We start from the raw sequence: 72,089 nt of genomic DNA on the forward strand, positions 1-72,089 counted from the left end.
ATTCCTCAAGTCCAAAGACCAAACTGCTGCTCAACTGATTAAGCTTTTCAAAAGATTATTAAATGAAAAATCAGTTGGAATTGATAGAATCAGGTCCGATCGAGGAACTGAATTTATCAATCAATTCTTTCAAATTATTTAGAGAATACCGGTGTAAGGCCCGAGATTATATCATTTTAATTCGAGATTATTTAATTTACGAATTTTGGAATGATGAATTAGATTCCACGATTTTTGTAATTAATTAGGATTGAAATTGAATTAAAAGATTGAGCGGGGGCCGATTTGCAAATAGTGAAAAGTTGAGGGACTAAAGTACAATTAGGACTTGAATGTGACACTTGTCACATTCATGCATGCTAATATATATATATATTAAACAACAAATGTCCCCCATTCTGAAAAAGGAAACGGCCGAGAAAGGTTCCAGGGAAAGAGCTTTCATTTCGTGGATATAAATTGATTTTGTGGAAAATCCGTCCAATAGATTTTGAATCCGACTTCGGTTCTGTGTTCCTATCAACGCAGGCTACAACTGGGCGTAAGTTTTGTTACGTTCTGACATATTTTGAAAATATGATGTTGTAGGAATTTGATATGACTCATATATGATGTTCTTGACATGTTAGACATCATAGAATCGAAGTCAGATTTAGAAACAGACTGATTATGGATTTGTTATGAATTTCTGATTATAATCGATTGATACCAGACAGATTTGAATTGTGGCGGGATTACGGATTGTATGGGATATGAGTTATAGATTGTAACTGTTATCTGGTGGATTGGTATTGACGGGGATATTAAAATTGTACCGTTATACCGTTGATTTTGAATTAAATCCAGATTGATCAGATTGTTATGGAATTGACTAGTATATTGATATGAGATTATTGATATTGTCAGTACCAGACAGATTGTGAGTTCAGGACTTTGACTGAGCCAGAAACCGACGAAAGAAAGGTATAAGTCAATGTGGTATTGGGAGATGGACTTGAGTCGGTTTAGACTTGGGTTTCCCTAAATCACATACTTTACTTTATTGCATTGATATTTGCATTGATTGATTGATATACTTGTTTTCTTGAGTTATAGATTACAGGTATTAGAAGAGTAATCTTATGACAGAAGTGCCGTTAGTGGTGGGATCACCACGGGCACATTGCACGATGTCATAAGATTGTGTATTGGCGGTTGTGCCAAAGACTGTCACTGGATGTTTGGCTATCGATGTGGATAGGATGGTGGCTTTTTCTATTACTGTTAATCAGTATGGTATCGATGTGGATAGATTAGTAGCTCTTCTATTACTGTTAATCGATGTCATATCGATGTGGATAGAATTAGAGTTGCTTCTATTACTGTTAATCGGTACTATATTGATGTGGATAGAATAATAGCTTCCTCTATTACTGGTAATCGATACCGTATCGATGTGAATAGAACTGGAGTCTTTTCTATTACTGTTGATCGATACCATATCGACGTGGATAGAACTGGAGTCTTTTCTATTACTGCTAGTCGATATACGCATGCCAACTTCTGGAATCGGGATCCATAGACTAGGACTGAGTCTAGTCTGAATGATGTAGCTACGAGTATTGTCGACAGGGTGATATTGATTATGTTTCATACTTTGTTACATATATCTGTTACCTGATTACATGCTTTATATTGTTTATATGATTGCATGTTTCGTTGATTTATACTAGGAGTATATTCTCACCGGTTTATCCGGCTGTTGTCTTGTCTGTATGTGTACTTGACAACAGGTGGGACAGGATCAGGGTCCAGGAGATGAAGAGAGAGATCGTGATTAGAGTGGTGGCACCGGACTTGGACTAGAGATAGGGTTGAACACTTGATAGTAGTTGTCAAACCCTAGTTTGAATAAATGTGTTGTAATACAGGACTTGTATTTTATATACTGATATGTATGTATAGTTTGATTTCACTACGTTCCGCATTTTGAAAAAAAAATTAGACCCTGTTTTTAATTGATTAATTAGTCCCAATTATGATTAAGAACTTGATTAGCGTCCGGGTCCCCACAACCGGAACCAAGCATGAGCTCTCAGCAGCCAGAACTCCTCAGCAAAATGGTGTAGCTGAAAGGAGAAATCGGACCCTCAAGGAGGCTGCTAGAACAATGCTTGCTGATTCCTCTATCTCTCAAAGGTTTTGGGCAGAGGCAGTGAACACTGCGTGTTATACTCAAAACAGATTAATGATTAATAAGAATCATATGAAAACACCTTATGAGATCTGGCACGGAAGAAAAAGTGGGGTTTCTTACTTCAAAATATTCGGCTGCAGATGTTTTATACTTGTCAATGGTAAAACCCATTTAACAGCTTTTGACGCTAAATCTGCAGAAGGAATATTTCTTGGTTACTCTTCAGTAAGTAAAGCTTATAGAGTCTTCAACAAAAATACTTTGAATGTTGAAGAATCTATTCATGTTGTGTTTGATGAGTCTACACTAACCTCTAAGCCAACTGATACAGTTGAGCTAGCTGATAGATTTACAGATATAAGTTTGGATGACGACGATGATGAAGAAGATATCCATCTTAATCAAAACAACCTCCAAACACCTGAACCTGACATTATGGATCAATCAGTTGAAGTGGAAGCAAATCTTGAAAATCAGTTAGTGGAGCATACAAATGAGACTCAGCTGCTAACTGAATTAGCTCCAGCTGAAACTAACAACATTCAGTGACCTACTGAGGAAATTGCTAATACAGAAGAAACAAATGCTGAACTTAGATGGAAGAAATCACATCCTCCAGAATTAGTGATAGGTAATCCATCTGATCCGGTAAGAACAAGAAATCAAATGCTTAATTTATTTATACATTCAGCTTTTGTGTCTCAACTGGAGCCAAAGAAAACTGATGAAGCTCTTGCCGATCCTAACTGGATAAATGCAATGCAAGAAGAGCTAAATCAGTTTACCCATAACAATGTCTGGAACTTAGTTCCAAGACCACTCTCAAAAACTGTGATAGGTACAAAGTGGGTATACAGGAACAAACTAAACGAAGATGGATCAGTTGTGCGCAATAAGGCAAGATTGGTAGCACAAGGATATAGGCAGGAAGAAGGAATTGATTACGATGAGACTTATGCACCAGTTGCAAGACTGGAGGCAATCAGAATATTCCTAGCCTATGCATCATTCAAAAACTTCAAAGTCTATCAAATGGACATAAAAAGTGCATTTCTGAATGGCCAGTTACAGGAAAAAATCTACGTTGAACAACCCTCAGGTTTTGTCAATCATCACCTTCCTGATCATGTCTATCATTTGAACAAAGCCTTATACGGCCTTAAACAAGCTCCAAGAGCTTGGTACGAAACCCTTTCAAAATTTCTAACTGATCATGACTTTTCAGTTGGATCAGTTGATAAGATATTGTTCAAATTTTCCAAGAATGATCATATTTTACTTGTTCAAATTTATGTTGATGATATCATTTTTGGGTCAACTAACCCCAAATTATGCGAGAAGTTTTCCAAGTTAATGCAGGAAAAATTCGAGATGAGCATGATGGGTGAACTAACATTCTTCCTTGGTCTAAAAGTGAAACAACTGGATTCAGGAACTTTTATCAGTCAAACCAAATACACGAAGGAATTGCTGAAGAAATTTGGCATGGAATCATGTTCAGCTGCAAACACCCCTATGAGCTCATCAGTTAAATTAGATACTGATCAAGGGGGAATGTCAGTTGAGACGACACTTTACAGAGGTTTAATAGGTTCATTACTGTACCTAACTGCTAGTCGTCCTGATATTGTGTTTTCTGTATGTATGTGTGCAAGATTTCAAGCTGACCCTAAACAATCACATTTTTCTGCTGTCAAACGTATCTTGAAATATCTTAAAGGCACGCAAAATGTTGGTTTGTGGTACTCTAAAGATTCATCGTTCAATTTAGTTGGCTATTTAGATGCAGACTATGCAGGATGTAAGCTTGATCGAAAAAGCACAAGTGGATCATGTCAGTTTCTAAGAGACAGACTGATCTCTTGGTTCAGCACGAAGCAAACATCCATAGCAACTTCCACAACTGAAGCAGAATATCTTGCTGCTGGAAGCTGCTGTGCTCAACTGCTCTGGATTCAGCAACAACTGAAAGATTATGGCGTTAAAGCAAAGGAATCACCAATATTCTGTGACAACACGAGCACGATTGTTGTTACGTATAATCCAGTTCTTCACTCCAGGACCAAGCACATAGATGTTAGACATAACTTCATCAGAGATCATGCTTTAAAGAAGAACATCAGATTGGAATACGTATCAACTGAACAGCAAGCGGCTGACATCTTCACCAAACCTCTGGCTGAGACTAAGTTTTCTCATTTTCGCAATATACTTGGATTAATTGATTTATCCTAATTAATTATTATTGCTTGTAATTCAATTGTTATCCTTACTGTCTCCTTACTAATTACTTAAGTGAGTTTCTTATTTTATGAATTTTTAACTGATGACAGTTAGCGTTTCAGTAGTTCTTGAGACGTCTGCTTATTCGTTTCTTTAAAAGTACTAAATTTTTTTTTCTTAAATTTCGGCCAACATGCTACACAAGAAAATATTTTTTTCTTTTATAAAATATTTTACCCTTTAAAATAAAACATCATCCAACTAGCATTTTAAAAAAATCAAGTGAAATAGTCATAAAAATGAAATCGTCACATGTTTTACCAAACCTAAAAAGCAATAAATGTTGAAAAGTGTAGCCCATACTAAACCTCTCACCATCTCTCAAAAAGCATAAAATAAAATGTCGTAAAAATCTTTAACTTAAAATCGTAAACTTAAATGCGGAAATAGAAGCGCTGGTCCTCGGGTTATGTGCACCGACAGTCCAGCAAATCACTCGTCAAGACCTCCAATATCATAGTTATTTATATCACCTGAATCATACACACCTAGTGAGTCTAAAGACTCAACACGTCATGTTCTTGATAACGAGTAATACGTAATACAGTTAACATATAACAGTGAAAAATACTTATACTTAAAATATCGTTTTCATGAAGATGCATAAACATAAACATAACATTTTCGTAAACATTTTCATGATGCATAAAACTTTTAAATAAAAACATTTTCATATTCCTTTTTCATAAACATTTTCATAAACATATCCATGTCATCATCAACATGTTCATATACATATCATCATCAACATATACGTATTCTTTTTTTCTTTTCGTTGAATTCAGATCGTTAATTGTGACTTTCATGTTCATCTACGTCTACGTCTACGTGTTGGGGGATGGATCCATCTACATGTAACCACAGTACTGGGCGGCGGGGACACCAGCAACACTCTCACCGGTCAACTGGGCATTGGCCTTACGTATTAACATATCATCGTATACATCTACATGTCCGTATCCAAGGAAACACGATCGTCGGGCTCCCACTGGGACCATAACCCTCACGAAATTTCCAACATATCATCGTATTAGTCACAATTACTTCACTTCCTTCAACGTTTCATATTCTCATCACTTAATAAAATTTAAACATGCATATAACGTTTTTCTTTTAAACCAAGCATGCATCATGTCTTTTAAATGTCCATAATTAAACCATAAAATCCATAAACGTTTTAAAAATAACATTTTAACATATACATATCCATGAAATTCATAAACATTCCAAATAATCATATTAGCATATAAAACAGCATTCAGGACACTGCCATGACGTTTACTAATTTCTAGGTGTAAAATGACCGTTTTACCCCTAGACGTAAAATTTCACGTTTTTGACATTTTCTTAATTTCATTGACCCTGACATGTCCCAAATAATTATTTAAGCTTACAAGAATTTTCTCATAATTTTGTTTAGCTTAAATATTAGACTTTTAAATTAATCTTTAAATATGACGTATTAATGCGTTTTAATCCCGAATTAAACCAAACCTTATTATAAAATTCCCAAATTTAAAAATTAGACTTATAATAATTATTTAAGCTTAAACCTAAATTTTCATGATTTTATGAAGCCTAAAACTAGGCTTTTCAATTAACTCGTTAATTAGCGTTTCGTGCGGCGATTAAATCCCGATTAAATCCAAAACTTGTTATTTTGAGCCCAAATTTTTAACATAGCCTTTTTCTTATTTATTCTACCCTTCCATGACATGAGCCACCCCCGTGGACCCTTGGATCTATTTTTCCTTCTTAAATTCTCGTTTTTGACCCTTCGACGAATACACCGAGCCATCTCCCAATTTACTCGAGGCACGCCCAAGCCGCCTCGAGCCAAAACCTAGACAACCCATCTAGGGACCCTACTGTGCAAGCCCATCCCGTAAAACAAGCTATAGCCCGACCAAAACTTGCTGGAAACTCCACCCAAAATTCTGTTGTGTTGTGTGTGTGCTCTACCACTTCACCAAGACTCCTAGCCAACAAGGACTCCTCTAGCCACCTAACCAACGATCACCTAGGACCCTCACCGACCCTAGACCACGGCCAGACCATACCCAGACCAACCCCAAGCCCTGGACCCCGCGCACAAGCCTCCTGAATCCAGAAGCAACCTGCGCGCCAACTTGCTGTCATGCACCTTTCTCACGCTTTCTGATGGTAGGCTTCTAACCATCGAGCCACCCCTTGAACCAGCCCCTCAAGCACCCTCCTAGGACCCTAAGGACCTAACCTAGCCTAGCACAAAGCCCACTGGCCAAGCCTCTTCCTCCTTGCACAGCTGCTGAAATCTGCGCAGCCCTTGGTGTGACTCTCGGGTGGAGTCCTTCCCAACAAGGACTCTTCCCAGCCCACTTAGCTCGAACCCTAGCATGATTAAGACCCTACCCTTGACTCCCCCTTGGTCTTAGCTCGGTCCTGGTCCCAGCCAAACCCAAGCTAAGCCCCCAACTCGTGAAAACCGAACCATAAGATCATCCCATGACAGATTTGGTTCCAGCTTGGCGTGTTCTGTTTCGTGCAGGATTTGTGGCTGGTTCTAGGACTCTAAATTCATGAAAACAATGCTTGAACATAACCTATATCATGGCAGCCCTTTTACACACATAAAAACATGATTTTTGGAATTAAAAACACAAGTTTAAAGCATGTGTACACATAGTTACGAGAATAGAACTAGTGTGACATGTTTTCATGCAAATTCATAAACAATTACATAATATGATGTGATGATGAGTAAAAGGAGAATATGGCGTGCCTTTGCTTTATTTATGCACGAAAATTTGTTGACGATTGCGAAGAACGGGCGAGAACCGCGGCTATCACCTTCCTTAGCTTTCTACCGAAATTTTCCTCCAAATAAGGTGCTGTGTGTGTCGTGTATATGGGTGGGATGGGGAGAGTTTTCACAATTTGAAAGAGAGTGGCCGGTTGTTGTAGTTGCTAGAATAGGGTTTAATATATTATATACTACATAATTCAACTAATTAAAGCTTAGGCCCATTAAGCCTTCTAATTAAGCCCATTAGTTGAATTAGGATTTAAATAAAATATTAACAAAATTTTTGTTAAATAAATTTGTGAATTTATTAGCTGGGTTTGCCAAAAAGCTCGCATTTTATTGAAAAACCAACACCGATAAAATCTACGTCCCGACGTATAAAATCACCTCAAAACCCATTATTTTCAAAAATAATAAACATCATCACCCATATTTTAAATAATGAAAAACATTTATTTAATAAAATCATTTTCCATTTTTAGCCATCGGTCTCCGTTCCTCGATCGCAACTCGAATACCATTAAAAATATATTTTAATGCAACAATGTAGAAAAATATATTTTAAACATGCACATATGCAAAACATAATTAATTTAATGCAATTAAAACATTTAACTAAAATGCAAAAGAATTTAATAATTGCATGCATGTGGTTTGCGTGGACTTTTAAATTTTCGGGGCGTTACAGTTCTTGTGTTTTGTTTCATACAGAACATTGCAAGCAGGAACAAAGGAAAACAACATTAAAACAAAATAACCATTTTATTAATGGAAGCGGGTTACATATTCATAATTTTTTCCTCCACATCAGCTATCCACATACTCAACCATGCAGCTAGTGCTGAAGAAGAGGTTTTGCAGAAACTGTGGGAGGAAGCGATGCGGTGGAGGATCTCAAGCTCCTTCCGAAGAAAGAGTTGATAGAGATGCCCATCCTTGAAGACGTTCACCCCTGCAGGAATATTCAAGAGCTCCCGCACCTCTCTTAGTTGGGCCATCCGTTTGACGGTGGTGACCTGTCCAGAGTAGTACCGGAACTCCAACTCCTGCAACTCCTCCCAGTAGGGAAGGCTTGAGTAAAAGACTTCGTTCTCTATGGCCTTCTTCCTGGCCTGCAGTGAAAACGGATAGACGCTTGAGCTTCCAGCATCGGCCATTCTTCTTCTCTATGATATTATTTGTTGAGATAGCTGTGACTAACCATCTTACTCTTATTTATAGGCCAAGATGAGGGAAATGAAAGGACAGTTCTTAAGTGACGATTACTCTGCCAAGCACCAGGCTCTCCTTTAATCATTTCTGTCTATTGCCGTCGTTTTGTTTTCTTTTGCATTTATTAAGGGGGAATAATGGTCTAAGAGGTTAACTGAGAAGACAGTTGTTAGTGCATTTTCAACTGAAAGGACTCAGTTTTTCTAACTGGTCATTCAGTTGAATACCTCACTAATCTTCTCCTATAAGTTAACTAGTTAAATCTATTTTATTCCAAATCAATGACGTGACTGTCTAATAATCTCATGATGAATTTCAGTCTCTGACGTGGACTCAATTTTTACCGCTCAAATTGTACACACGCTTATAGCACACGTACACACTCTACTTTTTCAAAATTTCTATGGACTGACACGTGTCCAGATTTTGAATAGTCACGTACATATGTACCATTACCCGGCTTGATTCAGTTTCACCTTACTTTTATCCACAAACTTTTGAGAGCAAGAACTATTTCATCCTTCGAATTTTATTTCAGAAACTCAATCAGTTATCAATGGCAACCCAGATTCCCGCTTTTATGCTGAACGCCATGGCCATTAATTTTGGTTCCATCTTATCCTTCGGCGATGCTGAAGTCAAGAAGGTGTTTCAGAAACTCGAAGCTGCTGGACTCAAAACATTCTTAGGACAATCCTCGCAGGACATTTATCCCAAAGAACTTTAGGGTTTCTACTCCACTGGGATGATTGATTCTGAAGGTAACATTATCTTTACTGTCAATGGTCAGTCACTGACGATCTCTAAAGACTTTCTTGGAGATGTATTCTCTTTACCCTCTGATGGTGTGGCACAACTCTCGGATGTTACGGCATCTGATATTGAAGAGATGCAAACTCTTCTCTCTGCTGATGGACGGAAGATTAAAGTTTCCGATCCTAAGAAGGAACTGAAGTATGAAATTCAGTTACTTGCTGATGTAGTTGCTAAGGGGCTTTTGGCAAAATCTGGATCATTTGCTGCTCTTACCTTGGAAAAATTTCAAGCCATTTCTGCGATTATGGCTGACCGCAAACTGAACTAGAAGCATCTTATTTTTACCATTCTGAAGAATATGTTTTTATCCTCAAAACAGTCCAAAGGATTTGCTGTTCAAATCAGTTATCTATTGAAAGTCAAGGGATTTGTGGCTGATGATTCTGAAAGGTCATCAAAATTTAAAGTGTTCAATGCAAAGAATACAATGCCACCCAAAACCAAAATGGATATAACTCCTGGTCAGTTTGTGCAAATCAAACAGGAGATTGAGACTCAGTTAGCAGCTCCTAAATTAGTTAAGAAGGCCAAAACCTTGGGTCGACTGAAGGCCACCAAAAGGAAATTAGTGTTGAGTACATCTGAGTCAGAAAAGACTCCATCTCCACAGATTACGAAGAAACCAAGAACCCAAAGGGTTAAAACATCTTCGGAAGTCTCAATTCCCATTGACGCAATGATTTCTTCAACTGATCAGCAGCCTATAGAAGCAGTTCCCCTGCAGGTCATTCCACAAGAAGCTTCAGTTAATACCTCAAAGGAATCAGTTAGGATCAAAGCTCCTATGATTCAGATATCTCGCCCTCCTGTTGTGGCACCTGCTAGACCTAAAGGCATCAAATTTGTAGAGCAGGTGGAATCTACTCGAACCGGACTGGAAATTCCTCATCTTTTGAGTACTGATAAGGGGAAAGGAAGGTTGATTGAAAAATCCAGACCCACCAATTCAATTCAGACTCATATTGATCTTGTTTGGGCGAAAGTCAACAGTTTTGCTGCCTCAAAAATAAAGTCCTATGATGCTTGGACAGCCTACCGCACTAAAGTCTTCGCCAAGCAATTAAGGAAGAAGTCTGAACTGAGCAAATTCATCAAACATGGAGGCCTTTGTGCTTAGGACAGTCAAAGCTGCCTCGATTGCTCAAGATATGGAGAGGAAGAGTTATCTGTTTGATCAGACCAGAGCGAAGAAGTTGGCTCAAATTGTTGCCAAGCTAAAGGCCAACTACTTACCTACCAGTCCTACTGCCTACGCTGATCAAGCTGTAATCACTCAGCTCGACACTGATCTCATAGGACTGCTTTCCCAAATCAAGTTCTGGGAAATGGATCAAGAACTGGTTCTCTATCAAGAAGATTCTGATGATGATGACGAGGAAATATTGGAAGAAGCTCCCTCTGAAAGAACAGAACCATCTTCAGCCTTAGCTCTTGTTTCAACTGAAGAGCCGGCTCATGATAAGCCTTTTTCACCTACTGCTGAACAACAAATGTATACTGATGCTGAGCTTTCATTCGCACACATCGATGAAGTCATTCAGGCCGTTGTGGAAGAATCACAGATAAGTGCCCCCATTTCTGACAAAATTGATCCATCTGCTGATCCAATCCATCCAGAAGCACTTATTTCTACCGACGAACATGTTCAGTCAGATCCATCTACTGATCAAGTTATCTCAACTAATGTGCCAGTTGAATCTTCAGTTCTGTCAACTGATGTGCCAGTCAATTCCATTGATCACCCTTTAGAGGCACCAATTTCTGCTGTTTCACCTTCGGCTGAACCAAATCCTTCTTCCCCACCTCGGGATCAAGGAGAACTTACTACTGCTGATACTTCAGTTCGAGACGCTGCTGAAACAATTTCAACTGATCAAGCCTTGATTATTTCTGAACACACTACTAGTGAACCCAGCACTTCTCGACAATCTCATCCTCCGCAGATTTTGATCTTATTTTTGAAGAGGTTCAAAATATGCAAGACAGTATGAGTCAAATGATTTCTGCCATCTCGAAGATTCAGAACACTCAACTTTCGCATACTCTGAAGTTGGAAGAAAATAAGGAATCGTTAAAAAGTCTGAAGGATATTAAATCTGTTGTTTCAGCTCTCTCTTTCGCCGTCAACGACATTCAGAAAAATAGAGGAATTATTTCTATCTTGACTGCCACTCAAAACTCTATTAACCGACGGGTCGACAGCATGGAGTCAATTATGTCCAGAAAAGTTGAACTGCTACAACTCTCTATGACTACTGCTATCGATAACATCTTAACCTCTGTCAAGCTCCTTTCTACTGATGTTGGGAAGATATCTCTCAAAATGGAACAGTTTGACAAAAAGGGGGAAGAAATAAAGGAGATCTTAGAGCAGCAGAAGAAGCACTAATAGGCGCAGTATCTATTGTATTTATTTTGACGAAATAAGAATTCAGTTGATTTAGTTAACCACCAGATTATTTTATCTACTTTGAATTCAGTCAAGTATTTTCTCTATAGTTTTGTCAAACACCATAAAGGGGGAAATTGTTGGAAACGAAATTCCGGCGTTTGACAAAAGATTGACCAACTGATTCTAGCAACTGAATTGGACCAACTGATCGACGTAACTGAACACGTCATCAGTCAACTGATCGCTTCAACTATAGTTCGTTTCTTCGTCAACTGATCTTTACTAGCTGATCTCTCAGCTGTACACATCATCAGCTGACAGCGACAACCGACATATAGTACAGCCATCTGCAACTGGTAGTGGCTCGCCGCATTTCAGAAATGAACAGTGTACTATTGTCAGGATATATCGACGTGGCAATCAACGGTTAGAATATTCAAATATCTTTAATGTTACCGTTGAAAGGGAAGCCTATAAATAGTCGAAGGCAGCAGCTGAAGCACCATTACATTCTCAGTTATCTTACTTGATGTTACGCTGCTAAAATATCCGCTCACACTCAGAAAATAAAGCTCACGCTTATCAGTTTTATCAGTAGTATTCTAGACTACGTTCTTGAGCTTTCATAGCACATTGTAATAGATTGATAGAATTTCTGAATTGTGCTAAGATCAGTTACGATTTGTAAAAGTGTTGTATGCTAAGAGTTTCAGTATTGGCAAAGTGATAAGTCCAAACTGAAGTGGGTCAGTACACTGATTTGTATTTGATCAAAGTCTTTTAGTGAAAATCCTATCTGCGTGATAGAAGGGGTGACGTAGGAGTTGTTCAAATCTACGAACATCCAGAAACAAATTGTGTTATTACCTTCAGTTATAATTTTCAGTTAGATACTCTATCCTTCAGTCAGTTAGTTTTTCCGCAACTGTTTATTCAGTTTAAATTATTGTTGTTGACCGAAAGAATACTTTTAGATTCAGTTTGTAATACAAATGAACTCAGTTTGTCGAAAAATTATTTTAATTGAGCAGTGTTTATTCAACCCCCCTTCTAAACACTTTTCACCCGATTCACCGATCCTTTCACTGTCCCTAACGGAGAAGAGACAGACACTACCGTAGACAATAACTCAATAGGTAATGCATGACTCAATGCAAATCTCTCAGAAAATAAATGTATGTGATGCACCAGTATCTATCAATACGTATGCAGGATAACCAAAAAATAAAAAACAGTTACCTGCCACAACATCATCAGGTGCATCTTGTCCCTACTCCTCGGTCAAAGAAAAAACTCGGGCCTGTTGTCTAGGAGGCTGGCTCACTGTCTGGCTTCCTCCTGGCCTCTGCTGTGACTGGGTAGACGGTGCTGGATGGAAAGAATGAACAGCTGAGGGTCGTCTACCTGTCTGAGCCACTGATCTAGATGACTCAGCTGTCTTGGATCCCTGGGCACCTCTCTGTGGACATACTCGGGCAAAATGTACCTGTTGTTTGCAGATACGGCAGCTGCCAAATATTCCTCGGCACTGCTCAGTGGAATGCTTCTCTCTCGAGTATTGCAATAAGGTCCAGTATAGCTATGGCTCTGTCGAGGACTTCCAGAGCTAGAAGAACTGCTCCCTGACTTCTTGAATTGCTTCCCTCTAGCTTTCAAGAAATCCTTCTTTCCACCACTGCTGCTGCCACCTTCGAATCGAGGAGGTGGTTGTTGTGGTCCCGGTGCTGGAAGCACAAACAAAGCTCTTCTCTGTCTCATCAGACCGGCTTTGGCTCCCTTGGCTCTGTTCAAGGCGTAGGTAAAATTGTTCGGTCTCCCAGTGTTTATCAATGTAAATATTTCCGGATTCAGGCCATTTATGAACTGATCAGCGACGGCCTCATCATGTTCAGCCACATGTGGAGCAAATCACAACAGTGAAGAGAACTTGGCCACATATTCCTCAATGTTAAGATGGCCCTGTCTCAAGTTTGCAAACTCGGCTCCCTTGTCCTTCCTATACGACACTGGGAAGAACCTCTGATAGAATTCAGTTCTGAACACATTCCAGGTAATGGTCGTACCTCGGTGTTCCAATGCCCTCTTCGTGGTAATCCACCAGTTCTTGGCAACGTCGTGTAACTGGTGTCCTATCAGTTTCACTTTCCGCTCATCAGTATATTCCAAAGACTCAAACCACATTTCAATATCATCTAACCAATTCTCACAATCCACGGAAGTCTCCGTTCCCCTCAAAGTTGGTGGATGAAATGACTGAAATCTTTTCAAGAGTGTCTCCATTGGAGTGGCTGTAACGTCCATTGGAGGATTCGAGGTGCTACCCTGCTCTGGTACTCTTCTCGGAGGCATATCTGAATATCAAAAAGGTTAGCAATCACATAATAAATATGTCTCAGCCCCTTTCTGATCATCTTACCTCTGATCAATAATCGGTTCTGATCCATACTCAATAATACACATTACCATATCAAAATCAGATAATTCAGGTAAACATGTATTAAAGAAATAAATCATGCTAGCAATCAAAAGCAGGAAAGAAAACTCAATCTACCCCGCTCACTAGCCCCTCTCTCAATCTAAAGGATCTATCGCTCTGATACCACCTGTTGTGCGGAACCGGACGCTAATCATACTCTTAATCATCATTAGGACAATTAAAACAATTATAATAAACAGAGTCTAATTTTTTTTAAAATACGGAACGTAATAGAGAACATACTAATATACATATCAGTATATAATAAGGTACAAGTCCTGTACGACATATATTCAATACAAACTAAGGTTCAACAACTATCTATCAAGTGTTCAAACCCTATCTACAGCAACGTCAAGTCCGTGGTCTCCACTCTAATCCTGATCTCTCGTCATCTTCTCGACCCTGATCTTGTCCCACCTGTTGTCATGCACACATACAAACACGACAACAGCCGGATAATTCCGGTGAGAATATAATCCCAATATAAATCAATGAAACATGCACTTATATGATAAACATAAAAGCATGAACAGGTAACAACAATATGTATCAAATTCTGAAACATAATCAATATAAAACTGTCGACAATGCTCGTGACTCCACGACTCAGACGAGACTCAATCCTAGTCTAGGGATCCCGATTTCCAGATGTTGATATTCCTATATCGACCAACAGTAATAGAAGAAACTCTGATTCTATCCACGTCGATATAACCAAACATCCAGTGTCTGGACCTATCCGTCACAGACTGTGGTCCTATCATCAATACACTATCTTGTGACATCGTGCAATGTGCCCGTGGCGATCCCGCCACTATCAGGTACTTCTGTTACAAGATTACTCGTCTAATGCATGCTCCTATAAATCAATAGAACATGCATTTTAATCAAATCAATGAACACAATGATAAAACATAATAATAAGTATGTGATTTAGGGAAACTCAGGTATATCCTACTTGAGTCGATCTCCCAGTACCACATTGACTTATACCTTTCGTTTGTAGTCTCGGTCTGAAACAATAACCGTTCTGAACTCAAGACTATCTCTGTAAATCTGAAACAACATATCGAGAATCATAATATCAATATTCCATTCTCAATTCAACACTGAATCTGATTAATCTGGAATTAATTCAAATCACGGCATAACGGCACAATTTCAGTATCCCCGTAAATACCATATCAACAGACATCAATTACAAATCATAACTCATATCTGATACAATCTGTAATTCATTCATAATCCAAATCTGTCCGATTTCAAATCAATATAATCAGAAAATCTTAACAATTCCATACGGTATCCGTTCTTTAATCTTGTTTCGATTATACGATGTCTAAACATGCCAAGAACATCATATATGAAGTGTATTCAATTCCAACAACATCATAATTTCGAAACATATCAAAACGTAACACAACTTACGTCCAGTTGTAGCCTGCGTCGATAGAAACACAGTACTGAAGTCGGATTCAAAATCGGATGGACAGATTTCTCGTAAATCGATTTCTAAAAATTAAAATCGTAAAGTTGGCTTCTTTTTCCCGTATTCTCTTGTTTCCTTCGAAGACTGAATATCTACATATATATATATATGCATATATCAAATGCATGATAGAGAAACGTGGTACACTTCTTTGCAAAACACGTCTCGCGCATATGCGCGACATCACTCGGCGCATATGCGCGAGACCCTATGTCTCGGCGCGTCCTCTGCACAGCACCTCGCGCATATGCGCGCCCTCATTCGGCACATAAGCGTGAGGCCCTTGATCATTTTGCCCCACTCTCGGGTACTGTAAGGCCCAAGAATCTAATTACCGTAATCTGAAATGATTTGGGTATCATTACCGTAATTTAAGATTAATCTGGAATGATTTATTGATCAATTGACATGATTGAGGTTATACAAACTTGAATGAAAAAGACGGGCATCGTTACATTATGAGCGAAGATGTTCAACCGAACATCTCAAGATGTTCGGCCGAACATCTCGGCGCATATGCGCGAGATAAGTCGCGCATATGCGCGACCTGTCCAGAAGGATCGGCGCATATGCGCGAGAAGAGTGGCGCATATGCGCACGGCATGCTGCACGGAAATGGGCCACTTGGCCTTATGCATGTACGTGGTACATATATATTTTATATATATATATATATATATATATATATATATATATACACACACATGCAAGAATTCCTTAAGAATTCAAAGAAACAACGAGAGGCTTCCGGGAGGAATTTTGATTCAATTTGATTTGCGAGCAATCCGACCGTCTGAACTTGAATCCGAGTACGGCACCGTGTTCCTAGCAACGCAGGCTACTACTGGACGTAAGTTTTATTACGTTTTGACATGTTTTGAAAATATGATGTTGTTAGAATTGAATACACGTCATATATGTTGTTCTTGACATGTTAGACAACGTAGAATCGAAGTCAGATTCAGAAACGGAATGAGTATGGAATTGTTATGAATTTCAGAATGAAATTGACTAGAATTGATATCATATTTGTACCGTGGTTGATTGTAAATGTGTGGAATTGATATAGACTGATATAGTATTATCAGTATCGCAAGATTGTACGGTTGTACCGTCAGAATTTGATAAAACAGAGATGTTGTGATTTGATTAGAATATTGATACAGAATATTGATATTGTTATTGCCAGATTGATCAGTGACAGACTTTAAATCAAGACTTTGATTGTATCAGAACGACAGCAAGAAAGGTATAAATAAATGTTGATTCGGGATTGCACAACTCGAGTTAGGTTTGACTTGAGTTTCCTTAAATCACATACTTTATTTTATTGCATTGATATTTGCAGATTATCAGATTGATTTGTTAATGTATTGACTTAGAACAGAGTCAGAGTCCGAGTCTAGGGCAGAACAGCCTAGCTAGGGCAGAACAGACGAGTCTTCTTTCAGAACCGATAAGACTCTAGACTCATGGTGTATCGACGCGCTTAAATGTAGATCGACGTTTAATGTAGACACTCGATACAGTATACCAAAGTCTAAATTAGATTGGGATCCCTAGATTTGAGATAAGATAAGAATAGATCACGAGTCATTGATTCATGTAGTCAGATTAGATACATGTTTTGATGTTTGTTTATGCTTTTATATATGTTTTATATAATTGCATTTAATACATTGTTTATACTGGGATATTTATATCTCACCGGAGTTATCCGGCTGTTGTCTTGTTTGTATGTGTGCATGACAACAGGTGGGACAGGTACAGGGTCACAGAGGTGAAGACAGATCGAGATTAGAGTGGTGATACCGGACTTGGACTAGAGCTAGGGTTTAAACACTTGATAGTAGATGTTGAACCTGAGATGTAAATTATTGTATGATGTTTTAGATTTATACTTTTATACTGATATGTATAGGAGTTTGATTTCCATTACCTTCCGCATTTTTTTAAAAAAAATTTAGACCCTATTTGTTATAATTGATTTAGTCCCAATGATGATTAAGAACATGATTAGCGTCCGGGTCCCCACAACAGGTGGTATCAGAGCGATAGATCCTTTATATTGAGATAGAAGAGGCTAGTGAGCGGGGTAGATTGAGGTTTTCTTTCCTGCTTTTGAATGCTAGCATGTCTTACTGCTTTATTACATGTTACTTCTTTATCTGATTGATATAGTAATATGTTTTATTGAGATTGGATCAGTATTGATTCTAGATCAGCAGTAAGATGATCAGAGGAGGATTGCAACAGAATTGTGGTATTTGTTGTTAATCTATTTGATTCTCATATATGCCTCCGAGACGAGTACCAGAACAGGGAAGTACATCTAATCCTCCAATGGATGTCACACCGACTCCAATGGAAACGTTACTGAAACGATTTCAGTCATTTCATCCGCCGACCCTAAAAGGAACAGAGAACGCTGTGGAATGCGAGAGTTGGCTCGATGATATAGAGATGTTGTTCGAATCCTTGGAGTATACAGATGAGAAGAGAGTGAAGTTGATTGGACACCAGTTACACGATGTTGCCAAGGACTGGTGGATTACGAGGAAGAGAGCCATGGAGCATAGAGGTACGATGATTACCTGGAATATATTTAGAACTGAATTCTATCAACGTTTCTTTCCAGTGTCGTACCGGAAGGACAAGGGAGCGGAATTTGCCAATCTAAAGCAGGGACAGATGAACATAGAAGAGTATGTGTCAAAGTTCTCCTCCTTGCTGAAATTTGCTCCACATGTGGCTGACAGTGAAGAAGCTACTGCTGACCAGTTCATCAATGGCCTGAACCCCGACATTTTCACATTGGTGAACACAGGGCGACCGGATAATTTTACTGATGCCCTGAACAGAGCCAAGGGAGCATAATCCGGTCTGATGAGACAGAAAGGGGCTTCATTTGTGCCTCCAGCACCGAGACCACAGCAGACACCTCCCAGGTTTGAGAGCGGCAGCAGTAGTGGAGGAAAGAAGGAATTTTTGAAAGCTACAGGAAAGCAATTCAAGAAATCGGGGAGTAGTTCTTCCAGCTCCGGTGGTTCCAGACTGAGCCAGAGTTACACTGGAGTTTACTGCAAGACTTGCAGAGGAAGACATGCAACCGAGCAATGCCAGGGGGTGACTGGTAGTTGCAACTTCTGTAAACAGCCGGGACACTTTGCTAAAGTGTGTCCACAGAGAGGTGTCAAAAGATCACAGGGGGCCGAGTCATCAGGATCAGCAGCACAGCCTGAGAGACGATCTGCTGCTGTTCACACATTTCAGCCAGCGCCAGCTCAGTCACAGCAGAGGGCCGGAGGAAGCCAGACAGTTGGTCAGCCTCCGAGACAGCAGGCCAGAGTCTTCGCTTTGACAGAGGAGCAGGCCTAGGAAGCACCAGATGACGTTGTGGCAGGTAACTGTTCTTTATGTGGTTACTCTTCTTACGTATTAATTGATACCGGTGCTTCACACACATTTATTTCTGAACGATTTGCATTAAGTCATGCATTGCCTGTAGAGTCTTTAGCAACTGTAGTGTTTGTTTTTTCTCCGTTGGGGATGGGTTTGATATCCGTAAATTCGGTTAACCATTGTATACTACAGTATGACGGGCATGAGATTGAATTAGATTGCATCGTACTTGGATTGTCCGATTTTGATTGTATTATCGGTATAGACATGCTCACCAAGTACAGAGCAACAGTTGATTGTTTCCACAAGATAGTAAGATTCAGACCAGATATGGCTGAGGAGTGGAAATTTTCCGGGAAGGGTTCTAGATCGAGAATTCCTTTAGTATCCGTATTATCTATGACTCGATTGTTAAAAAAAGGAGCAGAAGGATTCCTTGTATATTCAGTAGATTTACTGAAGTCGAGTCCAGCATTGGCAGATTTGCCAGTGGTACGTGAATTTGCTGATGTCTTCCCAGATGAAATTCCGGGATTACCTCCAGTCAAAGAGATAGACTTCAGCATTGAACTGATGCCAGGTACAGTACCGATTTCTAGAGCTCCGTACAGAATGACACCCATTGAACTGAAAGAATTGAAGGACCAGCTTGAGGATTTACTGGCCAAGGGGTACATCCGACCGAGTGTGTCTCCTTGGGGTGCTCCAGTACTGTTTGTAAGAAAGAAAGATGGTTCGATGAGACTCTGCATCGACTATCGGCAACTGAATAAGGCAACGGTAAAGAATAAATATCCTTTGCCTCGTATTGACGATTTATTCGATCAGTTGCAGGGTTCTTCAATATATTCCAAGATTGATTTAAGATCGGGATATCATCAGCTGAGAGTCAGAGATTCTGATATCTCAAAGACGGCATTTAGAACCAGGTATGGACACTATGAATTTATTGTCATGCCGTTTGGTCTGACGAATGCTCCAGCTGTATTCATGGGATTGATGAACCGTGTGTTCCAGAAGTATCTCGATGATTTTGTGATTATTTTCATCGATGATATTTTGATTTATTCAAAGAATATGAGTGAGCATGCTGAGCATCTAAGAACTGTATTGCGAATTTTAAGAGCTGAGAAATTATATGCTAAACTGTCGAAGTGTGAGTTTTGGCTAAGACATGTAGTATTTCTGGGTCATATTATATCCGAAGATGGTATATCTGTTGATCCCAGTAAAGTGGAAGCCGTGATTTCTTGGCCAAGACCGACATCAGTGCCTGAAATTCGCAGTTTCATGGGTTTAGCAGGATACTACCGTCGTTTCATTAAAGATTTCTCGAGTATAGCTAAACCAATTACTCAGCTGACTCAAAAGAATGCTCCATTTGTCTGGTCTGAAGAGTGTGAGACCAGTTTTCTTGAGTTGAAGAAACGATTGACCAGTGCCCCTGTGTTGACTATTTCCTCCGGTACTGGTGATTTTGTGGTTTATTGCGACGCTTCTCACAGAGGGTTGGGATGTGTGCTGATGCAACGAGGGCATGTTATTGCCTATGCCTCCAGACAACTTAAACCACATGAGACCCGTTATCCAATTCATGACCTAGAATTAGCAGCCATCGTCTTTGCATTAAAGATATGGCGACACTATCTGTATGGGGAGAAATTTGAGATATATTCTGATCATAAAAGTTTGAAATATCTGTTTTCACAATCTGAATTGAATATGAGACAGCGAAGATGGCTTGATTTGCTTAAAGATTTTGATTGTGAAATCAAATACTATCCAGGAAAGTCTAATGCAGCAGCTGATGCACTAAGTCGAAAGGTATGTTCTTTATCCTTGTCGACAATTGGTGTTTCAAATATGATAGAAGACCGATGTTTGTCTGGATTAGAATTTGAAACAGATTACAAACCAATGAGACTTTATACGGTGCAAGTAGAACCAGAGCTGATTATGAAAATTAAGGCAGCTCAGAAGGTTGATCAGAATATACAGAAATCAGTATCGATAGTCAGAGCAGGTCATCGATCAGAATATCAGGTACGTGATAATGTCCTGTATGTGAATAATCGTCTGGTTGTGCCGAATGTTTCAGATTTGAAACGACAGATATTGACAGAAGCGCACAACAGTCGATTTAGTATTCATCCTGGTGGTAGAAAGATGTACAACGATTTGAAAAGACAGTTTTGGTGGAAACAAATGAAGACTGACATCGCCGAATTTGTTTCCAAATGTCTGAATTGCCAGCAGGTGAAAGCAGAAAGAAAGAAACCAGGGGGTTTATTACAGAGCTTGTCCATTCCTGAATGGAAATGGGATCATATTTCCATGGACTTTGTGACGCAATTGCCGCGTTCCTCCAAAGGTTGTGATGCGATTTGGGTCGTGATTGACAGATTGACCAAATCTGCATGTTTTATACCGTACAAGATGACGTACAGATTTGACCAGATGGCAGAGATCTATGTCAAGGAAGTGGTCAGATTACATGGAGTGCCAAAGTCGATTGTATCAGATCGTGATCCTCGATTTACTTCGCACTTCTGGCAGAGTTTGCAGCAGGCTCTCGGTACGAAGTTACATATGAGTACCGCATATCATCCTCAGACCGACGGACAGTCAGAGCGGACTATCCAGACACTGGAGGATATACTGAGAGCAGTAGTGCTAGATTTCAGCACTAATTGGCAAGATGCATTGCCGCTTTGTGAGTTTTCGTACAACAATAGCTATCAGACGAGTATTGAGATGACACCATTTGAAGCGTTGTACGGAAAGAAGTGTAGATCCCCTCTCTATTGGGATGATATCTCTGAAGTGCCTGAAATTGGACCAGATATGATAGAAAAAGTGAAGTTAATTCAAAAGAAAATGAAGGCCGCACAAGATAGACAGGCCAAATATGCCAATGTTCGACGTAGACCGTTGGTATTTGATGTAGGAGACCGAGTATTTTTGAAGATTTCACCTTTCAGAGGAGTTGTCAGATTTGGCAAGAAAGGGAAGCTGTCTCCACGATATATTGGGCCTTATGAAATTCTCGAGAAGATAGGAGATCGTGCCTATCGACTCGCTTTACCGCCTTCATTATCTGGGATACATGATGTCTTTCATGTATCGTTATTAAGGAAGTACCTTCCTGATGCTTCACATGCTATTCAACCAGACGAAGCCGAGCTTGATGAATCTCTGAGTTATGTTGAAAAACCGATTCAGATTATTGATCGCAAAGAAAAACAACTCAGAACGAAGATGATTCCACTTGTAAAAGTTCAATGGACTCGTCATGGTGTAGAAGAAGCAACCTGGGAGACCGAATCAGATATGAGACAAGAATTCCCAGAGTTATTTCGATAAGGTATAAATAAATGTTGATTCGGAATTGCACAACTCGAGTTAGGTTTGACTTGAGTTTTCATAAATCACATACTTTATTTTATTGCATTGATATTTGCAGATTATCAGATTGATTTGTTAATGTATTGACTTAGAACAGAGTCAGAGTCCGAGTCTAGGGCAGAACAGCCTAGCTAGGGCAGAACAGCCGAGTCTTCTTTCAGAACCGATAAGACTCTAGACTCATGGTGTATCGACGCGCTTAAATGTAGATCGACGTTTAATGTAGACACTCGATACAGTATACCAAAGTCTAAATTAGATTGGGATCCCTAGATTTGAGATAAGATAAGAATAGATCACGAGTCATTGATTCATGTAGTCAGATTAGATACATGTTTTGATGTTTGTTTATGCTTTTATATATGTTTTATATGATTGCATTTAATACATTGTTTATACTGGGATATTTATATCTCACCGGAGTTATCCGGCTGTTGTCTTGTTTGTATGTGTGCATGACAACAGTTGGGATAGGTACAGGGTCACAGAGGTGAAGACAGATCGAGATTAGAGTGGTGATACCGGACTTGGACTAGAGCTAGGGTTTAAACACTTGATAGTAGATGTTGAACCTGAGATGTAAATTATTGTATGATGTTTTAGATTTATACTTTTATACTGATATGTATAGGAGTTTGATTTCCATTACCTTCCGCATTTTAAAAAAAAAAATTTAGACCCTGTTTGTTATAATTGATTTAGTCCCAATGATGATTAAGAACATGATTAGCGTCCGGGTCCCCACAGGTACCCTCGCGCATATGCGCGGATTCATGTTGCGCATATGCGCGAGGTTCTCTGGACATTTCGCGCATATACGCCCGGCTGGGTCGCGCATATGCGCGAGAGCTCATCATCGCACACACATCTTTTCATGCTGAATTCAAACCGTGTCCCGATTAATCCTTTCATAATCACCTCCATTAATTAACAAATCATTTCAGATTATTAACGTAGCAAATTCCGGGCATTACAGTAATTTATATACATATTCTAATTGCAATAATACAATTAATATTATAATTATTTTAATTATTGTAATTGTTGCAGATATAATATTATATCACGTAAATTAAATATAACTATTGTAATTATTGTAATTATTGTGAAATATTATATCACGTAAATTAAATAAAATTATTGTAATTATTGTAGATATAATATTATATCAAACTATTTTTTAATATTGCGATTAATATTAAAAATATATTATTTAACTAAATTATACTTAATCATATAATATTAGTTAACAAAATTATAATTACATTAATATAATATAAATAATACAAAAAAAATATTAAAAAAATTAATTAAATTATCTTCTCAGACGTAATTATACGGAACTTGTAATAATATCAACGGACGATGCAAATATATGAAATAAATGATAAGTATTATAAAAATAATTACACAAAAAAGTTATTTCTTAATATATAATTATAATTTTATCAACGAAATTAAACATTACATCTTCGTATCTGTTCAAATGAAATGGACGTTAAAATCAACAAATAAAATTAATATATGATCGAAGTAGAAAAGATGGATTTTGCACATATAAATCGAATGAAAGAAATAAGTTGCGGGAATGAATATGAGGAACAATTATTTTCGACGATGATAGAAAGAATACCCGTATTTCTACATAAAGAAGAAAACACACGGAGTGACACGACTTTTTAGAATCCGTGACAGAATTTCACGGATTTACCTTAGCGACGGTTTTTGCTTAAACTGTCGCAAATAGCGACAGTTGTTAAACCGTCGCTTTTGCACAAATTGTCGACGATCTCCTTTTTATTTTTTTTTTAAAAAAATCCATGCCTCCACTTTCTTTTCCTTTTTTTTTAAAAATAAAAATAAAAAATATGAATCCGGGACACTGTCCCGGATTATAGTTTGTCAAAAACTTGTGTGAGACGGCTTCACGGGTCGTATTTGTGAGACAGATCTCTTATTTAGGTCATCCATGAAAAGGTATTACTTTTTATACTAGGAGTATTAGTTTATATTGTGAATATGAGTAGAGTTGACCCGTCTCAAAAATTAAAATCCATGAGATAGTCTCACATGAGACCTATTCTTGTAGTTTTACAAATCTTCACGATTTACCACATTTTTACAATTATTTTATTAATTTATAATAATTTTAAAAAAAACCCTTGTTTTGCTTTCATTTTCTTCTCGTCTTAAGCGGGATATTTTATTAATTGCCGCCGTAGAAGGCTTTGGAAGCCAATCCTTAGCCGTGGTTTTGAAGCAGAAGTTCGTTTTAAAGATTAGAAGAAGGCGATGGATGAATCCAACATCACTATTGTTTATGATTTGCTGAAGAGCAATGGTGAAGTTGGTGGTACCGAACATTGTTCGTCTGAGAAGAAGAAGACAAATAAGAGAACAGAAATAGAAAATACCCATTTTTCTGATGCTCTCAGACTCAGTCCTTGTTTATCCGAGAAGAAAAATAGAGAAAAAACCACCCATTTCTCTGAAATCTGTACTGATGAAATCTATACTGATCACCCTGACCCAAGGAAAAATGGAGAGCATACAACGGAGGAGAAATCACAGATTGTTGTTGTTTCCCCTTATTTTTCCCGGAAATGCCCGAAGAAGGAAGATTCTGGAGTTCGTGTTCAAACTAAGCCAGAAAAGACGAGTAACAATACCCATTTTTCTGATTCTTATACCGATGATGCTGGATCTTGTTTATTCGAGAAGAAGAAGAGGAAAATGAGAGAGCCCCTGATGAAGGAGAAATCAGATGTTGTCGTTTCCCATGATTTTTCCTCGAAATGTCTGAAGGAAGAAGATCCGGGAAGTGGGTTTCCAGTTTGTGTTAAATCTAAGCGAGAAAAGAAGAGAATGGATGAAGATAATACTCATTTTTCTGAAATTTGTACTGATGGCCCTGACCCCAGCTTACTTGAGAATAAGAAGAAGAAAAGGATGAGGAAAAATCGAGAAAATCCAATGACGAAAGAATCAGAAATTGTTGTTTCGCCTTATTTTTGCACACAAGAATCGGGAAATGGGTTTCCAGTTTGTATTAAGACTAAGGTAAAGATGAAGAGAAAAGTTGAAGATACTAGTGCTAAAGAATATACTAGCGTTGGACATAGGAATAGAGTGGAGCTGGAGCCTGGGTTTCTGGATTCGTTCAGTGTCGAACACCGTGCAAGTGCTGTGGACAAGGCAATGCATGAGGCTTGGTTGGATGATTACTTTTCACAGTTGGCTTATACTGGTGGGACCAAATCTTGTGCTTTGCAGTGTAATACGAGCGGAAAGAATGTTAACAAGGGTAATTGGGGTGCTGAGAGTAAAGTGAAGTTAAGTAATGGCGGAAAGGGTATTTGGGACAAGGGTCGAGTAGTTTCTCCTTATTTTGTGAAGGAAGCTAAGGCTGATTTGATTAAACAGGGACAAAAGAAGGAATATGTCTCTCTAAGAAAAGTTTCTCCCTATTTCTCCAGCTCCGTGCAAGAGGGTGTGCATTTGGGCAAGGTGAAAACCAAAGGTCAAAAGCCAAAAAGAAAGAAATCAAGCCCTTCTCTTACTAAAGCGGAGAAGAGAGATGAGGCATATAGAAGAATAACTCAAGATATCACTTGGAAGCCTCCACCGCTGAAAGAAAAACTTATCCAACATGATCATGCCTCTGATCCTTGGAGGGTTTTGGTCATATGCATGCTTTTGAACAAGAGTGGTGGCCTGCAGGTTAGTTCTTATGTTATCTCTTATCATCATTTTAGCTACCTTGATAAATTCATTTGAGCTGTAATGTTTTACCAATGTTAAGTTTACTGGAAAAACACACGCACCCATATCTGGCGTTTTTTGTACCAGGAGCATTCATGGTGCAATATAGAACGATATGGTGATTATATTTGTGTTCTAACTTACTGTTAGACTGCGAGATCATATATAAGATGAGATGGTGCACCAAAACCAACTTAGTTTCAATACACATGACAAGTAGGAAGTTGAGATTGTGAATATTTGTCCATATGCCATACAGAAAGACTGTTAATTCAGGTCCATTTTCTAACAATTTACGCTGAACCAAACTGAGATTCATGGTGATAATTCCTACATAAAAAATATTGTCATATTGAATAATTTTTCTTTAAATGAAGCTATAGATTATGCGGCAATCAACTGTGAGTTACATTTTTCTTAATTTCTGACCGAATTAATCATGTTTGTGGATTATTTTATCATGATCGCACTGATTACAGTGAACTGTGTTTTAGCTTAAGAAAATTCTATCGGATTTTTTCAATCTCTGTCCAAATGCCAAGAGAGCTACAGAGATTCCAGCAGGGGACATCGAAAATGTTATAAGAACTTTAGGCTTACAAAGGAAGAGGTCTGTGGCAATTCAGCGATTGTCAAGGGAATATCTGGAAGAGAGCTGGACTCATGTAACTGATCTCACGGGCGTGGGCAAGTAAGTTCGATTTAATTTAGTGATGGACATAAATTATATGATCTTCTTTGCCAAAAATGCAATGTAATACTGTGTTTTCTAACTGTTCAGATACGCAGCTGATGCATATGCAATATTCTGTACGGGGAAGTGGGAACGTGTGAGACCATGTGATAAAGAGCTGGTTAAATACTGGAGATACCTCTGTGATCACTTTTCTTCAAAGGGAACTTTAAGTGATCCATAACTTATTCACGAGGTTATTTACTCTTGAATTTTCCATGTCCTTTTTGTGATCCACATACATGCAAGGATGTCTTCAATAATCTTATCAAGCATGCTTCTTTGATGCGTGAATCATCATTTGAAGTTATATTTAAGCCTACAAGGCTTAGTATGCTTTCCTCTTACCATCTGATTTTTGATAAATTTAATGCTTTTATGCAATTTATTAGTTTGTAAAGATTTTTATTTTGTTAGATATTGGAGATACCTCCATGATGACTTTTCTTCAAAGAGAACTTCAAGTGATCCATAACTTATTAGCGAGTTTATTTACTCTTGAATTTACCATTTTTTTTGTGATCTTCATGCGAGGATGTCTTAAATAATCTTATCAAGCATGCTTCTTTGATGGATTAATCATCATTTGAAGTTATATTTACGCCTACAAGGTTTAGTATGCTTTCCTCCTACCATCTGTGTCAAAATATATGGAGAAAGCAATTTTCTGTATGGAAGATTCTAAATCTCACAAATACAAGAGAATAGTCACAAAGCCTATTTATACTAGAAAAGTCAACAATAAAAGAAAGTGTGGGAGAGGGAAAAAAACGGTTTCCAAAAACCAGAACTCAACACTCCCCCTCAAGCCTTGTGTAGATTTCGATCACCAAGCTTGGAAATGAGATACGCATGCTGGTTTTTGTTCAAACCTTTGGTAAAGGCATCTGCCAACTGCTGGTTCGTTGGAACATAGCTATCTGAAATAACTCTGTTCTTGATCTTTTCACGAACTAAGTGACAATCGATTTCTATGTGTTTGATTCGTTCATGATACATGGGATTTGCAGCTATATGCATCGCTGCCTCATTGTCACATTGCAATACTACTGGTGTCATTATGTTTGCTCCCATGTCTTTGTAAATACCAAGAATCCAAACAATCTCACAGGTAGTGTTTGCCATAGCTCTGTACTCAGATTCTGCTGAGGACCTTGAGATTGTGCTCTGTTTCTTGGCCTGCCATGATATCAAGGAGTTTCCAACTTTGATACAGTAACTAGTTAGAGCTCGTCTAGTCATCGGAAAACTAGCCCAATCCGAATCACAATATACTGAGTGTAAGAGTAAGTGCCCAACAAGCCAACTTGTGGCTCGGGCTTTTATTGACTCTAATGTAAAACAATCTTTATTTTAATAATATTTTACAATTTCATCCGATTATGACATTATAATTTATCTGTATACCGATGATGCTGCATAGATAAAGTCCTTGAATATACAATAGGTACCATGAGGTCTGTGTCGCAACGTAAGATCACGGAACTCATTAGGAAGTGTGCTCTAAACAAGTTCCTAGTCAAATCAGTCTCCTAAAACAAGGGTAAAGGTCACTCGAGCTTCAGAGTGTAGACTAGCATCTGTGATGTAAATGCCATGTTTCATTGGCAAGGGCATGGAGATGTTCATTTACACAGATGAGTGATCATATGATGATGCACTGAAAAAGCCTCCCTCGGACTATCCAAGTGGTTTTCACTTGTCGATTGGAATAGTTCGCATTTATGGTTGTACACCATTAGTCCTTTGACCCGAGACAATGTAGAGGCTATAGGTACTAGCATACACTTTGATCCGTTTACTGACTCCATTGAGGGTTATCAGGTGGCGATGTTGATGTAGTTTCGAAATACGTAGGAGCACATACATTGTAATCGGAGATTCTCCGTTGGCCTACAAGTAAAGATATCATATGTGATCTGATGAGTTAATATTGGAACAAGTCTCTGGCTAGAGCAAGAAATGTGCTTCAGAGAAATGCATTTTCCTAGTTGCACATACCGTGACACTGTTAATACCCAAAGATAAATCGCATCGCTATCAAATTCATATGCAACTCGCGATATATCAATGGTTGTAGATTCGATCGGGATATATGTGCTGAAGGGAGCATACTGTACGCTAACCATGTCTAAATGTTCTTCCAGGCACTATCAGTGATACCTAGGGGATCATGGGGCGATGCTACTAGATGAACTTACCATGATCTGATGGGTGCAATCAGAAATGAGTTCTAACATTCTTGATCAAGGTGTTGATGTAAAGAATGAGGCTAACTAGGGTAAGCCCGAATAAGAATAAATGTTATTTTGAATCACATGGAGATGTGAACCCACGGTTAGCTGTATCCCTTAACTATTGAGGTCAAACAAGTATCGTATTCTGTGTTCTCGTTGAGAAAGTCAAAGTTCAAGGGGTTGAAATTTGGCGACTATAGTTTGATGAAGATAAAACGTGATGCTTATAAAAGAGTTTATAAGCTAATTTCATAAGATGAAGAAATAGAAGTTAGCTTGATTGCTAATTAAGGAAGGAGAGTGGAAGTGCCTGTTTTGTGAAGGAGTTCACTAAACTGGCAGTCGCCCAATATGGTAAGTGAAAATTTTGATTTCGGTCGAAATTTTCGGTTTTTTTATTATATTAACAAGACTTATATCCTTGATACATCGGCGCTCTCGGAACGTCGATCGAGGTTATAATGAGTTCGAAATCATTTATTTAGTGAATTGAGAATTTATTAATTAAAGATTGTGCTAGTAGTGATGACTACTAACATGCACAAATTCACATAAATATGTTTTAGAGGAGTGTAGAATTTAATTAACATATGAGTTGATTATATAAATTAAATAAGGAGTGGCTCGGGACAGAACTTATGTCCCATTGGCACTGAAGCAACATAGCACAAACAACGAAACACAGGCAAATGAGTATATGAGGCTGGAGTACCCATGAGCAATTCTGTTATGATCCTCCGGAATGGATTACGATTTGTTTACATAAAATATAATATATTATGTAACTGGAAATAAAAAACTCTGTTACAACCAATCTCTCACACTAACAGATTGTTAGTGACTTACTCACTGTATAATAACTGAATGCCCACTCTAGCTAACCCCCCTCTTCGTTTTATACATTTTTCTCACGTGTCTTTTCCCTCCCCTTCCTAACGTACACCTTTACAATCTTGGGCCGAAGCTTGTTTATCTCTTCAACTGTTGGGCTTGCTAATTTAGAAGCGCATTGGGCCCATAACATGACTGGCCTCTTCAAGAATCGCCTTGTCCTCAAGGCGAAATTCCGGAAATTGTGCTGTGAAATCTTCCTTGTCTTCCCACGTTGCTTCCTCATCTGTTCTTCCTTTTCATCGCACCAGTATCTGTTGGCATGAGTTCCCCTTTTTGTGCTTATTCCTTTCATCCAAAACTCCTTCGGGTTCAAAGGTGAGAAACAAGTCGGTGTCCACTTGTCTTTGCAATTTAACTTCATTCGGGTCTCGACCCATTGCTCTTTTTAGACATGTGTCATCTTGGACCCCTCTGGTAGTTTAAGACGATATGCCACCTGTCCCACTTTCTTCAATACTCAATAAGGTCCGTAATACCTAGCTGCCAACTTCTGGATACGCTTGTACTAATAGAGTTTTGGCAATGTGGTCGTAACTTTAGGTATACCACATCGCCTTCTTGATAATGGACCTCTCGACAGTTTTTGTTAGCGTACTTGGTCATCCGCTGTCGAGCTCGTTCTAGTATTATATTTAAGCTGTCTCAGAAGCTAATCCCTATCCACCAAGGATTGTGAGACTGCTGATACCTTGGTTTCCCCAGGAAGAAATTTAATTAGAGTTGGGGGTCTTCGTCCATACACCACTTTGAATGGGGTCATTCCGGCAGCAGTCTGATAGGAGGTATTGTACCAATACTCTGCCCAATGCACCCACTGTGACCAGGCCTTGGGTTGTTCGGAGCACAAACGACGTAGGTATGTCTCGACACATTTATTCAATGCTTCACTTTGCCCATCTGTTTTCGGATGGTAGGCCGTGCTCATTTTGAGGTGAGTCCCTTGTAGTCTTAACAGCTCTGACCAAAATAAACTCATGAACAGTGCATCCCTATCACTGACAATGGTCTTTGGAACCCCATGCAATTTGATCACGTTGCGTGCAAAAATTTCTTCCACGGAGTAGGCAGTGTACAGGTGCTTAAGAAGTAGAAAGTGCCCATACTTAGATAGCCCGTCAATCACCACTAGGATCACTTCAAACCCCTTTGATTTCGACAGTCCCGTAATAAAATCTATAGCCAAATCTTCCCAAATTGGTTCTGGAATTGTCAAGGGTTGCAGCAGCCCTGCCGGGGTAGCAACTTCATACTTTTATTTTTGGCATACTTTGCATTCGGACACAAACTTGTAGACATCCTTCTTGGACCCTGGCCAAAAGAAGTTGTTTGCAATCCTTTTATACATTCTAAAGGCTCCCGGATGTCCCCCAATAGGAGTGGCGTGGAATTCCATCAGTAGCGTGGTAACCCACTGTGATGTCCGTGGCATAACTAACCTTCCTTTAAAGAGTAAACATCCATTAACCAAGGAGTAGTGCTTGTTCCTGTCTTGGGCCGTGCTCATCCTCTCTATGATCTTTTTACAAGTTGGGTCATTTCCCACTGCTTCTCGAATCTCTCATACTCCCATCCATTCTGCTTTGGTTATTGCAGTCAATACTCCAATGTCCTTTCTCCTTGTTAAGGCATCTGCTGCTCCATTGTCCGCCCCAGCTCTATGCTTTATTTCAAACTCATGTCTTAGTAATTTAGCCAACCAATATTGTTGGTCCGGCGTGGTTATACGTTGCTGCAGCAAGTTCCTCAAGGGTTTGTGATTAGTCACCACTAGGAACTTACGTCCCCGTAGACATTGACGCCAATGTTGGACCACCAAGACCAGTGCCATCAACTCTCTTTCGTAGGTTGACTTTGATAACGCTCGATTTGCCAAAGCCTTACTATAAAAAACAATAGTCTTGCCCTCCTGAGCCAGCATTGCCCCTACTCCCATCCCTGATGCGTCGCATTCTATCACAAATTCTTTAGAAAAATCGGGCATCCTCAGTACTGGGACAGTCACCACAGCTCGTTGCAGCTGTTTCTTCGGCTTTCTCATTCTACCCGAAATTATTCTTCTTCATCTGCTCAGTGAGCGGTCTCGCAACCCTATCGTAGTCTTTAATGAATTTCCGATAATATCCCATTAATCCCAAAAAACCCCTCAATTCTTTGTGTTCTGCGGTTGCGGCCACTGTACCACACTCTCAACCTTATTGGGATCCACTTCTACCCCCTGAGCCGTGATTATATGCCCTAAATACTCAACCTGCCTCAACCCGAACTTGCATTTTTTTTTTTGTTCAGAACCAGCTGGTGTTGATGCAACAACTTCAACACTACTTCCACATGTTCCTCCCAATTCTTACTGTAAATCAAAACATCGTCAAAGAAAACTAATACGAATTTTCGCAAGGGCAAAATACCTCGTTCAAGGTTGCTTGGAATGTGGCCGGAGCATTTTTTAGTCCAAAGGGCATGACTAAAAACTCGTAGTGGCCTTCATGTGTCCTGAAAGCTGTTTTATGTACGCCAGTGGCTTGAACTCGAATCTTGTGGTACCCAGATTTGAGGTCCAGCTTGGTAAAAAATGTCGCTCCATGTAGTTCATCAAATAACTCCACCACCACCGGAATTGGATATTTTTCAGCAACAATAATGTCATTCAATGCTCGGTAGTCAATGCAAAATCGCCAACTCCCATCCTTTTTTTTAACTAGTATAATCGGGCTTGAGTAGGGACCGTTGCTGACTTGTATCACTCCTGATGTGAGCATCTCTCTCACCATCCTTTCAATATCATCCTTCTGATGATGTGCATATCGATAAGGTCTTACCGATACCGGCCCGCAACCCTCCTTTATAGATATGGCATGATCTTGTCGTCTTCAAGGGGGTAATTCACTAGGTTCTTGGAATACCCCCTCGTATTTGGCAATGATGTTGCTCATTACTTCCTCAGCTCCGTCCTTGTCTGTCCCACCCTTTTTTTCTCCACTCCACTTGATCAATATTGCTCCGCAGAACTCCACCTCACTCACCTTGGAGATCCCTTTGAATAAGACTATTGACCTGCTGAGGGATGGATCCCCCTTTAAGACCACCGTTTGATCACCCCAGCTAAACCGCATCTCCATCTTATTCCAATTCAGCAGGACATCACCTAATGTGCGAAGCCAATCAACCCCCAAAATAAGATCAATCCCCCCGAATTCGAACAAATACCCTTCAATCTGAATTCGACACTGTCCCATGTCGACCTCCAACTCTCTGCACACCACTTGACATGACACCCGACAGCCATCCTCCAGACACACCCCAAAAAACACGCTCTCGTCACATACGAGCCCCAACTCCGCAATCAATTTTTTTGAGACGAAGTTGTGGCTTGCGCCACTGTCTACCATAGCTACCACCTCTCGCCCCACCACTTTCGCCCTCATTTTCAATGTTTGTGGATGGTTTATGCCATTAACAAAATACAGTGGTAACTCCAAAGTGTTGTATTCAACGTTGGGTTCCCCTACTTACCCCGTTTCTCGCGTCGCCTCATTTTTTTTCCCTCTAACTCGACATGTTCCCACTCGGCGTCTTCTCCTTCCTTCTCCGCTAGAATCGTCACTCTCAAACTCTTGTTGGCACATCGGTGCATCGGGTGGTAAGGTTCTCCACACTTAAAGCAAAATCCCTTTTGCCCTCATTGCAAGAACTCTTGATGAGATACAACCCTGCCATCTTGATTTTTTTGATTTGATATCCTCATCGCCTCTCCACCGTGATCTCTTCCACCACTTCCTCCTGAAGAGCCCCGAGATCCACTGCCGTAAGATTGCTGTGTGAGTGGATTTCGCATCCGTTGCTCGCCTGGGCTCATTGTCCCCATGCTAATATTGGGCTGTGGAAAATTTTTGTTACGGTCCATATCATGCACTGGGGTTTGATTGGCACAGCCCATATTAGTTACCGATTTTTGTGAATACCCGAGGCCCGATCCTACTTTATTTATTCCCCTATCCACTGCCGTCCCATATAATTCCTTCTCCAGCCCCCTAGTTAACATCATCGCGCGATCCACTGTTCGGGGAGCATGTACAATCATCCTCCGCCGTATCTCCTCCCGCAACCCACTCATGAAGTAGCCCAAGCATTGATCCTCCCGGATATCACCCAGCTGTGGAACCAACATCTCGAAGCGCTCGATGTAAGCGTCAATCGACTGTTGGCCTTGGTTCAGTGACGCCATGAGTTCGAAATGATTGTCATCATATCCACTCTAGCGTTTGATCAGCTCCTCCGCGAATCTATCCCAATCCATGTTTGGGATCCTTACCTTCATCCATTGGAACCAATGTACCGTGGTACCATGCATACAAATGTAAGCCAATTTGAGCTTACAATCCACTGGTGTTTCATGGACTTTGAAATACTACTCCATTCTTCCCAACCATCCCAAGGGGTCCTCTCCTTCAAACCCAGGTAATTCAATTTTTTTAATGCTGTCCTCACTTCCTCAACAACTTTTTCCCGTCCCCCTACTGGCGCGCCACACTCTCATCTCTCCCTTGCATCTTGCCTCCTGCCCCTTGCTGGTCTCCACCTTCATTGCTCATAGCCGCCCCCTTGTGTCTTAATCATATGTTCCATCATCTCCCTCAGGCTTAGTAATCCCTCCACAGCCTTGTCGATTTTATCCAGTCTGTCGTGCACTTGCGCCATGTTGTCTTGCACTCCCATCAACGCTTTTTCCATGCTCTCCATCTTTGCTTCTGAACGTGTGCTGGCCATGTATTCTGCAGCCCTATCGGCTCCGGCAAGTCGGACCAATTGTTATGAGCCTTCGGAATGGATTCCGATTTGTTTACAGAAAATATAATATATTACTTAACTGGAAATAACAAACTCTGTTACAACCAATCTCTCACACTAACAGATTGTTAGTGACTCACTCACTGTATAATAACTGAATGCCCACTCTAGCTAACCTCCATCTTCGTTTTATATATTTTTCTCACGTGTCTTTCCCCTCCCCTTCCTGACGTACACGTTTACAATATTGGGCCGAAGCTTGTTTGTCACTTCAGCGTTGGGCTTGCTAATTTAGAAGTCACGCATTGGGCCCATAACAAATTCATAAGAAGTTTTATTGTGCAAAATGAAACTAGGAGATTTGTTAATAAGATATGTTGCAGTCAACACACAGTCTCCCCAATAGTGAATAGGGAGAGAAGATTGCAAACGCAATGCACGAGCAATATCAAGAATATGCCTATGTTTGCGTTCCAAGTCGTTATATGTCCTAATAATTTGGAGCTTGCTTGAAAATTGAGTTTGAACAAGAGCAAAGAATGCCTTGAGAATGCGAAGTACATCTAATTTTGAGTGCATAAGATACATCCACGTGCCATGAGAAAAATCATGAGATTTGGTAAAAATGAGGGTAGAATGTGACAAAACAATTATGAGATTTGGTAAATTTAGATTTTTGACAATAGCTTGAATTTAAAATCTAGATTATGGAGAACATTATGAAGAGTAACTGAAGAAGATAAAGCCACTGAACCTAGCGACTAATGAGGTTAATACGACCATTAGGCAACTTCATTGAACTATTGGAATCTAACATGGGCATAGGATTTTACGCAAACTCAAATCCCCAACCATGTGTTTATTAGCACCAGTATCAACAATCCAATTAGAAGGTGGCTTGGAAACATGAAATGTATGCAAATTACCTGCCATATTCACCACGGGTTCAGCACTTGTTTGAAGGTTGCTATTGCCCAAAAGCTTCAGGATTTCTGTATACTGTGCCGAAGTAAACACAGGAGCGGTATTAGGAACCGTGTTAGGAATATGACCAGAAGTGTGCAAAGGTTGAGCTTCAACATTCTCAACCAAATGCACATCAACAACATTCTTATGTCCTCTACAATAATCTCGCCCAAAGCGTTTATTACCACCACCTTTATTCTGTCCTCGGAAGAGACGATGCCAAGACAGATAACCAACAATCTTATAGCAATTCTCTTTTGAGTGTCCATTCCAATTACAATACTCACATTTCATGATATCCTTTCGTTGGTCATCCGGCCTAATCTGATTTGAATAAAACACAGTTGGTGGATGCTCAATAGCAGATAATGAATGATGAGATTCCTCTTGAGAAAAAATTGAGAAAGGTTGCCCTACTATAGGTAGAGGCGACATCATCATAATCTGACTCCGTATAGAAGCATAACTTTCGTTCAACCCCTTCAAAAATTGGAGCAATCGATGTTGTTGATCATGGTCGACGTATCTTTTAGCTGCAGCACACTCACATGATGGCAAAATAACTAAGGAAGCAAACTCATCCCAAAGTTGTTTAAGCTTGCAATAATATGCAGAAATAGTGCTTTATCCTTGGATCAATCGTCCTATATCCCAATGCATGGCAAAAATGCGAGAACCATTGACCTTATCAAATTGTTCCTTCAGATTGCCTTCAGTCGCATACACAATTCCAACAAAAATTTCTCTAGAAACAGTATTCAATATCCACGACAAGACAAGAGCATTACATATCTCCCATTGCAATATTGTTGCACTACCAGCTTTAGGTTTCTTATAAGTGCCATTGATAAATCCGATCTTATTCTTAGCTTGCAACGCTATCAACATAGCTCTGCTCCAAATGCCATAATTTTTCAGTTCCTACGAACTGATTAGTGACGAAATTCATACCTGGAGTATCTGAGAGATGAATGAACATAGGATCATTGAAATTAGGTCCATTCACCATTGTTGAGCTTCAAATTTGTAGTGAATCTGGAATCGAAGTCGCGAGCTAAGAAATCCTCGAAGATAAAATTGGTTGATCAAGTATGATACAAAAAATTCACGATCCAAAAGATCGAGAGCTCGGATCTGAATCTCCTTACTCTAATACCATGTCAAAATATATGGAGAAAGCAATTTTCTGTATTGAAGATTCTAAATCTCATACATACAAGAGATTAGTCACAAAGCCTATTTATACTAGAAAAGTAACAATTAAAGAAAGCGTGGGGAATGGGAAAAAACGTGTTTCCAAAAACCAGCACTCAACAATCTGAAGTTTGATTAATTTAATGATTTTATGCAATTTATTAGTTTCTAAAGATTTTTTTTTTGTTTTGCTTTTTTGAGACCATGATTGGATCATAGAAGATCCGGGTCACTAAGTACTCCTTAGCGGGTTTTATTAATCCCCATTCTTTTGTTTCTCTACTCTTGCCTTCGTTCTCCTCATGGTCCAGAGTCAGATCAAGCAACCAAGCAGTCAATTCTGGTCTGCGGTACATGGGTTTATTTGAAAATGCAGTTGTCTCATTAAGATTTCGTGTGTAGCTGTTTGAGTTAAATTCTATCCAAACCCTACATAAAGCTAATGACGATTTTCAACATACATAATCTTCTATTCATTTATTGATCGGAAAGTTTTGTTGTAGAGCTAAATGCAAAGTGTTGTGAATCGTATTTTCTCGTGCTCAAACGAAGCAAAATTTTTATAATCTTGACATTCAAGATATTGTTTGGATATTCGTATGGTTTTAATAAACAAACATTTATAGGATGTTTAGTATATACCTTTAGTGAACAATTTTCATTTGCTCCACGTAGCTCTTGTCGTATATCCATACGAACTTTCTTCAAATCTTCTTTCTTCAATCTCTTAATTCGGTCCACAATTGGATTACTCGTTCCTCTTCCAACTTGCCTAGAAAGTATAGAAGGATTTTACGTTGAGATGATGGCCGAAAACAAGGAGAATGAGAGGAGGTGTTTTTTCGAAAATCCATTGGCTTGGATGCTAGGGTTTCGAAAATTGCATGGGTTAATTGTGTTTTTCCATAAACCTAATACATATATATAAGCTTAGGGCCCATCAATTAAATTAAATACTTAATGAGCTTAATCAATTAATTATTCTAGTCCAACTAGTTTAATTAATTAATTAATCCCTTTAAAGTCTAATTAAGAACCTTAATAATTTGTATGTAGGTCTTGTACTCCTACAAGCCCATAATACATACACCCATTATATTTAATTCAAATCTTTTTTAAATTCAGCATTTGAATTTATTATTTTAATTATAAATTCAACTCTTTGTTTGAATTTATCACCTCCAAATTTTAATAGTCATAAATTCAACTCCTTAAATTTATTTTTCAATGTTTTCTATAAATTCAACTCCTTGAATTTATTATCTCAATGTTTTATATAAATTCAACTATTTGAATTTATTATCTTAACGTGGACAAAATAATCCAGTACTTTTGTGACCTTCAATGGTTCAGGGATATAGCTAGCCGGGTTCATAACTCTTTGTGATTTAGGACATGATCTCTTATTCGGGCTTACCCTAATTTGTCCCATTCTATGTATCAACAATTGATCATGAGAATGTCAGAAATCATATCTCTGATCAAACCCATCGAATCATGGTAAGAGCGTCTAGTAACATCGCCCCATAATTCCCTGGGTATCACTGATACTGTCTGCAAGAACCAGTCGGTTATGAATCACGTACAATAAAATCTCTTCATCTCATATATCCCGATCGAATCTGCAACCATTGGTTCATCGAGGCTTGCATAAGAATTCGATAATTGTGTGACATCTTTGAGAATAAATTGTGGCATTGCATGTACAATTGGAAAACTCCTTCCCTAATTACATCTCATACTCTGGCCAGATATTTCATGCACTATTATTTCATCAGATCACACAGGATATCCACACCCGTAGCTGAGCGGTGAATTCCCGATTACAATGCACTGGCTCCTACATGTGTCGCAACTGTACCCAATCTCGCCACCTGATGACCCTCCTGGAGTCGGTAAACGAGTCAAAGCACAATCTTAGCATATAGAGCCTCAGTGTTGTCTCCGGTCGTAAGAACTAATGGTGTACAATCACAACCATTGACTTATCCTCTCGATGAATGATAACCACTTGGAAAGTCCTAGGGAGGACAGTTCGTTATGATCATCGTATGACTACCCATCTGCGTGTTTGGATATATCTATGCCCTTACCAAGAAACGCGGTACACATCATCACAGATACTAGTCTCGAGTTCAAGCGACCTTTATCCATGTTTTAGGCGGCTGAATCGACTAAGAACGAATTTAGATTATACAGTGTTTAGAAATGAGTTTCAACATCGAATTACGATTTATTTGTATTAAAGTATAATCAAGTTCTTTATCTATGTTGATCACATGGGTATACAGATAAAGAAATAACAAACCATGAAATAATGCATTATATTAAAATAAAGATTGTTTATTACAACTGAGTCAATAAATTCTCTAGCGAACAATTGGCTTACAGGGCATCTACTCTAATACAAAGAACTAGAACTGCAAGGCCTGTGAGGGGCTGCTGAAATGATAAATTTTGACATTCTTCTACGGTAAAAGCAAATAGGTTGGATGTTTGCTTGGACAATATCAATAAGGTTGAACTCGGTAATTTGCTTGGACATAATCTGCTCTGTTAATTTTACTGCTCGGGTAAGACTTTTGAATTGCAAGGAAATCAGGAAGAACACGATCAACATTTTACTCAAACTCAGCAAAGATTCATCTGAAATATGCAACATATTATTAGTTGCTCGAAATGTGTCTTCTGTCTATGTTTCTTCTTGATGTGGTGTTAGTTCTCTAATGAAGAAACCTATTGATCTTCCGGGTTTGCAGGAGCAAGCTTAACATGTGAGCAATGGGCATCCTTCGAGAAGAATGTAGTCACGATCGAGACTGCAATCATGAAATTGGAAGCTATGTAAATGGATTTGCAGCAAAAGAGTTGGGATATGTTTCGATGATAAAAACCTGTGTCGGATTCTATATTTTGGATGCTGCCTTTTGATTTTTGCAGCTTTTGATTCGGTGGAATTCGTTTTCATCCCCAACATTTGCTTTCTAACCTCTAATTTATCTGTCAGGTTTACTAATTCCTATTCACGAAAGTCGCGTCATATATCTGTGTTTTCGGCTGTGATTGTTTGAATCATTTATGTGGAGTCATTACTTTTTATTTGTCGTTTCTAGCATATTTTGAATTCATGTTCTGGTCGTTTCGGTAGGTTTAATTATACACGCACAAAGATATTTAACTATGAGTTGATATGCCTTTGTCTATGACACATAATTTATGTGGAGTGTTAAATATAATATATATATATTATTTTTGTTAAATATAATATACTTATTTTTTTGTAGTATCAATAAGAAATAATAAATTTTATTATTAATGTTATATAGAAGTGTCTAACTTCAAAAATAATGTAAAGTTTAGTTACTGAAACTATAATGCTCAGTTTCAACAGTTATTTCACTATGTCAAAATTGGTTTTTCAGCGTGTGTATTTTCAGATTTGACGACTATCTTAAGTAGTTTTTCAGGAGCAACCGATCAAGATCACTAATTTCATAATTGTTCAAGTCAAGAACGCTTAAATTTCAGAGTTTTATGTGATAAGCTTCAGATTCAACGACTATCTTCAGTTTACAAAAACTTGTCTTACTAGTGTGTTTATTTTTTTACTCACACCTACTTTGAGAAACTTTATATATATATATATATATAAATATATATATATATATCTATATATATATATATATATATATGTTGCATGTTGCATTTATTTTACTCAAAATTTATAATTACAGTAAAATTCATAAAATTATAAACGTCAAACCAAATCTAAAACTAGTATTTTTCAAAATTAGAATAAACATCATAAATCCACTCAAAAACCATTCTCACTTTCAAAAGTCATCAAAATCTTTAAAATAATGAAAAAGCATAACTGTGCGGAAAAAACTAACAAAGGCCCTCAGGTTAGTGCACCATCAGCCGAGCCAGTTCAGTCATCCAACCCTCTTGTCTCAACAGTAAAATCCTCACCTGCATTATTCACATATAATGAGTCTATTGACTCAGCATGTGAAACGTCTGCTATTCGTTTTCTTAAAACGTGCAAGAAATTTTTTTCCTAACTCTCATGATTCGGCCGAACCCTTAAACGATTTATATATAATAATTTTACACCATTTAAAAGTAAAACAACCAACTATCATTTAAAAATCCAAAGGAAATGTAGAACCCGTAAATCAGACTACGTAGAAGCCATGCATAATTTTAGTATTTAAATTAAAATGATTTTTATTGCATGAGTATTTAAATTCTTTTCTTTAAATTTATTTATTTTTCGCAGTAGTTTAATTGTTATATGTTCAGTTAAATAAGCGAGGCCGGACTGAGATGGAGTATTGATATAAGTTAATAAATACTTATTTAAGAAGTGGTAATTTAGCATGTTAGTAAATATAATTTAAAAAGTTGGTATGCATGCAAGTTATTAAACTTCTTTGGTATTTTATTTAATTGTTTTTAAAGCATTAAATGCATGTTTATTTCATTAATTTGTGTTTAATTATTTTTATGCATTTTAGGCATAATTCATGCATGATAGGATTTGTTTCATGAAATTTTAAAAGTTCATACATTAAGATTTTTTAAAAGTTCATGCATTATACATGATCTATTTTATAAATTTATTTAAAGTGTTTTTAAGTGTATTTTTCGGAAATGAGATGTGAGGCCCGGGGCCGAAGAGGGCGGAGGTGATCGCTGGTGCCATCAGTTGCACGGACAATGAGCGGCTCCTGGTAGGTTTCTAGGTGGAGGGAACATGAATTAACCGACCCACACGGGAATGAGAGGGATTCCGAGACTGTTCAATGTAATGGACTGTACAGTTGAAGAGGGCTTAAAAGATTTGATTTGTACTACTCATATCACGAAGGTGCATCTTCTTTTCGGTAGCTCATCACATAAGAACTCCAAAGTTAAGCGTGCTTAACTTGGGGCAATTTTGGGATGGGTGACCTCCTGAGAAGTTTCCTAGGGTGCGTGTGAGTGAGGACATAAGCATGCTGGAAAGACCCGTCTTGGTACAGTGAGGACAGTCGTCAAGTCTGAAGTGTTACAAGTGGTATCAGAGCCGACCTCTCTTAGTACAGTGTGGTTCGGGGACGAACCAAGCGGAAGCTGGTGGGCATGTGAGGCCCGGGGCCGAAGAGGGCGGGGGTGATCGCCGGTGTCATCAGTTGCACGGACAATGAGCGGCTCCTGGCAGGTTTCTAGGTGGAGGGAACATGAATGAACCGACCCACACGGGAATGAGAGGGATTCCGAGACTGTTCAATGTAATGGACTGTACAGTTGAAGAGGGCTTAAAAGATTTGATTTGTACTACTCATATCACGAAGGTGCATCTTCTTTTCGGTAGCTCATCACATAAGAACTCCGAAGTGAAGCGTGCTTGACTTGGGACAATTTTGGGATGGGTGACCTCCTGAGAAGTTTCCTAGGGTGCATGTGAGTGAGGACATAAGCACGCTGGAAAGACCCGTTTTGGTACAGTGAGGACAGTCTTCAAGTCTGGGGCGTTACATGAGAGTTTTGGGTATTTTTACCCGCATCATTTTAATTTTTATCGGTACGATAATCTTATCGAATCGGGGGACTTTTTAAGTGTTCGGCTAATATTTTCAAAATCTTTTCGACACGAAATATTTTTCGGGAGTGTGTTTGGATTTAATGGGCTTAACTTTAAGCTTATTGGGCTTAATACTCTTTTTAAACTTTTAATTATCAAAATTAGGCCCATTAGTTGGTTTTTATCTATTTAAATAACACCTAACCCCTCATTAACCTAAACCTAAAAGCTCATCAGCCGAAACCCTCCCCCAACTGCTCATTCTCTCGGTTTTCAGCACCTTGCATTGAGGATAACTTCGGTGGTCTCTTGTTCTTGCAAAAGAAGCCTCACTCTCCTCGTTTTGGATCATCAAAATTCTTAAGGCACGCTTTTGTATCTTTCTTCCTGCATCATACAAGATATATATGCTTGTGTGTTCGTGTAACTCTCGATCCATGCATGAGTGGAAAGGAAAAATCGGTTTTTCTTGTGTCTCTTGCAGCTCTCGTTCTGTTTTTTTTTTTTCGTGTAAGGGCTGCGGTTTAACGACCCGAAAATTAGACTACGTATAAGCCATGCATAATTATTACTATTTAAATTTAAAAATGATTTTTATATATATATATATATATACATAATTATTACTATTTAAATTTAAAAATGATTTATATATATATATATATATATATATGAAGAGTCTAATTCATTTTGATATTTGACAAGTCATAACTATTTATTTTAAATGCAAAAGTTTAGTTTTATCTTTTCAGTTAAATACGCGAGGACGGACCGGAGTTTGGAAATTAGAAATAAGATTAATAATAAGAAAAATATTCCTAAATTTAATTAAGTCAATGAATAATTTAATTTAAAGAAATATAATGTTTTAAGATTTATTTACATTAGAACTAAGTTGTTAAATAAATTCTCTTAGGCAATATTTAATTAAAGCTTAAATTAAAATGTGTAAACAATTGAGGATGAATTAATCTAGGTATAATATATTCAAGAAATTAAACATAGTATTTAAATACTTAAAGTTGAATCCATGCAAAGTCATTCAAGAGTTTAATCTAGATTAAGGTGTTAATTCACTAATATGTATAATGAGTATTTAGAATCTTAAGAATTTAAAATATAAGGTTTAAATAATAATATACTATGCAAATGAGTAATAAATTTGGTTAAGATAATTCAAAAGAGTAGTAAATTCATTCTAGTCATCTCAATGGCCTTTAAAATGAATATCATTACTCACCTTTAATTCAATAAGTTATTGGTAAATTCAAATACTATAATTCATATAATTTCCCTCAACCTATTAGACTATGAAATGAGCTTGATTGTGTTGCAAGAATTTGATGGACATGCAACGGCAACTTGGAAGAAATCATTCAAATAATATTCAAAGCTTTCACTTGTAACCTCCCACCTTAATGCATATTATGGTATTGTGGGGACCCGGACGCTGATCTTTTTCTTAATCATCTTTGGGATTTAATTATCAGTTAAGATAAAACAGGGTCTAAAAATTTTTCTTTTTAAAATACAAGTGCGGAAGGTAATGGCATCTAAATAATATACATATCTGTATAAAAATACATTCCAGTATAAAAGTACAATAATGTACATTACTCACTCAAACTAATCTAAAGTTTAACTACTAAATTTCAAGTATTAAACCAAGTCTACAATAAGTCCGGAATCACCACTCTAACTCGTCTTCTTGACCCCGATCCTGCCCCACCTCTTGTCATGCACACATACAAAACAAGACAACAGCCGGATACTCCGGTGAGAATAAATCCCAGTATAAAACATGGTAAACATGCATATACACAAAGTAAATCATGAAACATTCTATCATGAATAAAACTAAAAGCAATAGATTTCATAATCTATAAAATTTAAATCAAAATAAGAATGCAACTCAAATCAAATCATAAAAACATGCTATCATGACTGAAAGCAATAAAAATGGGTTTCATAGTCTATGAAACCACATCCATAAACGCATGCAGTTCTAGTCAAATCATGTCCAGACTCGACTCAACTATAACTCTAGGGATCTCGGTGTGAATAAGACGTCGCGATCTGTCACCTACCCTACCATTAGGGGTGACTGTACGTCTTATTCCTAGACTTCGGTCTGATCTGTATCCACATCTACAATAGGAGAGGTGATCTTCCCCTAAGCTGTGATATCACCGAACGTCTAGAAGTTTGACTGTTCTGTCAAGACTCTCTATCTTAAATGCAATGAATAACAATCTATAAGCAAAGCATGCTCATTTCAAAAGATATGAATATATCATCTATAAACACATCATAATCATATCATAAAATAAACAACAATAATTCTAGTATGTGATTTTGTTGGGAAACTCAAATGGGATCTTATTTGAGTTGTATCTTCCCGAATATCACATGAATTATACCTTTGTCGTCCCTGTCTGACGAAGACGATGACCTGTATTCAAATCTGTCCATATCAAATCTGATATGACAATATCGAATACGCTGTATCAGTGAATAACTCAATACACAATCTGTTCTGATCAATACTCAATTCAGTACATAATCTGACCAATATCTAAATAAGATACATTTCAATTCATATCATCGATATCACAATACAATCGAAATAATTACTAAACCTGGTCAATCTAAATCAACTGATGTTTCGACGACATAACAATACAGTCTTGATAACCCCGTCAGTTCCAACATCACATACATAATACCAGAACTCATAATCAATACTGATATAACTCATAATCTCAACGATAACACAAATCTGATATCGAATCTCAGTCAATATCTTTCAAAAATCATAACAATTGCATAATCAGTCTATTCTTTAGTCTAACTTCGATTATATAATATCTACAGTAGCATAAACACCATATCTGATTTGTATTCAATTCTGACAACATCATATTTTCAAATCATCTCAAAACGTAATAAAACTTACGTCCTTGTGTAGCCCGTAGCAAGAGGAACACGATACTGCGTTCGGATTAAAATTCTAACGGACGGATCTTTCACAATCGCAAGTCTAAAAGGCGTAAGGATTTTTCTCTCAAAGCCTCGACCCTTATCTGAATTTCTGAGGAAATTAACGTGTCATGCTTATATATATACTGCATGCAACACCAGAAAACGTGGCTTATTTTTCATGCAACACACATGAACGCGGGTGCGGTGGTTCCAGGAGCGCGGGTGCGCTCATGCTTCGGCAGCACTTTCATTTTCTAAAATTCGACGACCGCGGGTGCGGTCTTGTTCGTACCGCAGGTGCGGTCACCCTACTGTAGCTACACCGCGGGTGCAGTGTGGCTACTGGAAAATTGTTCCATTTTCTGTCCATGCACCGCGGGTGCGATCATGCCTGGCACCGCGGGTGCGGTCTTACTTTGGCAATAAATTCAAGTTTCGCCACAACGTTTCTCTCCTTCTGTTCTTGCATTTCTTACTTATACAATATAATCCATTCAGATATATTAACAAGAATCTCGGGCATTACAGGTATCTTTAACACCCTTGTAACCATCACCTCAATTACATAGCATTTCTTCATCCCATATACACGAAAATATCAGAAGAAAGGCTACTGAAATTGTGAAATAAAAGAATAAGAAAAGTTATAGCAAAGGAAATGAGAAAACAATTCAAACACATTCAAATTCTTGACTTGTAACTCTCAAACTAAATGCATATTATAGCACCTTTAACATCTCCTATATCATTCAAATTCATCCTTTACGTCTCCTACAATCTCACCTTCGAAAGTAGTAGAAAACAGCAGCTTAAAAATCGTGAAAGTAGCAGCAGAAAACAAGAAAAGAAACCAACTCCGTTCCGTCGCGTCGTATTGTCGTTTTGATTTGTTTTCTTCAAAACAAATTCCAAGCATGTATATATTTTTTCTTGACTCTTCAATCAAGTCCTATAGATATTTTTAAACCAATATATAATCAAGATTCATGCAGCATCACGAAATTTGGACAGCAACACAGAATTTTATTTCCTCTTTGTGTCTCACGGTTTCTGGCTTGCTTTGTGGTTCAGGAGTTTGGCTCGTTTTTCAGGCACCCACGGCTGTTGCTAGACATGATTTAGAGTATGTTAGGGTGTTAGTGATTCATTTGTTTGAGTCCAAACGTTTCAAACAAAAGCATGACAACAACTATTTCCACAAGCTACAGATTTTATGCACGTTTTCTGTCATTTGGTGTTTAATGGTGGTGTTCGAATCTTGGCTGTCCTAGGGACTATAGCCATGGTTAGAACTCTATATTAACATTTCAAGGACGTGACCAAATCATCCCTTCAAGGATTGGATCACGGATCTATCAAAATTTCACCAAAACATCACAAGCACATTTCGGTTTCATCATGTTTCTGTGTGAGTAACTTTCAGTTTGTGAGGTTTGGATGGATTGTGGCTGGCTTCTAACCTATATCCATAGTTCATACAACACTCACTCATGTCTATATCGTGCCATGGTTGATCATATAGCCACTGGAACGAAATAAGACAACAAATTCATACGAATACTACAGCACAGAATTTCTGGGTACTCTTGGTTTGAGCTGTGCATTGTCCTAGGTGTTGTCTCGGTGTGTGGTTGGATTTTAGCCCTTAGCCATGGTCCAATCCATGCCTTAGGATGTTGGTAAGAGTCTAGGGTCGATGGTTCAAGCCAAGAGTCAAAATTGTTCAGAGTTTCAACCCAAATAAGCAACATAGCCGCTGCTGTATTTTCTGTTTTTTTGACAGTAACTTGGGTCACGGTTTTTGGTGTGGTTTGAGTTCGTGGTTGGCTTTTAGCCAATGGCCCTGGACTGGACAGTACCCCAATGAGTTAGGAAGGTTATGTTTTTGGCCGTTCGTGATTTGGTCGAGTTTAGAGGTCATACGAGAATTTACGGTGAAAGGTGCCAAAATGACTCTCGAAAGAGTGTTTTATGTTTTTGGATTCCTTTCACCTATTTTCGTGTTTTGGCAATTCTTATGCATGTTTTTCAGTATGTTTGGGGTATTTTTAATCATGGTTAAACGTCGGTTTAATGTTGGTTCGGGTTGGTACGAAGCCATGATTAAAAATCAAGTTGTTGGTCCTAATCGTTTCGTTTTTTGGTTTAGTTGTTAAGTTTTTGTCAAGTTAAAATTTATTTGCATGTGTCACATATTAGAATTAAGTCGCAGCGAGCCTGAGAACGATCCAACTCATCCGGTAAAAATAAGGTTATAATTATATTACGTGCATAAAAATATAAAATGTTTATTTTGGAGATATATGCTATATGTCTTGTGGCCACCTTACGCTTAAGGGTTTGGAAGTCGGTAGGCGCAACCGAGGATGTAATGCCCGAATTTTGAAAATGTGATAGTAGTTGTGATGGTTATGACCTTAAGTTATGGTATAAATGGTAATGAATGTTATAGAATGGAATAGATAATTGATGGGAAGAATCAAAGGTGGATTTTGAGCTAAATAGGTAATGGAAGTGCAGAAACGGTGTGAAAAATGTGACAGTGGTTGGGGTTTTTAGAATAATGTTTTGTATATTGATCCAATTGATGTTAGGCCACTTTCATTAGAAAGATATGACATAAGGCTATAACTTTGTTATTTTGCGTTTTGGTCAAATCATTAGGGAAGACGAGCCAAAAGCGCCCCGAAGTGTGTCGTGCGTATCGTCGTTCCTACAATGACACATGTTGGGAGATTTAGCATAACTTTTTACTCAGAACTCCAAATGATCTGAAATTTTGAGGGGTTAAAGAAAAGACATAGATCTACAACTTTGTAGTTTACCACTTTCGCAAATTCCGAAGTTAAAAAGGTGTTTTGGACAGAATACGGCGCGCCCCAGCACCAGATCTCGCGCGATGGCGCGCCCAATACTGATTTTGTTGTTGTTTGGGGCAGAATGGAGCGCGCGGCAGCACCAAATCTCGCGCTATGGCGCCCAACAACAATAATAAAAACGTGTTTTGGTGTTTGGGAAGGCATAAAATAGAATGGTATCATATTTTTCCTCATTTTCCTTCTCCTTCTCTTCTCTCTATCGGTTTGGAAGCTAGGGTTCTCTTCTTCCTTTTTATTTTCTAATTTATTCTTCAATCTATGGGAGATTTGTTCAAGGAAATTATGAAATGAAGTTAGATTTGTGATCCTCTCTCCAAGATCTTCAAGATGGTGTAAGTATGTTATATTTTATTCAAGTTTGGAAATGAGATGAAGTTTAGAATTGGTATTTGTGTTGATATTTGAGATGTTGGAGATGTTGAGATTGTGTTGGTTTGAATTTAAAATGGAATTGAAGACAATGGCAAAGTAAAGGAGCTAACTCTTTAGGACACATGCCATGTGTTTGATAGAATGATTCAATGAATGTTTTTATGGCATATTAAGGTTAAGAAATTTATGGATCTTGATTCGAAGCGATATGGAACTAATTATGAATTTTGAACAGAAATTACTCTGTTTTGATAGATGATCAGAGTTATTGAATTATAGTAGAATCCAGAGGTTCAAGACTTCTCACCTACGCATTTCGATCTTCTTTTGGTAATAATTGAAAGGTATGTTACGGTCGATAACATACGAGGTAAAAGTATCATTTTTATTTTAAATTGAAAACTCTTTGGCTTGATGAACTGTTGGTGATTTGATGATGATTGTTGTATTGAGATGAGTTGATTATGATATCGAGATGATGATATTGATTTGCATCATGACATTGCATATTGAGCCACTTGTTGATTCAGATTTGATATGGCGGAGGTCGCCTTGATTTATTGATTTGTTGGACGTATGGGGCTATAGTTGAGTTGGCATAGTGTATGCGGAGGTCGCTGCTATGGCCTGAACACTCTCTATAGGCTCACCATAGTCTTGGGATTGTAGAACATAGCAACCCACCTCGAGCGGATGAGTCGGTGGATATTGCTGGGAGATTCTCTGTCCTTGGGTACCCTATGACCAGATGATTCACTTGATCTTGAGATTTATTGCTAGCCTACAGCTTCTGATCATGCATTGCATTATATTGCATCTTTATGAATTCATATGAAATATTTGAAATTTTAATTCTCATATGTTATTGATTGTATCATACTGGGTTTATACTCACCGGCGTGTCCGGTACCTCTTGTTTTCATGTGCTTGACGGTAGGTGAGGCGAGGCTTGGGATGCCAGAGTCAAGCTCCAGGCGAGGAGATGCGAGTTAGAGTGGGATTCTCGGGTCTTAGGAGCATTTGATGATGTTGGGAAAATTTGGTTCACAAGTTTATTTTGACATGTTGAAAACTTATAGTTCAAACATTTAAATTATTGTGACAATGTTTATGTGGATTTGTGAACAACGAATTATGTATTTTATTAAATCGTTTGGTTATTACTTTTATAATTATTGGTATTAGATGTCGGACCCGGGGCCCCACATTAGTTGGTATCAGAGCATAAGATATTTGGGGAACATGGTAGATCGAGTCAATTCGAATTGCTTGATCATGTGATATATTTGCTAGCATTTTCATTGTGCCATAATGTGAAATACATGATTTTAATTGAGATATTATATTGTTGATCTTTATTCGATATTTTTGAGATTTTGAGTCTCGAGAGCCAGAGATGATGGATACGAGATTGAGATGATTATGATATTGTGATTTTATCTGTGTTTGATCTATTGTATATCAGACATGGCTACTCGTGGTAGAGGTCGTGGTAGACCTAGACAGGACGTACCAGTGGCACAAGATCAGGGCAGTGCTACTCATACTCAGATGGATATAACTCCGACTCCGATGGAGACACTGGTAGCCAGATTTCAGTCTTTGCACCCACCGATGTTGAAGGGTACCGAGAATGCATTAGAGTGTGAGAACTGGTTGGAGAATATGGATCAGTTATTTGAATCTCTTGAGTATCCAGATGATCGTAGAATCAAATTAGTTGTTCATCAGTTAATAGATGTTGCTAAGAGTTGGTGGATCATGACCAAGAAAGCTTTAGAGGGTCGAGGTACTATTGTTACCTGTGATATTTTTAAATCTGAATTTTATCAGCGTTTCTTTCCTACCTCTTACAGGAAAGATAGGGGAGCCGAGTTTGCAAATTTAAAGCAGGGAAATCTGAATATTGAGGACTATGTTGCTAAGTTCTCGAATTTACTGAGATTTGCTCCTCATGTAGCATCCGATGAAGAAGCTAAGGCCGATCACTTCATAAATGGTCTTAACCTAGATATATTTACCTTGGTTAATACTGGAAGGCCTAACACTTTTGCTGAGGCTCTTGATCGAGCCAAGGGAGCTGAAACCGGTATCATTAGACAGAGAGGTCCTCAGTATTCTCAACGACCCCAACAGCCATAGTTTCGACAGCAATTCAGACAGGGCAATACTGGTAGTAACAGTGGCAGCATAAGAGAGCAGTTTCGGGCTAGAGGCAAGCAATTTAAGAGGCATGGCAGTAATTTTTCGAGTTCTAGTGGATCGAGACAGTCTGGTTCAGTTCAGAGCACTGGTTATTCAGGTCCGACTTGTGGTCAGTGTGGTGGTAGACATTATACCGATCAGTGTAGAGGAATCTCGGGAGCTTGCCACTTGTGTAACCAGGTGGGACACTATGCTCGAGTGTGTCCTAACCGTGGCAGTGAAATATCTCAGAGTGGGGGATCATCGAGACAGATACCTCACCAGAATCGTCAGACCCCTACAGTTCATTCTTATCAGCAATCAAACAGGACAGATCAGAATAAACAGAGTGGTAGCCACAGGGTAGGACAGCCACCAAGACAGCAGGCTCGAGTTTTTGCACTCACTGAGGATGAGGCACATAATGCTCCCGATAATGTTATTGCAGGTAATTGTTTTCTCTCAGATTATCCTGCTTATGTTTTGATGGATACTGGTGCATCACATACTTTCATAGCTGAGCACTTTGTCTCGTTTAATTCATTGCATTCTATGCCATTATCATCTACATTATCTATTTCTACTCCACTGGGCAAAGTGATGAGGTCAGCTGAAATGATAAATGGTTGTGAATTTCGTTATGAGGATAATGTAATTGAACTTGATTGTATTGTATTGGAGACGTCTGATTTTGACTGCATAGTTGGCATTGACATGTTGACAAGATACAAGGCTACTGTAGATTGTTTTCAGAAGGTTGTTAAGTTTAGGCCTGATATGACAGATCACTGGACATTCTATGGTAAGGGTTCTCGAGCTAAGATTCCTTTGATATCTGTGTTGTCCATGACTCGTTTGTTGCAGAAAGGAGCCGAATGTTTCTTGGTTTATGCGATTGATATTTCAAGGTCAGTACCTACATTGGAAGATATTCCAATTGTTAGTGAATTTTCAGATGTATTTCCAGAAGAAATTCCAGGATTTCCTCCAGTTCGAGAGGTTGAGTTCAACATTGAGTTGATGCCAGGTACACAGCCTATTTCTAGAGCTCCTTATAGGATGGCACCAATTGAACTAAAAGAATTAAAGAAACAACTTGAGGATCTATTGGCTAAAGGATATATTAGACCCAGTGTTTCACCTTGGGGTGCTCCGGTTTTATTTGTGAAGAAGAAAGACGGATCTATGAGGCTTTGTGTCGATTATAGACAGTTGAATAAAGCCACAGTAAAGAATAAGTATCCTTTGCCAAGGATTGATGATCTCTTTGACCAGTTGCAGGGTTCTTCAGTATATTCTAAAATTGATTTAAGATCCGGATATCATCAGTTAAGAGTTAGTGAGACAGATGTGCCTAAAACTGCTTTTCGTACCAGGTATGGGCATTTTGAATTTTTGGTAATGCCTTTTGGGTTGACCAATGCACCTGCGGTATTTATGGATTTGATGAACCGGGTGTTTCAAAGGTATATAGATCAATTTGTGGTGATATTCATTGATGATATTCTTATTTATTCAAAATTTGAATCTGAGCATGCCGAACACTTGAGAGTTGTTTTGCAAATTTTGAGAACTGAAAAGTTGTATGCTAAATTATCGAAATGCGAGTTTTGGTTGGATAGAGTTGTTTTCCTTGGACATGTGATTTCAAGTGCAGGTATATCAGTTGATCCGAGTAAAGTTGAGGCAGTCATGAATTGGTCTAGACTGACATCAGTTCCTGAGGCGCGTAGTTTTATGGGTTTGGCAGGATATTATCGCAGATTTATTGAAGGATTCTCACAGATTGCGAGGCCAATTACCCAGCTGACACAAAAGAATGCACCATTTATTTGGTCATCGGCATGTGAGAATAGTTTTGTTGAACTTAAGAAGAGATTGACCAGTGCTCCAGTTTTGACTATTCCATCAGGTGTAGGAGGATTTAAAGTGCACACTGATGCTTCACATCAAGGACTGGGTTGTGTATTAATGCAGCATGGCCGTGTGGTTGCCTATGCTTCTAGACAGTTGAAGCCACATGAGTCTAGATACCCAGTGCATGATTTGGAACTAGCAGCAGTGGTTTTTGCGCTAAAGATTTGGCGACACTACTTGTATGGGGAAACATTTGAGATATTCACTGATCATAAGAGTTTGAAATACCTCTTTTCACAAGCAGAGTTGAACATGAGACAGAGACGTTGGTTAGATTTGTTGAAAGACTATGATTGCGAAATAAAATATTATCCAGGAAAGTCTAATGCAGCAGCCGATGCTTTGAGCAGAAAAGTATGTAATATGTCTTTGATCACTAGCAGTGTATCTGATCTAGTAGAAGAGTGTTGTCTTTCTGGTTTGGATTTTGTGGAAAATACTCAACCTGTAAGAGTATTTATGATTCAGGCAGAACCCGAGTTGTTTGTTAAAATTAAAGAGGCCTAAAGATTAGATCAAAGTATTCAGAAATCAGTTGAACTCGTCAGATCAGGACATCAATCAGAATTTCAGGTCAATAATGAGGGTATTTTGTTTGTGAATGATCGTATTGTAGTTCCTAATATTTCAGAGTTGAGGATGCATATTTTGCGTGATGCTCATTGCAGTAAATTCAGTGTACACCCTGGAAGTAAAAAGATGTACAATGATTTGAAGAAACAATTCTGGTGGAAAAGAATGAAATCTGACATAGCAGAATTTGTATCTCATTGTTTGAATTGTCAACAAGTGAAAGCAGAACGGAAGCGACCGGGAGGTCTTTTGCATAGCCTTAGGGTTCCAGAATGGAAGTGGGACCATATTACCATGGACTTTGTCACGAAATTGCCGAGGTCGTCGAGAGGTTGTGATTCAATTTGGGTTATCGTTGACAGATTAACTAAGTCTTCGTGTTTCATTCCTTATCAGATGACATATAGGCATGATCAGATGGCCAGATTGTACATAAGAGAAGTTTTGAGATTGCATGGTGTTCCTAAGTCCATTGTATCAGATCGTGATCCTAGATTTTCTTCTCATTTTTGGCAGAGTTTACAAGAGGCCCTTGGTACTCGTTTGCATTTGAGTACAACATATCATCCTCAGACAGACGGACAGTCAGAACGTACTATTCAGACATTAGAGGATATGCTGAGAGCTGTAGTGATGGATTTTGGTATTGGTTGGCAGGATTCGTTACCACTTGTAGAGTTTTCTTATAACAACAGTTATCAAGTGAGCATTGGAATGTCACCATTTGAAGCATTATATGGCAGGAAATGTAGATCTCCTCTGTATTGGGACGATTTATCTGAAGCACCAATTGTAGGACCTGATATGATAAGAGATATGACAGAGAAGGTGAAATTGATTCAGAGTCGTATGCGAGCTGCTCAGGATAGGCAGGCTAAGTATGCGAACATCAGGAGACGACCATTGATTTTTGAGAAGGGTGACAGAGTTTTTCTGAAAATATCTCCTTTCCGTGGTACAGTTAGATTTGGAAAGAAGGGTAAATTATCACCAAGATTCATAGGTCCGTATGAGATTTTGGAACGTGTTGGTGATTTGGCTTACAGATTAGCTCTTCCTCCTGCATTATCAGGTGTTCATGATGTTTTTCATGTGTCCATGTTGAGGAAATATCATCCAGATACTTCTCATGTACTTCCACCCGATGAGGTTGAGTTAGATCAGACTTTGAGCTACATTGAGAGACCGATTCAAATTCTAGACAGAAAATATAAGCAACTTAGAAATAAATTGATACCGTTGATTAAAGTACAGTGGAACAGACATGGTGTCGAGGAGGCAACTTGGGAATTAGAAGATAAAATGAGACAAAAATATCCAGAGTTATTCAAATGAAGTACGCTTCTACTCTCGATTTTAATTTCAGTATTGATTATTACATGATAAACTTGAAAGAGATGATTGATTTCGAGGACGAAATCTATTTTTAGAGGGGAGGAATTGTAATGCCCGAATTTTGAAAATGTGATAGTAGTTGTGATGGTTATGACCTTACGTTATGGTATAAATGGTAATGAATGTTATAGAATGGAATAGATAATTGATGGGAAGAATCAAAGGTGGATTTTGAGCTAAATAGGTAATGGAAGTGCAGAAACGGTGTGAAAAATGTGACAGTGGTTGGGGTTTTTAGAATAATGTTTTGTATATTGATCCAATTGATGTTAGGCCACTTTCATTAGAAAGATATGACATAAGGCTATAACTTTGTTATTTTGCGTTTTGGTCAAATCATTAGGGAAGACGAGCCAAAAGCGCCCCGAAGTGTGTCGTGCGTATCGTCGTTCCTACAATGACACATGTTGGGAGATTTAGCATACCTTTTTACTCAGAACTCCAAATGATCTGAAATTTTGAGGGTTTAAAGAAAAGACATAGATCTACAACTTTGTAGTTTACCACTTTCGCAAATTCCGAAGTTAAAAAGGTGTTTTGGACAGAATACGGCGCGCCCCAGCACCAGATCTCGCGCGATGGCGCGCCCAATACTGATTTTGTTGTTGTTTGGGGCAGAATGGAGCGCGCGGCAGCGCCAAATCTCGCGCTATGGCGCCCAACAACAATAATAAAAACGTGTTTTGGTGTTTGGGAAGGCATAAAATAGAATGGTATCATATTTTTCCTCATTTTCCTTCTCCTTCTCTTCTCTCTATCGGTTTGGAAGCTAGGGTTCTCTTCTTCCTTTTTATTTTCTAATTTATTCTTCAATCTATGGGAGATTTGTTCAAGGAAATTATGAAATGAAGTTAGATTTGTGATCCTCTCTCCAAGATCTTCAAGATGGTGTAAGTATGTTATATTTTATTCAAGTTTGGAAATGAGATGAAGTTTAGAATTGGTATTTGTGTTGATATTTGAGATGTTGGAGATGTTGAGATTGTGTTGGTTTGAATTTAAAATGGAATTGAAGACAATGGCAAAGTAAAGGAGCTAACTCTTTAGGACACATGCCATGTGTTTGATAGAATGATTCAATGAATGTTTTTATGGCATATTAAGGTTAAGAAATTTATGGATCTTGATTCGAAGCGATATGGAACTAATTATGAATTTTGAACAGAAATTACTCTGTTTTGATAGATGATCAGAGTTATTGAATTATAGTAGAATCCAGAGGTTCAAGACTTCTCACCTACGCATTTCGATCTTCTTTTGGTAATAATTGAAAGGTATGTTACGGTCGATAACATACGAGGTAAAAGTATCATTTTTATTTTAAATTGAAAACTCTTTGGCTTGATGAACTGTTGGTGATTTGATGATGATTGTTGTATTGAGATGAGTTGATTATGATATCGAGATGATGATATTGATTTGCATCATGACATTGCATATTGAGCCACTTGTTGATTCAGATTTGATATGGCGGAGGTCGCCTTGATTTATTGATTTGTTGGACGTATGGGGCTATAGTTGAGTTGGCATAGTGTATGCGGAGGTCGCTGCTATGGCCTGAACACTCTCTATAGGCGCACCATAGTCTTGGGATTGTAGAACATAGCAACCCACCTCGAGCGGATGAGTCGGTGGATATTGCTGGGAGATTCTCTGTCCTTGGGTACCCTATGACCAGATGATTCACTTGATCTTGAGATTTATTGATAGCCTACAGCTTCTGATCATGCATTGCATTATATTGCATCTTTATGAATTCATATGAAATATTTGAAATTTTAATTCTCATATGTTATTGATTGTATCATACTGGGTTTATACTCACCGGCGTGTCCGGTACCTCTTGTTTTCATGTGCTTGACGGTAGGTGAGGCGAGGCTTGGGATGCCAGAGTCAAGCTCCAGGCGAGGAGATGCGAGTTAGAGTGGGATTCTCGGGTCTTAGGAGCATTTGATGATGTTGGGAAAATTTGGTTCACAAGTTTATTTTGACATGTTGAAAACTTATAGTTCAAACATTTAAATTATTGTGACAATGTTTATGTGGATTTGTGAACAACGAATTATGTATTTTATTAAATCGTTTGGTTATTACTTTTATAATTATTGGTATTAGATGTCGGACCCGGGGCCCCACAGAGGACCTCTCCGTCCGGTGACTTACGACTGGTTTATGATTATGTATGGGTACGAACATCCAGTCCAATGGCTGTGATTGATCTCTACCGCCCAGTATACTGTGGTTTAGTCTGATCAGGCGCTTACGCTATGTTATGGGTCACTTGCTTAGAAACATTATCTCTACCAGAAAATTATGATATGTTATGACAGAGCTCTAGTGAGCAAAGCTTTTACGTATGATTTTCAGATATGCACGTAGTTATAATTATTCATGATACGATTTTCACATACGCTTTATGATACCATATTTTTACGTTGCATGGGATTTTATTATATATATTTACTTGTTATAAACGATATATACATGTTGAGTCTTTAGACTCACTAGACTTGATTGTTGTAGGTATTGATGAGGTCGAGACTGCAGGCGGAGACCAATGAGCGATCTTGGGACAACAGTAGTAAACCCGAGGACCTCATGATTTAGTTTATGAACCTTTTATTATTCAAACTCAATTTTAATACGTTGGATTATTTTAAGTTGATGTTTACGTTGGATTAATTTCAAACTGTTTGTTTGAAAACAATATTTGCCTCCGCTGTTATTTTAAAGTTAAAATTATTTACATGTTTATTTTATAAATTGGGAAAATTATTTATACATGTTTATTTTATAAATTGGGCAAATTATTTATTTATTTAGAAAAATTTTAATAATTCCGCAAAATTATGAATACGAAATACGGGCCTTTACAGTTGATATCAGAGCCTATGATCTTGTAAATGGTTGTACTACTACTGCTCTCGAGAAGCTCATTAAGTCACGTCTTCGGTCCGTAAGTTTTACATTTACACATTTTATTTAAAGCATGAATTATTTTAACAACATGTTTTCATGAAATGTATTTACGTTCGGATTTTAATTGTTCAATGTCTATTTAAATTTTAAAAAATAAATTATGGAATTATGCATGTTGGGTACGTTTGGAATTGGACATGTCTAAGAATTCGAATATAGGGCTTTAGGAGAGTTTGAAAATGATTTGACTATATTAATTTGTAGGTCAGTAGTGTTGATGTCCTCCTTATGGGTTATAAGTTAATCTTGAAAATTATGAATGCTTTTGAGGCTTGTAGAATTTCTAAGAAATTATTAATGGTTCTTGGTTGATAGTCGAGTAAATTTTTGAGGATTTCATATAAGCAATAGCGATTCTAAGACTACGACAATCTTTAGGATGATAAATGTACAATTTGAGGATTTTAAGTGTAATTGCCGAGACTTAATTACTGTAATCATACGTTGATTAATTGACATGATTGAGGTTATACGAACTTGAATGAAAAAGTCGGGCATTGTTACATTATAAGCCAAACCGGCGCACATGCACGAAGAAACACGCGCATATGCGCGAGGGGTCCAGAAGCCCTCGCGCATATGCTCGAGAAAAGGCGCGCATATGCGCGACACCTCCAGAATCTTTGGCGCATATGCGGGAGATGAAGCGCGCATATGCGCGAGTGGGTTTTTGGCGAATTCTGGAGAAGCCACGTATCCATTGCATGCAAGATATATAAATAGTGATATTTTGTTTCTTCCTCCGAGAATTCCAACAAGGAAGCAAACTAATTCTCTGAAAATCCCTCAAGTTTCCTCGTATAATAGATTGGTGATTTCGTGTGATCCGACTATCAGAATTTGAATTCGACTTCAGTACTGAGTTCCTATCGACGCAGTCTATAACTGGACGTAAGTTTTGTTACGTTTAGACATGATTTGAAATTTTGATATTGTCAGAATTGAATATGAATCAGATATGGTGTTTTTCCTACAGTAGACATTGTATAATTGAAGTTAGATTGAAGAATAGATTGGTTATACAATGGTTATGAATTTCAGAGTTTATTTATTTGAGATTTGATATCAGAGTTGAGTTATTACTGATTTAAGTGTACCGATATTGAGATTATGAATTGTATTAATACCGATTATGACTCGTGGTATTATATCTGTTATGTTCAGATTGACGGGTTATTCAGATTGTATTGTTATGCTGTCGAAACTTGAGTTGATTTAGATTGATCAAATTCAGTAATGATTTAGATTGTATCGTGATATCGTGATATGAATTAGATTGTACTTTGTTCAGATATGGATCAGATTATATACTGATTTGAGTATTGATCAGAACAGGTTTTGAATTGAGTTATTTAATGATATTGTAATTATACGATTGTCATTGCCAGACTGGCTATGGACAGATCAGAATACAAGACTTCGTCTTCGTCAGACCGGGAAGACAAAGGTATAAATAAATGTTGATTCGGGATTGCACAACTCGAGTTAGGTTTGACTTGAGTTTCCCTAAATCACATACTTTATTTTATTGCATTGATATTTGCAGATTATCAGATTGATATGTTTAGCCTATTGAATGATAGCAGAACCAGAGTTGAGTTTAGGACAGATCAGCCTAGCTAGGGCAGAACCGCCAAGTCTTGGACAGAACTTCTAAGACCCTAGACTTGTGGTATATCGATGAGCTTAGATGTAGATCGACTTCTATTGTGGATATTCGATATAGCATGCCCAAGTCTAAGTCTTTGTCAGAACTGCTCAGACCCTAGACTTACGGTGTATCGATGAGCTTAGATGTAGATCGACGTCTATTGTAGAGACTCGATACAGCATACCAAAAGTCTAACGTAGATCGGGATCCCTAGATTAGAATGAGAGATGAGTCGAGTCATAGATATTGAGACTAGAGTTGATTTACAGATCTGTATTAGTTTATGTTTCGTAGATTACGATTCATGTTTTATTTACAGACTGGTATTGATACATGGTGTTTGACTATGCTACATGTGATAAGATATAATGCATGCTTTTATTTTAATTCAGTTAACTGCATGTATACATTGTTTATACTGGGATATTTATATCTCACCGGAGTTATCCGGCTGTTGTCTTGTTTTGTATGTGTGCATGACAACAGGTGGGGAAGGATCAGGGTCAAGAAGAAGATGAGAGATCAAGATTAGAGTGGTGATTCCGGACATGGATATAGATAGGTTTCATTACTTGATTGTAGTAGTTAAACCTTAGTTGAACTAGATGCATGTTGTACAGGATTTGTATTATTATACTGGGTTGTATAATAGCATGATTCCATTACCTTCCGCATTTTAAAAAGAAAAAATTTTAGACCATGTTTATCTTAATTGATAATTAAACCCCAAAGATGATTAAGAAGATGATTAGCGTCCGAGTCCCCACAACAGGTGGTATCAGAGCGATAGATCCTTTAGACTGAGATAGAAGAGAATGAGCTGGGTAGATTGAGTTTTCTTTCCTTGCATGTGATTTCTAGCATGAGAATTATTTTAATGTTGATTGACATTGTGTATGCTAGCATGAGATTATGTTTTACCACTTTAAAATACATGTTATCTAATTATCTGATTGGAATTGGTAATGTGTATTATTGAGTATGAATCAGATTTAATTCTTGATCAGCAGTAAGATGATCAAAGAAATATTGGAACAAATTTGTCGTATTTGGGTACTAATGTTTTGATAAGCAGATATACCTCCACGGAGAATTACAGAAAGGGGTAGTACTTCGATTGAACAGATAGATGTATCAGAAACTCAGATGGAAATAAAGTTGAAAGAGTTTCAGTTATTTCAGCCGCCGATTCTGAGTGGTATCGAGACGTCTGAAGATTGTGAGAACTGGTTTGATGACATAGAAATAATGTTCGATTTAATTGATTATACAGATGAACATAGAGTTAAGATGGTTCCTCATCAGTTACGAGAAGCCGCCAGGAGTTGGTGGATTACAAGTAAAAGAATGTTAGAATAGAGAGGTACAGTGATTTCGTGGGAAATATTCAGAACTGAATTTTATCGAAGTTTTTTCTCAGTTTCATACCGAGAAGACAAGAAAACAGAGTTTGAGAATTTGAGACAAGGTCAACTGCATATTGAAGAATATGTTGCTAAATTCTCTACTCTAATGCGTTTTGCTCCTCATGTAGTTGGGAATGATGAAGCTGTAGCGAATCAGTTCATCAGAGGATTGAATTCAGAGATAGTTGCATTGATGAATATGCAGCGACCTCACCATTTTGCTGATGCCTTGAGTAGAGCGAAGAGAGCGGAGGCGAGTCTGATTAGACAACTAACAAGGGTGTGTGCGATACAACCCCAGACACAGCAATCCCCTCTCTGATTTGATCGCGGCAGCACGAGTGGAAAACAAGATTTGCTGAAAGCTCGAAAGAAGCCATTCAAAAAGTTAGCGAGCGGACTGAGCGGTTCCTCTAGCTCCAGTGGTTCTAGCCCGAGTTATATTGGCGTATATTGCAGAGCTTGTGGAGGAAGACATCTTACAGAGCAATGCCAGGGAGTGACTGGTATTTGCAATATCTGCAAACAGCGGGGACACTTTACTAGAGTTTTCCACAGAGAGGTTCCCGAAGATTTCAGGGAGCAGAATCATCTGGTGGCAGTGACCGAGGAACAGACCCAAGAGGCACTGGATGATATAGTGGCAGGTATTGGTCTTTTATGATTATGTTGCATATATATTGATATATACTAATGCATTTCCTATGATTATCTTTGACTGAATTGCATTGATATATACGGTACTTGTTGGGTCTGTATTGCTGTAGTATTAATCTTTGTACCTTTTGGGAAAGAAATATTGATTTCAGAGATTTCTGTGACATATTGTATACTACAGTAAGATGAGAATGAGATCGAGTTAGAATATGAGGTACTTGTATTTCCTGATTTGAATGCATTATTGATATTAATATGTTGAACAAGTACAGAACTATAATAGATTTCTTTCAGGAAAGTATAAGATTCAGACCAGATATGGCTGATGAGTAGAGATTTCACGGTAAGGAATTTAGATTTAGAATTCCTTTGATAATTGTATTGTCTATGACTCGATTGTTACAGAAAGGAGCAGATGACATCCTTATGTATTCAGTAAACATACTGAAATCGAGCCTAGTATTGGCAGATTTGCCAATGATGTGCGAGTTGGATGATGTTGCCAGATAAGATTTCAGATTTGCCTTGTATCAGAAAGATAGATTTCAGAATTGAATCGATACCAGGTATTGTTTGTTGTTTAGAATTCAGTATAGAATTCAGTACAAAATGATATTGAATGTCCAGTATGACACTGAATGAATTGAAAGATCAGTAGAAGAGTACCGACCAGGAGTTACATCTGATTTAGTGTGATCTCTTTGGCATGTTTCAGTATGTTCAGAGATATTCTGTTGATTTCATGCTTGTTGTATCTATGATATTTTGATATACTTGCAGCATTTGATTGATTGAATCGAATAACTGAAGATTGAATTGAATACTCTGAGAACTGTGATTATTGTATACAGAAATTTGTCAGATATGAATCCGATTGAAACAGATTGTATTCAGAGTATGTGATATCTGAAGTTAGTATACCGATTGATTTTGACACAGTTGAGAATTGTGATCAGTGGCTGAGAATGATACCGATATCAAAAAGATCAGAAATTTCAGAAATGTCAGAAATTTATTTTTGTTCTGAATTGACAGATTATCGTATACGATTGTTGTTTTGTGCCTGCCTGAGTATTGTTATATTTCGAAAGCCGTATTTGATACAGATCATTATGAACCGTTGAGATTATATACAGTTCAATTCGAATCAGAGTTGAATTCGAGAATTTCAGTGATTCAGAAATGTGATCAAAATATTCAGAACTAGATTTCGATAATCAGAGCAGAGCATCGATCAGAGGGACATATATGTGATTTGTACTGTATGAGAATGAGTATCTGGTGATGTCAAATGTTTCAGAATTGTACAACAGAATTTGATATCGATAGTCAGAACCGAATACCAGGTAGGTATTTTTCTTTAATTTATATTATTAACTGATTTGTTTGTATCAAATAGTTTGAATTTGAAATGACAAATAGTGTCAGAAGCACACAGAAATGGTGTAAGGCTCGAGAATTGTCAATTGGCATTGATGTTAGACTTGTATAGATAAGAATGCATGAATTATGAGATTTTGAGCAGCAGGGCCGAAGCCACACCGCACCCGCGGTGTTAGAGATACAGCACCCGCGGTGCGTTAAGAGGAAATTAGTGAAATTGTGCGAACAGACACCGAACCCGCGGTGCTAGCAAGACCGCACCCGCGGTGTGAGACCGCACCCGCGGTCATGTAAGGACCGCACCCGCGGTCTAGGTGCTGCACTGTTAAAGAAATTCGCCGTGAGCACAGCGCACCCGCGCTCTTGAGCTACCGCACCTGCGGTCTTACGTGCTGCTTGAAAAATAAAACATGTGTCCTTGGCCATGCAAAATATATGAGTTGTCTTCTTCTCTTTCATTCAGAATTGAGGGAACCGAGAGAAGCCAAGAAGAAAGCTTCATGTCCTTGTGATCTTTAACTTGTGATTTTGAAGAATTTAGCCATCCGATTTCAGATACGACTGCGGTTTTGAATTCCTCTCATCATTTGCTATTCAAGGATGTAAGTTTTGTTACATTTCAACATAATTCAGATTGTGTATGTTGGGAGAAATTCAGATTTGAGCTTTAGATTATGTTCTTGATATGTTGAACTTGATATATTCGCTACCGGATCGATTTCCAGACACCGTATGCTATTGTTTCGATTTTAAGCATGTATTATTGAAGAGTATGTCGATTTTCAGAGTTGGAAGGGATTATGTCATTGATATTGTGATGTTGATGAGATTATGATATTGTATTATGTTGAGACTGAGTTGACCGGTACCGAGAATTACGCTGTTATGCCGTCAATTTGTACCGAGATGTATTATTGATTGGATTATGTGTTGCTTTGAGTTAGAGATTGATATTTTGTGTCTACATGTAGTAGCCCGAATTCCAAATTGGGTAATTAACGGATTAATGGTGATTAAGAAGGTTTAATGTGTAATTTTTGACCGTGGTCATGATCGGACGGACCGAAGATGGTTCGGTAGCACCGAAGAGTTCGGACGATCCGAAGTGGGTTCGGTGGATCCGATCATGAGGTGTCAAGAGTCGATCGACACGTCAGTTTACATGCAAGTTCGGATGATCCGAAGTGTAGGTTCGGTGGATCCGATCATGAGGTGTCAAGAGCCGATGGACACGTGGGAGTTCGGACGTTCCGAAGTGGGTTCGGTGGATCCGAACATAGCCTATAAATAGTGCTCGGATTTCCTCATTTTGTATTGTCATTTCTTGAGTTGTGTCTCATATTTGAGAGGTTTGGAAGGTTTCTAGAGTTAGTTTGTCGGTCGAGCGTTAGCCAAGAGCTGCCAGGATTGGTAGCGTAGCGACGCCTGAGTTACGAGGCAATCGACATCAAAGGGCTGTCGACGGACGAAGGTAAACCCTAAACCTTTGGTAGTACTGGTTTTGCTAGTCGAGCATGGTAGTATTGTTCATTGGGTATGCTTTTGTTGCGTAGGCTTGTTCTAGACCTGTTTAACGGGGTTGCGTAAGGCTAGGCTTGCTGTGATAGAGGTACGAAAGTACTATCCGAGATATCCTGGTCGAGTATACATTCATATATGTGTTGCATGATTATTTGCTGCATTGATATATGTCATATGATGCATGCTATTATGTCACGCTTTATGATGCATGTTGCATTTCATGTTGAGCCGTATCTCCTTCGAGATAGCCTTTACTGTTGAGCTGTATCTCTTTCGAGATAAGCTATATCTTGGGGCCGCTCAGCCCTGTCTTGTGGACGCATGGACACCGAGAGTACACAGTGGCCGACGGGTCCGGAGGGCTTCGGTGATCCGGGACAGTTTAGGTCCACGTCTGTTCTTGTAGTGGATGCAGTGACCCAGAGGAGTACCGCGCGGCACTATCCACATGGCGCCTCTAGACTGAGCATTTTGAGATCCTTTGTGACTCCTGTTTCTTGACTACCCTGGTATCATATCATAGCATGTGCATGTCATATAGGTTTGTATACTCATGCTTTTGTACTGGCGTTCTTATCGCTCACGTCCTCGGTTTTGTTTATCTTGGACACCCCATTCCCTCGGGGCAGGCCTCAGGTTGGACAGCTCAGGAGGAGGAGGAGGAGGAGGAGGAGGACGTTGAGTAGCTGGTTGGTTTAGTTCTTCGGTATCTTTTTGATTCGATATGGTTGTACCATATATTTCATTTTAGTTTGAGTTGTCCTGGATTTTCGATTGGGTTGTATAACTATCTTTTGGTGACAGTTTTCCGCCTTTATTTCACATTGTTTTTGTAGTAGCCCGAATTCTAAATTGGGTAATTAACGGATTAATGGTGATTAAGAAGGTTTAATGTGTAATTTTGACCGTGGTCATGATCGGACGGACCGAAGATGGTTCGGAAGCACCGAAGAGTTCGGACGATCCGAAGTGGGTTCGGTGGATCCGATCATGAGGTGTCAAAAGTTGATCGACACGTCAGTTTGCATGCAAGTTCGGAAGGTCCGAAGTGTAGGTTCGGTGGATCCGATCATGAGGTGTCAAGAGTCGGTGGACACGTAGGAGTTCGGACGTTCCGAAGTATGTTCGGTGGATCCGAACATAGCCTATAAATAGTGGTCGGATTTCCTCATTTTGTATTGCAAACTCTTGAGTGTGTCTCATTTTTGAGAGGATTAGAAGGTTCTAGGGTTAGTTTGTTGGTCGAGCGATAGCCAAGAGCTGCCAGGATTGGTAGCGTAGCGACGCCGGAATTTCGAGGCAATCGACATCAAAGGGCTGTCGACGGACGAAGGTAAACCCTAAACCTTTGGTAGTACTGGTTTTGCTAGTCGAGCATGGTAGCATTGTTCATTGGGTATGTTTTTGATGCGTAGGCTTGTTCTAGACCTGATTAGCGGTGTTGCGTAAGGCTAGGCTTGCTGTGATAGAGGTACGAAAGTACTATCCGAGATATCCTGGTCGAGTATACATTCTTATATGTGTTGCATGATTATGTGGTGCAATGATATATGTCATATGATGCATGCTATTATGTCACGTTTATTACTGCATGTTGCATTTCATGTTGAGTCGTATCTCCTTCGAGATAGCCTTTACTGTTGAGCTGTATCTCTTTCGAGATAAGCTATATCTTGGGGCCGCTCAGCCCTGTCTTGTGGACGCATGGACACCGAGAGTACACAGTGGCCAACGGGTCGGGAGGGCTTCGGTGATCCGGGACATTTTAGGTCCACGTCTGTTCTTGTAGTGGATGCAGTGACCCAGAGGAGTACCGCGCGGCACTATCCACTTGGCGCCTCTAGACTGAGCATTTTGAGATCCTTTGTTACTCCTGTTTCTTGACTACCCTGGTATCATATCATAGCATGTGCATTTCATATAGGTTTGTATACTCATGCTTTTGTACTGGGCGTTCTTATCGCTCACGTCCTCGGTTTTGTTTATCTTGGACACCCCATTCCCACGGGGCAGGCCTCAGGTTGGACAGCTCAGGAGGAGCAGGAGGAGGACGTTGAGTAGCCGATTGCTTAAGTTTATCGGTACTGTTCTGATTCGATATGGTTGTACCGGATATTTTAATTTGAGTTATTCTAGACTTCGATTGGGTTGTATAACTATTATTTGATGACTGTTTCCGCGATTATCTCTGATTGTTGTTAATTAGGCTAATTGCATGCTTAGTTCTTGCTTAGTAGGTGATTCTGGAACGGGTCACTACATTTATGGTATCAGAGCATGCATACGATTTTGGGATATAGATTTCTGTTTTGGGATTTTCGTTGACCATTTTACCATTTTCCTCATTCTTATAGCGATGGCTGACCACTTTGGTGACGAGAGTAGTCAGGGGAGTGTAGGTCGTTGGGGTGACCAGGATGATCGTAGGCGGCATCGTGACCATCGTCATCGACGGGATGGTCCTAGGCGTTTTGAGTTGCATCGTTTCATTCAGATGGGGCCTAAGCCTTTAGTCGGCGGTGAGACTCCCGATGATGCTGAGGATTGGATAGAGCGCATGGAGAGTTGTTTCCGTGCATTCCAGTGCACCGAGGAGCAGAAGATGGAGACCCTTAGTTTTCTTCTTGAGGGCCGTGCTCGCAAGTGGTGGCGATCGACTTCTGCGCCGATAGTCCAGTCCCAGGGTAGGGTGACTTGGGCCGATTTCCGTGCGGCTTTCATGCAGCTGTATTTTCCTCCAGCCCTTCGCCAGGCGAAGACGATTGAGCTCCTGAACCTTAAGCAGGGTAGTATGTCTGTTGATGAGTATCAGCAGAAGTTCTTCGAGTTGTTACCCTTTGCTCCTCATATCAGTGGCAGTTCTGAGGCCAAGTATGATCATTTCTGTAGTAGCCCGAATTCCGAATTGGGTAATTAACGGACTAATGGTGATTAATCATGATCGGAAGGTCTGAAGATGGTTCGGAAGCACCGAAGAGTTCGGAAGGTCCGAAGTGAGTTCGGTGGATCCGATCATTAGGTGTCAAGAGTTGGTCGACACGTGGGAGTTCGGACGTTCCGAAGTGTATGATCGGAGGATCCGATCATGAGGTGTCAAGAGCAGCTGGACACGTGCACGTTCGGACGGTCCGAAGTGTATGTTCGGTGGATCCGAACATGAGCTGTCAAGAGCCAATGGACACGTAGCGTTCGGACGTTCCGAAGTGGTGTTCGGAGGATCCGAACATGGCCTATAAATAGTGGTCGGATTTCCTCATTTTGACTCGCCAATTCAGAGAATTCCATAGCATTTCAGTCGTTTCTGACAGGTTCTAGTCTTGTTCCGAGATTTGGGCACTAGCGGGGAGCTGCTGGTCTTGTAGCAGAGCTGTGCTCTAGTTGGGAGCTAGCGGCATCAGCGGGCTAGCGACGGACGAAGGTTTGGAATTTTATTAGTATTTATCTCAGGATGATCTAGTTAAGTCTGGTAGTTAAGTTTTAGTGATGGTTTTCACTTGATGAATAGGCTTGGATTAGACCTGTTGTCTGGTTGTTCCAGTGGATTAGGATTGCTGTGATAGAGGTACGAAAGTACTATCCGAGATATCCTGGTTGAGTATACATTCATATATGTGTTGCATGATTATGTGGTGCATTGATATATGTCATTTGATGCATGCTATTATGTCACGTTTATTACTGCACATTGCATTTCACGTTGAGCCGTATTCTCCTTCGAGATAGCCTTTGCTGTTGAGCTGTATCTCTTTCGAGATAAGCTATATCTTGGGACCGCTCAGCCCTATCTTGTCTTGTGGACGCATGGACACCGAGAGTACACAGTGGCCGACGGGTCGGGAGGGCTTCGGTGGTCCGGGACATTTTAGGTCCACGTCCGTCTTGTAGTGGATGCAGTGACCCAGAGGTGTACCGCGCGGCACTATCCACTTGGCGCCTCTAGACTGAGCATTGTTGAGATCCTTTCCTTGGTGACTCCTGTTTCTTGACTACCCCGGTATCATGATCATAGCATGTGCATTTCATATAGGTCTGTATACTCATACTTTTGTACTGGGCGTTCTTATCGCTCACGTCCTCGGTTTTGTTTATCTTGGACACCCCATTCCCACGGGGCAGGCCTCAGGTTGGACAGCTCAGGAGGAGCAGGAGGAGGACGTTGAGTAGCTGGTTGGTTTAGTTTTCGGTATTGTTCTATTCGATATGGTTGTACTTGTATTTTGTAGTTGAGTTATTATAGACTTCGATTGGATTGTATATTTTGTTGACTATTTCCGCTGTTATCTCTGATTACTGTTATTAAGTAAAGTGCATGCTTAAGTTCTTGCTTAGTAGGTGATCCTGGAACGGGTCACTACATTTATGGTATCAGAGCATGCGTATGATTTTGGGATATAGTTTTCTATTTTGGGATTTCCGTTGACCATTTTACTAGTTTCCCATTCTATGTTGTAGCAATGGCTGACCATTTTGATGACGAGAGTAGTCAGGGGAGTGTAGGTCGTTGGGGCGATCAGGACGGTAGTAGGCGTCATCGTAATCGTGAGCATCGTCATCGTCGGGATGGTCCTAGGCGTTTCGATATGCATCGTTTCATGCAGATGGGGCCTAAGCCTTTAGTTGGCGGTGAGACTCCCGATGATGCGGAGGATTGGATAGAGCGCATGGAGAGTTGTTTTCGTGCATTCCAGTGCACCGATGAGCAGAAGGTGGAGACCCTTAGTTTTCTTCTCGAGGGCCGTGCTCGCAGGTGGTGGCGATCGACTTCTGCGCCGATAATCCAGTCCCAGGGTAGGGTGACTTGGGCCGATTTCCGTGCGGCTTTCATGCAGCTGTATTTTCCTCCAGCCCTTCGCCAGGCGAAGACGATTGAGCTCCTGAATCTGAAGCAGGGTAGTATGTCTGTTGATGAGTATCAGCAGAAGTTTTTCGAGTTGTTGCCCTTCGCTCCTCATATCAGTGGCAGTTCTGAGGCTAAGTATGACCATTTCCTCCAGGGGCTTAACCAGGAGATTTTTGATCGTGTCACAGTCTGTGACAATCCTACTTCCTATGATGGGTTGGTGAACCGGTGTCGTCAAGCAGAGATCAGTCTCCAGCGTGGTAGGGCTATTCTGTCTTCTAGATCTCCGAGTACTTTGAGTCCTCGACCTCAGTCTTTCAAGAAATCTGGTTCTTCTTCTTCTGGATCTGGATCAAGGTCTAGCGGTGTTGTTCGCTTTGGTGAGAAGAAGGATGCTTGTGCGCATTGTGGGAAGAACCATCCATCGGAGCAATGCCGATTAGCAGCAGGAGCTTGTTTTCAGTGCGGAGAGATGGGGCATATTAAGAAGAATTGTCCTCAGCTGCGAGGTGGAGCAGGATCTGGTTCCGGATCCCAGACGACTGTTCAGCAGAGGAGGCAAGGTCAGGCAGTGGGTAGTTCGAATCTTCGACCTCGTGCCCAAGGTCAGGTTTTTGCGCTGAACCAGGATCAGGCTGCAGATGAGATTCCTGGTTTTCCTCCGGTTAGATAATCGTATGCATTCAGAGCATCCAGAGCTCTTTTGAGTAGTACTGTAGTTGTACTATGGATGTATGTATGTTTTTCAGTTGTAACCCAAATATCAGTTGTGTTTAGCAACAATTGAGATGTAATAACAATGCTGTTATTTCGTTTTGTTCATCCTCTAAGCCTGATTTCGAGGACGAAATCTTTTAAGGGGGGGAGAATGTAGTAGCCCGAATTCCGAATTGGGTAATTAACGGACTAATGGTGATTAATCATGATCGGAAGGTCTGAAGATGGTTCGGAAGCACCGAAGAGTTCGGAAGGTCCGAAGTGAGTTCGGTGGATCCGATCATTAGGTGTCAAGAGTTGGTCGACACGTGGGAGTTCGGACGTTCCGAAGTGTATGATCGGAGGATCCGATCATGAGGTGTCAAGAGCAGCTGGACACGTGCACGTTCGGACGGTCCGAAGTGTATGTTCGGTGGATCCGAACATGAGCTGTCAAGAGCCAATGGACACGTAGCGTTCGGACGTTCCGAAGTGGTGTTCGGAGGATCCGAACATGGCCTATAAATAGTGGTCGGATTTCCTCATTTTGACTCGCCAATTCAGAGAATTCCATAGCATTTCAGTCGTTTCTGACAGGTTCTAGTCTTGTTCCGAGATTTGGGCACTAGCGGGGAGCTGCTGGTCTTGTAGCAGAGCTGTGCTCTAGTTGGGAGCTAGCGGCATCAGCGGGCTAGCGACGGACGAAGGTTTGGAATTTTATTAGTATTTATCTCAGGATGATCTAGTTAAGTCTGGTAGTTAAGTTTTAGTGATGGTTTTCACTTGATGAATAGGCTTGGATTAGACCTGTTGTCTGGTTGTTCCAGTGGATTAGGATTGCTGTGATAGAGGTACGAAAGTACTATCCGAGATATCCTGGTTGAGTATACATTCATATATGTGTTGCATGATTATGTGGTGCATTGATATATGTCATTTGATGCATGCTATTATGTCACGTTTATTACTGCACATTGCATTTCACGTTGAGCCGTATTCTCCTTCGAGATAGCCTTTGCTGTTGAGCTGTATCTCTTTCGAGATAAGCTATATCTTGGGACCGCTCAGCCCTATCTTGTCTTGTGGACGCATGGACACCGAGAGTACACAGTGGCCGACGGGTCGGGAGGGCTTCGGTGGTCCGGGACATTTTAGGTCCACGTCCGTCTTGTAGTGGATGCAGTGACCCAGAGGTGTACCGCGCGGCACTATCCACTTGGCGCCTCTAGACTGAGCATTGTTGAGATCCTTTCCTTGGTGACTCCTGTTTCTTGACTACCCCGGTATCATGATCATAGCATGTGCATTTCATATAGGTCTGTATACTCATACTTTTGTACTGGGCGTTCTTATCGCTCACGTCCTCGGTTTTGTTTATCTTGGACACCCCATTCCCACGGGGCAGGCCTCAGGTTGGACAGCTCAGGAGGAGCAGGAGGAGGACGTTGAGTAGCTGGTTGGTTTAGTTTTCGGTATTGTTCTATTCGATATGGTTGTACTTGTATTTTGTAGTTGAGTTATTATAGACTTCGATTGGATTGTATATTTTGTTGACTATTTCCGCTGTTATCTCTGATTACTGTTATTAAGTAAAGTGCATGCTTAAGTTCTTGCTTAGTAGGTGATCCTGGAACGGGTCACTACAATTTCCTTCAGGGCCTTAATCAGGAGATTTTTGATCGAGTCACTGTCTGTGATAATCCTACTTCGTATGATGGGTTAGTGAACCGGTGTCGCCAGGTAGAGATCAGTCTCCAGCGTGGTAGGGCTATTCTTTCTTCCAGACCTCCGAGTACTTTGGGTCCTCGATCTCAGTCTTTCAAGAAATCTGGTTCTTCTTCTTCTTCTGGATCTGGATCACGGTCTAGCGGTGTTTTCCGCTTTGGTGAGAAGAAGGATGCTTGTGTGCATTGTGGGAAGAACCATCCATCGGAGCAGTGCCGATCAGCCGCGGGAGCTTGTTTTCAGTGCGGAGAGATGGGGCATATCAAGAAGAATTGTCCTCAGTTGCGAGGTGGAGCAGGATCTGGTTCCGGATCTCAGGCGACTGTTCAGCAGAGGAGGCAGGGTCAGGC

At 39.2% G+C, this 72,089-nt stretch overlaps 4 protein-coding genes and 1 long non-coding RNA gene across 11 annotated transcripts; 3 read left to right on the forward strand and 2 right to left on the reverse strand.

Annotated features, from left to right (window-relative positions):
- The first annotated feature begins 24,610 nt into the window (after positions 1-24,610).
- Positions 24,611-40,108, forward strand: LOC140819040 (uncharacterized). 3 transcript variants are annotated; one of them, XM_073179050.1, is made up of 4 exons: positions 24,611-26,159; positions 26,696-26,892; positions 26,983-27,130; positions 39,770-40,108. In XM_073179050.1, the coding sequence occupies exons 1-3, from the start codon at positions 24,732-24,734 to the stop codon at positions 27,116-27,118; spliced, it is 1,761 nt and encodes a 586-aa protein (XP_073035151.1). In that variant the 5' UTR covers positions 24,611-24,731; the 3' UTR covers positions 27,119-27,130; positions 39,770-40,108. The 3 variants fall into 3 exon arrangements, with proteins under 3 accessions (XP_073035151.1, XP_073035152.1, XP_073035153.1); XM_073179051.1 differs by lacking the exon at positions 39,770-40,108 and adding an exon at positions 27,352-28,054; XM_073179052.1 differs by lacking the exons at positions 26,696-26,892; positions 26,983-27,130; positions 39,770-40,108 and adding an exon at positions 26,289-26,680.
- Positions 32,933-33,487, reverse strand: LOC140819128 (uncharacterized). Its single transcript, XM_073179138.1, has one exon. The coding sequence runs from the start codon at positions 33,485-33,487 to the stop codon at positions 32,933-32,935; it is 555 nt and encodes a 184-aa protein (XP_073035239.1).
- Positions 35,661-36,825, reverse strand: LOC140819129 (uncharacterized). The gene is made up of 3 exons (XM_073179139.1): positions 36,768-36,825; positions 36,501-36,694; positions 35,661-36,413 (listed from the first exon to the last, which is right to left on the reverse strand). The coding sequence occupies exons 1-3, from the start codon at positions 36,823-36,825 to the stop codon at positions 35,661-35,663; spliced, it is 1,005 nt and encodes a 334-aa protein (XP_073035240.1).
- An 8,488-nt stretch (positions 40,109-48,596) lies between the features above and the next one.
- Positions 48,597-51,414, forward strand: LOC140819942 (uncharacterized). 5 transcript variants are annotated; one of them, XR_012115317.1, is made up of 3 exons: positions 48,597-48,772; positions 49,048-49,156; positions 49,750-49,972. XR_012115317.1 is itself a non-coding variant. In XM_073180218.1 (3 exons), exon 3 carries the CDS (start codon positions 50,280-50,282, stop codon positions 50,952-50,954), a length of 675 nt encoding a protein of 224 aa, XP_073036319.1. In that variant the 5' UTR covers positions 48,597-48,772; positions 49,048-49,156; positions 50,278-50,279; the 3' UTR covers positions 50,955-51,414. The 5 variants fall into 5 exon arrangements, 2 of the variants coding, with proteins under 2 accessions (XP_073036319.1, XP_073036318.1); XR_012115316.1 differs by having other exon boundaries at positions 49,068-49,156; XM_073180218.1 differs by lacking the exon at positions 49,750-49,972 and adding an exon at positions 50,278-51,414.
- A 4,145-nt stretch (positions 51,415-55,559) lies between these two features.
- Positions 55,560-56,971, forward strand: LOC140820256 (uncharacterized). Its single transcript, XR_012115393.1, has 3 exons — positions 55,560-55,771; positions 56,067-56,155; positions 56,749-56,971. It is a non-coding gene; the product is annotated as an uncharacterized lncRNA (long non-coding RNA).
- Positions 56,972-72,089: the final 15,118 nt, after the last annotated feature.

The sequence above is a fragment of the Primulina eburnea genome, chromosome 18 (assembly GCF_022965805.1).
Source record: "Primulina eburnea isolate SZY01 chromosome 18, ASM2296580v1, whole genome shotgun sequence".
NCBI classification, from domain to species: Eukaryota; Viridiplantae; Streptophyta; class Magnoliopsida; order Lamiales; family Gesneriaceae; genus Primulina; species Primulina eburnea.

Coding starts and splice junctions, on each gene's coding strand:
- LOC140819129 (XM_073179139.1), bottom strand. CDS start 36,825: ATGGTGAATGGACCTAATTTCAATGATCCTATGTTCATTCATCTCTCA. Junction 36,695..36,767: donor TCATCTCTCAGATACTCCAG/GTATGAATTTCG, acceptor CTATGTTGATAG/CGTTGCAAGCTAAGAATAAG. Junction 36,414..36,500: donor TGAAGGAACAATTTGATAAG/GTCAATGGTTCT, acceptor TATTATTGCAAG/CTTAAACAACTTTGGGATGA.
- LOC140819040 (XM_073179050.1), top strand. CDS start 24,732: ATGGATGAATCCAACATCACTATTGTTTATGATTTGCTGAAGAGCAAT. Junction 26,160..26,695: donor ACAAGAGTGGTGGCCTGCAG/GTTAGTTCTTAT, acceptor ACTGTGTTTTAG/CTTAAGAAAATTCTATCGGA. Junction 26,893..26,982: donor GATCTCACGGGCGTGGGCAA/GTAAGTTCGATT, acceptor CTAACTGTTCAG/ATACGCAGCTGATGCATATG.
- LOC140819128 (XM_073179138.1), bottom strand. CDS start 33,487: ATGAGGGCGAAAGTGGTGGGGCGAGAGGTGGTAGCTATGGTAGACAGT.
- LOC140819942 (XM_073180218.1), top strand. CDS start 50,280: ATGGCTACTCGTGGTAGAGGTCGTGGTAGACCTAGACAGGACGTACCA.